At 43.1% G+C, this 72,089-nt stretch overlaps 1 protein-coding gene across 1 annotated transcript; it reads left to right on the top strand.

Moving 5' to 3' along the window:
• Positions 1 to 40,218: 40,218 nt before the first annotated feature.
• GPR6 (G protein-coupled receptor 6) lies at positions 40,219 to 56,151 on the top strand. The gene is made up of 3 exons (XM_044449193.1): positions 40,219 to 40,350; positions 42,218 to 42,351; positions 55,144 to 56,151. The coding sequence occupies exons 2-3, from the start codon at positions 42,349 to 42,351 to the stop codon at positions 56,149 to 56,151; spliced, it is 1,011 nt and encodes a 336-aa protein (XP_044305128.1). The 5' UTR covers positions 40,219 to 40,350; positions 42,218 to 42,348.
• The last annotated feature ends 15,938 nt before the right edge of the window (positions 56,152 to 72,089 follow it).

Here is a 72,089-nt window from a genome sequence, read left to right as displayed (position 1 = left end):
GCCAGACAAACCACGTAGAATTCTATGACAAGGTTTTGGGGTGGCTAGATGGAGGGGATGCAGTAGATGTAGTTTACCTGGATTTCAGCAAGGCCTTTGACAAAGTGCCCCATGATATCCTGGTTGAGAAACTGAGGAGTTTTGGGATAGACCAAAGCACTGTCCGGTGGATTAGGGCATGGCTGACTGACCGAAAGCAGAAGGTAACCATTAGCGGGGAATCATTAGGATGGTGGTCAGCGACAAGTAGGGTCCCCCAGGACTCTGTCCTGGGGCTGATCCTGTTTAATCTTTTCATAAATGACATGGAAGAAGGGGTGAACAGTCTGCTGATCAAATTCACAGACGACACTAAAACTGGGGCAGTGGCCACAACTGAGGAGCAGGTACTCCAGATCCAAAAGGATCTGGACAGACTATGGAAGTGGGCAGGAGACAACAGGATGGTGTTCAATGTGGGTAAGTGCAAAGTCTTGCACTTGGAGCATAGAAATGGGTGTCATAAGTACAGGTTAGGGGACAAGTGGCAGGAGAGCAGCACTTGTGAAAGGGATCTCGGGGTACTGGTTGACTGCAGACTGAACATGTGATGCAGTGGTTAAGAGGATGAATATCACCCTTGGTTGCATAGCCAGAAGTGTGGCTTCTAGATCGAGAGAGGTATTACTACCACTCTATACAACTCTGGTGTGCCCGCAACTGGAGTATTGTGTTCAGTTTTGGGCCCCTTATTACAGGAAGGATATAGCCAGGTTGGAGTCAGTGCAGCGTAGGGCCACAAGTTGGTGGCCGGTTTGCAGGAGAAGCCGTATGAGGTGAGACTGAGGGAACTTGGTCTCTTCAGCCTGGAGAAGAGGAGACTCAGAGGGGATGTGTTGATGACATACAGGTATGTGAGGGGGTGTCACACAGAGATGGGTAGAGACTTGGTCTCCCCTGCAGAGGAGGGTAGGACGCACTCCAGTGGAGTGAAGCTCAGGGAACCAAGGGTCAATTTAGAAGCCAGGAAGTGCTTCCTGACAGTTAGGACCTTGAGGGTATGGAATGGGCTTCCACTAGAGGTCATTGAGGCCCCATTGGTGAGGGTGTTCAAACATAGGCTAGACATGCACACGGTTGGCATGTTGTGAGCGGAGCTGGCTGGAGCTGGGGGTCAGAGTAGATGGCCTGGGAGACCCCTTCTGGCTCATTCTGTTTTTATGTTTCCCATCTGCCTCAGCAGTGTTGGTTACAAATAGGGAAAAACCACAGCTCAGGACGGAGAACCTGCTTTGCATGCGGAAGTGCCGAGGTTCATTCCTCAGCAACTCCAGGCAGGGCTTGGCAAGGCTGACCAGTGCAGATGATAAGGGGACTGGTGACTCCAACATCAGCAAAGCAGTGTATCTACTCTGGGTTTAGTTGGAACTATTAAGGAACTATCTATGATGCTGCACCCTATCCCCACCATAGGGTCAGCACCATAGATAATTCCTTTAAAGTTCAGGCTGAAACCCAGAGCAGGCTCCTTGCCCCACCGATACTACAGCCTCCACTGTAAATGTACTGAAATAGATGGAGCAATGGTCTGACATGTAATAAAGCCATTTGAAATGTGTTTCAAAGATGCCTCCCTCCGTCTTGCTGTGATCACTGCTGCCTGTTTGCTTGCCTTCTGCTCTGGAACCAGCCTGCCGCAGACCCAGAAAGTGAGAAAGGAAGGGCCAGGTGTGTTGGGGTTAATGCTCATGCTCCGTTCTCCCTTGCTTGCTAAGAGAGAACAGGTGAACTGGCAGCAATTGCACAGAGCAAGAGCCACGAGACCAAGAGGCTAGTGTGTGTGCTAAATAACATGCTGGGCATTTGGCTTTGTTTTACTTTATTCTTGTCCTCTCCCACCGCTCTTTTTCTTCTTATATATCTTTCACTTAATCTAGGTTATATATCCTTCATGTAGGACACAATCGGATGGCACACTTCAGCTGGGATTCCATAGGAGAAGCCCTGTCCCTGACCCTTTGCAGCAAGGCCACTTTTTCCACTGATACTTATATACAGTTGTAACTCCTGGCATGCGCTGTTAGATACAAGAATAGTATGCACAGTGTTGTACGTGATCATTTAGAATTTTAAACAATTCTTTATACTGATTACCTTTTATTGTTTATCTTAAAACTCCAGCCATCTGTTCAACCTTTCCTGAAGCTGATCGATATTTTGATGCTTTATTCAGTTATTCAATTAACTGGTCAAAGTCCAAACTGATGTAGACTGGAGATATTGTATTTCATAGTCCATTAACAAAGTGACAATTTTGTTGGTGCCCAGAATGGATTTCTTACTTGGAAATAGTTATTCTCAGAGACGTATCTGAAATGATCAAACTAAACTTGTTGATCAGTGAGATCTTGTGGAATAGACAGGCATCTTTAAAGTTCAGTCTTTATGTAAGGTAAATACACTTAAGAAGAATATTATACCACTGATTTTTGGTGTTATGTGTAGGATTCCTCTATCTCTATCTGGCAAATATTTCCAAAATGTTTTCCCCATCCCTTCCCTTCCCTTCCCTTCCCTTCCCTTCCCTTCCCTTCCCTTCCCTTCCCTTCCCTACCCTTTTTGTTGGAAAGAACTACCCAGCACATATATCCTTGAAGATGATTTAACTTCCAGTTAGAGAAGATGTGCTTGGCTTCCCACATCTTGCTTTATATCATTAGGCCTATTTGTTAACCTATACTAGATCTTTTCACTTAGATATGATTTCCACCTTGCTTAAATTTGGAATCTCTCTCCTCTGACCAAATGTCATTACCTCATGTGGTGTAGTGGGACTCAGGAGATCTAAGTTCTAGTCCACACTCAGCCCTGAAACACGCTGGGTGACACTGGGCCAGTCACAGACTCTCAGGCTTACCTACCTAACAAGGTTGTTTTGAGGATAAAACAGAGAGGAGGAGAAGCTTGTAAGCTGCTTTGGGTTCCTTGCAAGAAGAAGAATGCTATGTTATGAATGCAAGATGACGACGACACTAAAATGGATAGGATTTCTCTATAGTTGCAGATGCTAGAGAAGTGTTCCATATAATGTCATGTCAATTACATTTGGATCCATCCACAAAAGCATAGAAGTGGTACAGAAATAAAAAGGGATATATAAAAACGGAGTTTAAAAGTCAGATGGTTAAAATACCAGGAATATAAAAAGGTCTTCATCTGGCAACAAGAAGAATGCAAAGCAGGTCCCAAGTGCACCTCTTTGAAGAGCTCGTTCCACAACCCGGGTGCCACAACCAAAAATGCCCTCTTCCTGGTAGCTACCCTCACTTCCGTTGGAAGGGGCTCCTGGAGAAGGATCCCTGAGGATGACTTCAGGGTCTAGGTAGGTATATATGGGAGGAGGTGATCCTTCAGATAACCTGTCCCCAAGCTCTTTAGGGCCTTGGATGTTACTACTAGCACTTTGAATTGGGTCCAGACCTCAACTGACAGCCAGTGTGTCTGGAAGGGGACTGATGTAGTGTGTTCCCATGAGCCAGTTCCCATAACCTTCTTGCTGCCCCGTTTTGGATCACTGATCTTTCCAGACTGTTTTCAACATACAGCACATAGTTGTAATCCAAATGAGAGGTTGCCAGAACATAGATAACTGTAACTACACACTCTCTGTCATTTTAACTGTTAATAGTATTTATTCATTTTATTCTTTGGCCAGGGCGACTTAATTTATACTGTTAATTTATATTATTTTAAGGAAGTTTATTTATGTTTGTGAGCTGCCTCGAGGCTTCGGCGAATGGGGCAGCATAGAAATTTCCTAAATAAATAAATAAATAAATAGGGTCATAGCTGGTATATCAGTTTAAGCTGATGAAAGTTGCTCCATGCCATAGAGTCCACTTGTACCTCAAGTGATACTTCTGCGTTCAGGAGCACCCCCAAATGATGCACCTTGTCCTTTAGGGGGAGTGCAAGCCCATCCAGAACAGGTTGAATGTCTCCCAACCGCCTGGCATAACTGCCATGGCAAAGAGCAATACCTGCCAGCACTACCTTCTGGAATCGGCCAGACAAGTAGGAGCAGATCCACAGCACTGCTGTGTCTCCCACTACATATTCCATTTCCTTCAAGAGTGCCTGGAGCTGTTCAGCCATTACCTGCTCAAGCACCTTGCCCAGGAAGGGGATGTTGGCCATTGGCCTATAGTTATTAACGTCTTCTGGGTCTAGGTTAGGCTTTTTCAGGAGAGGCTTAATTACCACCTCCTTTAGAGAGGCTGGCACCACTCCTTCTCTCAAAATGTTTTGGCAATGTCCAATAGCTGCTTCATTTTGGGAGGATATTATGAGTAAATTTCTTATTAGAATGCTCTGTAATATTTAATTATATTTATGTCCTCTGAAAATATCTACCTTACTTGAAATTGATACTTGGTTAGTACAAACTGTTTTTACATGCTTTTTGAGAGCTAAAAACTTAATGTTGCATTATGTGAAGGATAAATGCTCACCTCCTATAATATAATAGATTGAAAACCAATAGACACTTTCACTATTTAAAATTGTGGTATACAGAAGCTATTTACAAATGGATATAGTATAGATATTTGGTCTGCTTCTATTCAATTCTATATATAATTCTTAGCTGTATTTCATATGTGTGTGTGCATCACATAAACACGTTCTGAAACAGATATATCCAAATCTATGTAGTTACATTTTTCTTTTCCAGTGTATGTTTCTTTTGTTAAAATACTTAAACAAGAAATAATAAAAACCAGACCCTCCAAGTCTTCTTTGAACCCAAACCACAATCCTTGAAAAATCATATATTTACTTGACATTGAATCCTTAGCCACTTTCAACAGAAAACTATTGTGCTGCCGTCTCACATGTCCCCTGAGCAACAACTTTCCAGTAAATCAGAAACAAATTCATTTAAAATGACAGGTGACACATCCATGCACCTATATTGTGTCTTTAACCTTGTTATTTCGGCAATGTCTTAAAAATGTTACCTTCTCCTCCATCTTCCTGCCTGTGCCCAAACTTCTCTTTGCCACTCAGTGCAGCTTTTCAAGGTTTTCTGAGGCTTATTAAATTCTTATCCCAGGGACACCCTGGAACCATCTCAGGCCCACTGTAATTCACTTGGTGGGCACTTCGAGGACAAAATTTCTCTCATTCGCCAGGACTTGGACTCCAGACTCCAGAGTTATAGCAGTTGAGCCATGGAGTATCCAGAGCACAGTCTTGTCCAGTTTTATTGGACGATTTTCAGTTGGTAGAGCTTGAGGATGTGGACAGGTTTGTGCAACCACCTCTGTACTGGATCTTTGCCCCTCCTGGCTGATAAAAGCCAGCAAGGAAAGGATAACTGGCTGGACCAGGGAGGGCATCAATGCCTCTTTGCAAGAGGTACTGGTCTCATCCTGTCTTAAAGAGGCGGCAGTGAGACAACCTCTCAAGGAACCTTCCATTGACTAGGAAGATCTGAACAATTTCAGGCTGGTTGAAATATATCTTTCCTGGGCAAGTGTCTGGAGAGGGTGGTGGCCAATCAACTCCAGGCACTCCTGGATGAAACTGATTATCTGGATCCATTTCAATCAGGTTCAACCCTGTTTTTGGCACAGAAACAGCCTTAGTCTCCCTGTATGCTTAGCTATGCTGGGAGTGTGATGGGGGAGTGTGACCCTGTTGTTACTGCTGGACCTCTGGCAGTTGTCAATGCCATCAACCATGGTATCCTCCTGGGGAGACTGCCTGAGAAGCAGTGGGGGCCCCTGCAAGGCAGTGGTTCTGTTCCTACTTGGAGTCTGTCTCCAGAAGGTGGTGCTTGGGGAGTATTGTTCAGCCCTGTGCATTCTCCAGCATGGAGTTCCTCAGGAGTCTGTCCTGTCTCCCATGCTATTTAATATTTACATGAAACTGCTGAGTGAGGTTATGGAGTGTGGAGTGTGCTGCCGTCGGTACACCAATGACACGCGACATTTCTCCTTTTCATTGTCAGCAGGTGAGGCTGTGGATGTGCTAAACTGGAGCATGGCTGTGACAATGGACTGGGTGAGGGTTTACAAACTGAAACTCAGTCTAGACAAGACTGAGATGCTGCTGGTGGGTGGTTCCTCTGACCAGATGGGAGGTGATTAACCTGTTCTAGATGGGGTTGTACTCCCCGCGAAGGAGCAAGTTCATAGCTTGGGGGTGCTCCTTGATCCATCTTTGCTACTTGAGGCTGAGGTGGCTTCAGTGGCTCAGAGTGGCTCAGCTTCTCTGGAATGCACTCTACATGGGGCTGCCCTTGAAGATGGTTCAGAAGCTGCAGCTGATGCAGAATGTGGCAACCAGATTAATAACTATGACCTGTAGGTATGAACATATAAGACCAGTTCTGCCCTGCCTGTATTGGCTGCCTATATGCTTCTGGGCCCAAGTCAAGGTGCTGGTTCTAACCTATAAAGCCCTACATGGCTTGGGACCGCAATACCTGTTGGATTGCCACTCACAAATCCAACCTACAAGGACAGTATGCTCCACCTCCAGGATCTTCCTCTGAGTGACAACCCCTCAAGAGGCTTGGAGGGTGGCAACTGGGGGAAGGATCTTTTCTGTGGTACCTCCCCTCCCCCATATTTGAAACAACCTCCCTGCTGTGGCCAGGCACCAAATTTGCCATCATTTCTGTGCCTGGTTAAGACAGCCCTCTATGCGGAGGTCCTTAAAGATCTTAGTCATCCAAGGGTCTGAGAAGATTAACCTGGTAATTCTTACTGGGTCTTTTTATTGTATTTTATTGTATTTTAAGCTACTTTAAATTGATTTAAATTCTTTTAGCATTGCTGTTTTATATTATTCATATTGCATTGTACTATTTTGTTTTATACCTCGTTGTAAACCATTCCGAGACCTTTGGCTACAGAGTGGTATAGAAATGAAATGAATAACAACAACAACCTACTCCCAACCTCTCTGTGTTGGTTATCATGTTATCCAAACCCAATCTATGTGTAATACTTTAATTTGTGCAGACAGCATACTATTATGTGATACTGTGCACAACAGAATACGGTATAGTCAAGCAGCATAGTATGAAGTGCGGGTACTGATAGACTAGTTAATTAGAAACTATATTATGAATGTGCAAACCAGCCAAGCTGGCCTTAAAATACAAATTAAGTGTATTGCAAAATCCAGTAACAAAAACAGAAATAGTTAGAATTCTAGTCATCAGAGCATGAAGGAAAGGCAGCCTCATAGAAAGAAGCTGATTCCAGACTGAGGGACCTCCTCCCTTCCAAACTCAAACGGTCAAAACCCCAACTTTTGGGCAGGTCCAGATGCTGCAAGCATTGACCGTTTCCAGCTGGCCCTCCCTTTTCAACTGATACCTCACCCTGGACTGTGTGTGCCCATTTTCCTTGTGCTCCTTATCAGACTTGCTCTGGCTTCTTAGGCTGACTGACCCTCTTCCACTGCCTTCTTCGCTCTGATTCAACTTTCCATGGTATTTCAGCTGCCTTTTGCCTCCACCTCTGAATCAGTGCATGTTCCAGTTTCCCAGGACGACTCCTTGCAGCAGCAACAGGCCCTCTAGCAACAGCCAGGCAGCAAGAGCAACGACTCCCCTGGAAATCCGAAAGCATGGATTGACCCTTGCACATTGGGTGACATCACAGCTGTGTGACTCCAGAGCCAGTGACTGCCACAGTGAACAACTGTGGCCCACGTTACTGGGAATGTTTCGAGACAATGCACCTGATCCCATCATCCATGCAGCTGATGGTGTTTTTCTCGCAGTGGGCAAACAGGAGGATCACACCTTGACTGCGTTTTCCAGTACCTTTGGCTGACCAGCACTGGGGACAGAATATTGGGCTGTGTGACTCTGGAGTCCAGCCCTCAGGGCAACCCTTACACGGAGACAAATTTCTCACCTAAAAGATTCAGCTATTTTCAAGGGAGAGAGCCATGAATGGAATCTTTGACTTGATTTAAAACATCCTGACCAATGTAGTGCAACAGAGAGACATGCAGTCATTTCAGGGTAGTAGTTTCACATGCATACATTGAGAGATCATTTGAAAAATCATCTTGTGTATAGACATACAACCACTTAGCCAGGACTGACTTTCCAGTCCTCCCTCCCACTTCGTTTCTTTGGTGGCACATCACAATATCCTGTCTCTGACATTATAAATGTGTCTAGTCTTTCAGCTGAAAATCCAGACTTCCGTATTCCTTTTTTCTTTCCTTTCACTCATTGATATCCTTCACTGCTAGCATTTTCTCATACTGATATTCCATGCAATATGAACCCTGTCTGGGGTTTCTACAACACTCTTCAGAGACACATTAAAACATTCTAGCAGCTGTAATGTCGTTGAAAATGATTGCTGGTAGCTTGTGCTTGACAGAATGTATTTCATTTCAGATTATAGCACAGAGGACCAAGTACTGATCAGGACGGGGTCCCCCCGCAACCCATCAGCAGTGGCCAAGCATTGTATGAATTGTTACTGGTGAGAAAAGCACACATCACCCTGCACCTTGCCTTTTCAGTGCTCTCTTCCTAAGAAAACACACACACCGGGTTCATTCAATGGCAATGAACCGTACAGAGCTTGTATTTGTTTGCACTTCCTTGCCCCTGTGCAGCAGAAGCTGGCATGCTCTCTGCTCACCCAGAGCCACCCCAGTCGGGCTGCCCCGCCAAGCTCCATGCAGGGTGCTAGCAGCAGTCCCACCCTGGGCATCACCATCGCACAGCAGCCACTGCAGCTGCAGGGCGTCAGAGCTGCATCCAGAAACCCCGCACTTCACAAGGTGGCACTCAGCGCTGTGCGTGAGTAACCTGCTGGAGTTCTCCATGGCATCAGAGAAAGGGTGGGATGGGTTGGTTTCATTACTTTTCCCCACAGGAAGGGGAAGTTCTCTCAGTTTCTTGGGGGAAGGGGGAATTACCCCTTGCTGGAAAACCACAGCTTCTTTCCTAGTGGTTTTGTTTTGGCAGCCTGCCCACCATTTTGCACCCTTTGTTACGTCCTGGACCGGTGTTACTCTGGGGCATTCTTGATCATTGCAGCCATTGCACACACGGGGCTAGGGGTGAGAGAAAGATGAATTTTTTTTCAGAAGAATAGCTCCTGAGACTTTTCTGATCATCTCTAATAGCAGTCTCTGGCCAGGTTCACAATGACTGGAAGACGTTTTAAAAACTGTGGTGGCTTATTGCCTATGTGAGTTGTGTGCTGAGGAGGTTTGCACAAGGGGGTATGCATAGTTGGCTGTGTTTGGCCGTGTTGTGTGAACCTGGCTAGGGAGGATTGTCACCTATGACTAACAAGTTGCTCAATACCCTGCAGCAGTCAGTGCCCAGGGCTGCATGAGACGGTTTCCTGCGAATCCCCCCAGACAGGGCTGGCACAGGCAGGGTAGTTGACAAACCACCGTGGCTTGTTAATTGACTGCCAATTGTACCAGCTCAGACAATGAATGGGGATGTGCATTCGACCTACCTAGTTGTTGTTCCAGCTGAAAACAAACCTGGCAGCATCCGCGCATGCATAATGTTTTCGCTACCTTAAGAGCACCACTGCGAGAGCCATTGTACTGGTAACTGTTTAACCAAGAAGATCTTTTCGGTGGCATGCCCAAAATTGCCTGCCTACAATAGAAGCACCAACACCCACCGTACGATAGACAGCTTGCACAAAGCTCTGTCTTCCGTTTGTTTGTCCAAACATCAGGAAAACACAATCAACAAAATTGATTTCTCTGGAAATAGCCTCTTCAGGGACATCAGCCCTGAACAAATTCCACCATGAGAAATAATTGCCTTTATGTTTCTCCTCCAGATTCACAAGGAGATTTCATGACCTATTTGTAAGGTTGCACCTCCCATGAAAATAAGCTTGCAAATATAGCATCTTCAATCTTCGCATTTCATGTAGGCGGCAACCTCACCCTGTGCTGCTCCTCCGCCCCGCCATACAGTTGCCAAGGGCAATTACCAGAGGGCTTCGGGCAGGGCAATCTGTCTGGCTACTCAGTGAAGCTTGCTGCCCTCTAGGACAATATCGGTGGAAGAGAGGCTATGCAGAGTGGGTCACCTTAGGTTAGGCCACCTACTGTGAGAACATACAAATCTCAGGGCCTCTAATTACAGTCTTATTTATGCCTTGCAGAGTTATTGTAAAACAAAGAAAAATAGAAAACAGAGCAAATGTTAAGGAAGCAATAAGAAAAGCTTTCCTGTTGCTTTGTTTGTTTGTTTGTTCGTGTGGTTGTTTAAATGGACCTATGGAATCTGATGGATGTCATTAACCCGATGTACGAGTTAATACAAACCCAGATCAGACTGGTACCCACTTATGTCAAATGTCAATTTTTATCAAGAAGGTGGATGGTTGTGGTCCACCTCTAGAAAACAGAATGTGCAGGGCACTTTACCAATAAGGCTTTATATTACTGTTATTTTACCAGCACCTGCATGTGTGAGTACCCTGAAGAATATGAGACGTGTCCCTCTGGAGCAGCCTAGAGGATTGTCCATTCCTGTTTCCCACAGTGCCTACCCAAAAGACTCTCAGGATATGAGAAAAATCCTCATTTATCATCTTCCACTCTTGTCCCTCAGCAACTGGTATTTTGAATCTCAGGGCCTCTGATCCATTTAGCCATTCATAGCTTTTGCATCCATGAATCTGTATACACCATTTTAAACGTTTCTAGGTGATGGCCATCACCACACACCTACGGTGCAATGCTGCACATGGTTAGACTGTAAAAGCCCTTCCATCCTCAGACAAGCTGGGACTGGAAGCACTTCTTTTCCTGCCTGAATGTGCATAAGTTTATGTGCTTAGATGGCTGTGACAAGGAATTTGACTGAGTCTTTTAAATTCAAGACCCCTTAAGTCCTTGTGAATGCAATAACCTAGTCTGAAAGGACAGATGCATGCATCCTTACATTTGCACAATATCAGACAGTGGTAGCATTTTGCTCCATAAATATTTATTTACTTACTTACTTACTTATTGCCTTGATATCCCATCCTTTACAGTGTCTCAGGGCAATAGCATCCCTGCCCTTCCTTAGAAGTGTTGCCCACCTCATTTACAACTATCCCAGTCCTTAAGGAAGACTATAGCTGTGTCAGGGTAGGTGAAAGTCGGTCCTTGTGCCCTGCACTCTGATGCTCCTCACAGGCTGACTCTTATATGGGAGTTACAGTGGAATGGGCTGAGGAAGCTGCCCTATTCCAGGTCAGATGCTTTGCTCATCTAGCCTCATTCTGTCTACTTTGACTGTTAATGACACTCCCAGGTCTCAGGTAGAACCCTTTCACATCAACTGATCCTTCAAAACAACCACAATAAAACATGAGGTGATGGGTATTGATTGACCCTTGGACCCTCTGCAAGCCAAGCACTGACGTCCGGTGTCGCTTCCTTATACTGGAGCCTAGTATGCACCCACTGGGCACTTTGCCATGTGTAAACTCCAGCTGCATTCTGCATGGTCCATGATTCCAAGGGAGTCCATATTCCAAAGCCTGGATTACTTGCTGCCGAATGGCCTGTTCCCCCAGATATCAAGTAGATTAAGGCTCTCCTAGTGCCTCCTTGACACATCCTGATCCTTGCCAGGTTTACTTCCTACCAATGTGTCTGCACCACCTTGGAGCAGTGAAGGGCAGGTCTGTGTAAGGCAAACGATCTTTTAGAGTACTTCTTTTAGAGTATTTTTGTACAGGAATGCAGTCTAGACAAAAATGCGTGATTGATTATGGTTGTGCTGCTGTGTAGTTATACATTTAAAATGAGCACAAGTTGAGGAGGGGATTCTCTCCCCTGGCCAAAAAGTTTCCATTCCAAGGTCAGTACACACACACACATACACCTCATGGTAACACTAAGAAAAGGTGAGAAAAGAAACTGGACAATGCAGTTCTACCAAAAATGTATCCCCTCCTCCAGTTAAGTGTTATGATATCACTCGATAACAGCACACATAAAGGCACATCCCAAAAGTGGTCTGAGGAATAAAATATGGAGGTAGGATGCTGGCTCAGGAGCATCTAACATGTCATGTGAATGAGACAGATGGTGTGGTAAAATTCCAGTGAAGAGTGGCTCTTGGTTTGGAGTTCAGCTTTCTCTTGTTCGCATGGGCCAAACATCTGAATGTGTCAAACCACGAATAGAAATGTGTGAGGACTCCAATGATGTATGTGAAAATCTGATGGATCTTCTTAACTCATTCCCATGGATTCAATTCTGTCAACTCCGTACTGGCACCTGCTTGATCTGAACTCAACCCAGCATGCAGATTTCCATTTTGAAAATGGGCTGTGATTTACATAGGGGTTTTTAAAGCCATGGAAATTTACACAAAATATGGGCCTCCATGCTGTAATTTAGGCAATCTGCATAAAGTTGTATGAGTTTGCTGGTAGTACTGTGAGAACTAAACTTTGTGCAAATCTGTAATTACCGATCAGAAAATTCAAGCTGGCCAAGGTGAAATACAGTGAGAGAAGGAAGCTTTCATATAACTCATGCTCAATGCTACAACAAAACAAACAAGAACAATGATGACTCCAGTCCAATGAGTTGGTCTGAGTTTGTGTAGATTGTGCCAGAGATATGCAGTTCTCAGTTCCAACTTTGTACACATTGAGCAATTTTATAGAAGCCAACCTCTCCTTGACTTGAAAGTTCATCAGAGTAAAACAGAACAGTATTGTACATCCCTAGCCACAAACTTGGAATTGTTATCTTATTCTGGGTAGCTTTGCAAGTTACTTTCTCATTCTTAGTTCTCTTAATATAAAGAGGAGGAAATGTGCTTATTTGCCTACAGCATTGGGATAGAACGAAGGACACAAGAATTCTAAATTACTATTGTATGATCAATGAATGAATAATAATGCATAAAGTATGTAGAGATTTAGGAATGAAAAATATGCCTCTATGATGCTATGAGCATTAGATTTACATAAAACCCAAAATAGCCTTGCCCTTTTAAAGGGAAAAGTATCAATAAACCAAAGACAGTTCTCTGAAAAGATGTTAACCTTGCAAATAGTAAGGACATTATCTAGAATGAAGCGTGCCATGTCTCATTACGGACTGGCAAAAGAGCCAAACGTTGATGTGCTTAGATTAATGTTCCTCTTAGCTAAATTGGTATCATATCAGGGCTGATGCTGATGGAAGGTTTAGCAAACAATTCCCTGGAGTGGAAGCAAGATGCAGGCAGCTGTTACTGATTTAGCCAGTAGCAAATAGAAGCCATTGTTGGAAATATTCATAAAAATGCACACTGCTGACATGAGGTGCAATGGTAAATCATTAGGGATTAATAACTACGTACAGCAAATGATACACCAGAAGATAATCCAGAACCAACAGTTTTGTCCTGCATTAAAATGCAGTTGTAATCCTGAAAAAAGCTGGGCTAAATATGTGCTTTTTAACATTTAAAATCTTTACTTGACTTCCCTGCCCCACAGATGTTATCCAAGGTTTTGCAATTTCTCTATAAACATGCAAAAACAAATGCATTATGGGCTCTTAACAGACATGCCATGACATGCACTTGCCTCTTCTCAGGGAGTGTAGGCACATTTGTTGGAAGCTGGGTAGAAAATAGGATGTGCTTGTTTTCAAAAAGGAAGCAGCAACAGGTCTTGAGTGATTTTCTTTATTTATGTGTCTGATGCTCCCAGTGTGTATGTTGCTATGGTTTCTGCTCAAGACAGCTACAATTTTACAAATTGGACCAACACTGCAGACAATGAATAGGTAACTTAGGTATGTGCATTGCTGCTTTCCTTCATGATCATACATGTGTTTGTATATGGAATTGGATTATCCCAGTGCCTTTGTCTCACATAATAGCCAGTCTTGGGTGATTTAGAAAACTTGTGCAATTAAATGCTGATAAAACAGAATTCTCCATTCTTGATCACAACTACCTAACGTATAAGAAGTAATCTGAACACTTAAAAGCAGCATATAAGACTGAAGAGGTTTTTTTTAATTGTGGGGGCATTCTAAAAAACATTCTAAAAATAGCTGCTGCTATTTCTCTTTCAAATGTATATCTGTTCTTCATTGTGATTGCCATTATTTCAGTTGTCATCATTTCTGAGATAAGGGAGAGAAAAGGGATTTAGGAACAAATCTGCTGTATCACACATGAAATGATAGGTAATGTCAATGTGAACTCAGTGGCCTGGTTCAGATGTAGCAATAACCCACAGCACTGGTTAAATACGGATTGAGCAAGGGTTATGGTTGAATTATGGGTTGCTGTTGAATCATGGATAGGTATGTACAAACCCTGGTTTAACTATGGGTTGTTAAGTATTTATTTACAACATTTGTATGCTGCCTAATTGTGGCACAGCACCTCTGGACAGCTCACAATCACAAGATAAAACACAATAAAAACCAACTACAGCATATTAAAATACAAAGTCAATAAAATACGGACAAAAATACAAAACAAAGGTCGAGTGGCATTAATATTCAAATATTTTTTTTAAAAAAAGGACTTTGCCTGGCACTGAAAAAAATATAAGGAAGGCACCAGGTGGATTTGCTTGGGAATGGCATTCCTGATAAGGATGCTATGAATAACCCAGATTTCACAACTCATAGCAAAACACACATTCTCTTCTTGGGTTGTTTCATAGTTAACAATCTACAGTTAAACCATGCTTTAGAGTCCATACAACCCACAATTCAACAACAACCCACACTAAAACCACAGTCAGCCTCTACTCTGGGTTGGTTTGCATATGATCTAGGTCAGTAGCAGCAATGACTTGGACTCTAAGGTCAGATAACATAAAGAAATGCATAGAAAGTAAGCTTTCCAGCCCTCACCTCCACTGCAGCCCCATGCAACCCACTCCCCAAACACCTCTCTGGAAAAATGTGGGATAAGGCATGGGGGCTGTTGGAAGGGGAATAGGATATGATGGGAGATTTTCTTTCTGTAAAGACTGGAGGGACCATTCTAGGATTTGTAGGCCCTTTTTCCTGTCCAAAATGCATAGGATTGTTCCCTAAGTCAACTTATCTTAAGTTCCAAGCCAATGGAGCTGATTCTGCATAGGTAAGTCTGAATATCAAGATACAAAATAATTATTATGTCCACTCAAGAATGAATGGCTGGAGCTGGGAAGGAACAGAAACATTTCGAATTGCCACTGAAAACCTGTTCAATATTTTCACCCATTTCGTCAGCAAGCTCTGGGTCGAACAATTTATGGTGTTTCATTGATCTCTTTTTGATAGGTAATTTGAAATGTCTCATGTATAGTGTGAAATGAAGTTATTTCCTGACTATCAGTAAAAACTGAGCTGGAATTGATATACTGTCACTGTTCCAAAGCAAAGTGGAGTATAATTTGACTGACAGTGGAACATTAAACTCCCCACCCTGCAAATGTCATGTGGTGATACAGCAACATTCCCCATTATCTCTATGATAATCCACTCCAAAACATTGGGATGGATCCATTTATGCTGCTCTAGAGCAAACCCGTAATGACACGAAGCATCAATCCTGTTGCAGAAGTGTGGATTCCCAGCACAACAAAAGTAGTGGTATCAGCCAGACACTGCTGGATGTTGGGGAAGGCTGTTCTGCGGGATGGAAGAGCCATGCGTGGACTGGTTGTAACCCTTTCCCCTCCCCATCTTCATCTAGCATCGTGTCACCTCTAACATAGCCTCATGTAGCACTTTATACCAATAGTGTAACTGCAAAGTTAAAGCCATTTCCAAGATTGTAAGGCTTCTTAAAAAGAAACAGAAGTTTTAAAGTAAAGGATCTCTGGAAATAGTTCCTTGTGCTGAAATATGAAAAGACTAATTGATGATTCTGATATAAGTATAATCAATGAGTTTAATACATATTTAAAAGCAGTGTTCCCATTTGGAAGCGAGCTCAGCAGTTTATGGCAATGCAATGAGAAAAGTTCAATTTTGTGTCATCCCATTTCCCTTTGTGTCATTTTGCACCTCTCTTCCTTATGAAACATAAAGTATCTGTTTGAAAGTGAAATTTCTCAGCCACTTCCCCATTGTGCAGAAACCTAGTCCTTTTGCTTTATTTCACCTTTGATTTTACTTTTCTTTACCCAGAGGCAATGATCTGCTGGGCATCATTCATACTTATTTGCCATGGATGTGACATTCAGCTTGCCACGTCATATCTCATTAGCCCTCTTTCTATAGGCCACAGATGGCACAGCATGTGAGGAAATGGACTTTCTCTGCTCTCCAGCTGCTGAGGGAATTCCCCCTCTCCACCCCTTTGGTGTGTGTCCCCCCGTTCCCCAAATCCAGCTGTGCAACCTGGTTTTGTCCCAGAGTTCTGAGCAGAAACCAGGCAGCATTTCCTGTACAGGGTTATGCAGTCGGGAAGGATGGCAAGCTCCAAACCAGGCCCTGCTCATTCCTCACACCACTGCTGTGGCACGCTACTTTTCTGAATGGCTCTGCCTCAGTATCAGACCACTCTTCACCAATCTGTTCTTAAAAATCTATGAAAGTGAATCACTGCAGTATCCAAACAGCAAGGCAGAGAACAGTATCAGAAGCTTCGGTAGCAGGTACTCTTCTTATCAACTTTGAAAATTCTGGAGCATCAATTAGAAGCTATCCATGAGAGAAACAAAATATTCCTCTACTTCCGTTTTCATCGTTCTCCCTCCCCACCCGTACCCAGTAGCCCACAATGTCACAGGGCTACCTAGGCAGGAGAGCCACGATGCCCAGCCCCACTTTGAGGAACATAGTCTGTTTTCTCTGGAAGCATCCTTGGCAGGTGCTACAGCAGGAGTGGGGAATGTGTGGCACATGGGCTACATGTGGCCCTGCGGCCCTCAACTGGGGGCTTTGGCAGGGGCAAACTGGCAGCTTTATGGAGTGTGGAAAAGGTCAAATTTTGCTTGAGAATGGCTAGATTCAATCCTCTGGAGCATCATGGTGGTTTGCCACCAGTATCCAGTGGACATCCACCGGTATGCCTTCCAGGACGGAATGTGTGGCACCCCATGGAGAGCGCCCCCCAAATTGCCCCCAGGCACCCCAAAACTGTGTTGCAGCTTAAGGGCAAGAAGTTGCAAGTAACAGGGCCAGAAAATATCTCTGGCCTTGGACTTTGTAAAGCTGTTGTGGCCAGTAAGAGAAGACAATACTGGGTTTGATTGAGTAATGCTCTGATTCAGCATAAGTTGGGCACATGCCCCCATTGGCGGAATCCTCATCACAGGAGGAGCAAGAGCTCCCAGAGACGAAGAATCCCCCAGAATAGCCCTGGCTTGGACCTTGGCAGTGGCTCAGAATGCACAGTTGGAATGCTCCCTGTTCCAGGCTCATGAGGTGCTTTTGCCTGCCTGCCAGACTACTCCTGCCCAGAAGTGCACTTTTGCTGGGATGATGCCTCTGTGCTTGCCCTTTGCTTTTTACTGACTTGCCACTGCATTTGCCCCTTTGTTTAGTCTGACCCAAAGCAGGACGCACAGGGCCATCCAGCTAGACTCTGGTGAATTCCTGATTGCCCACTGCAAGGCTGCCCCTTCTTTCAAGCAGCCAGACTCTCCACCCTCCAACTTGCTACTCTCAGCCCCTTTGTATAAGGCTTTGCAAGGTTGATGTGATTCAGAGCCCAGCCCCAGAACCAGTCAAACCAAGGCACACTGACATGGTTATCTCCTGCAAATGAACACCCACCTGGCATTCATGTTCCCACAAGCAGCTTCCAGTCAAACCACTTCAGTAGCCCTTTTACTAACATGGCCCTACTGACAAAAGGAGGAGGAGGCAGAATGGACAAGACTACTTCCTGATTGCTACTCAGCCTTCTCCTCTCAAATACTCATTCATACATTCATAAACCACCTTTTCTCCAAATAGGGTCCCAATTAAAAAATTGCCACCCCATCACCCATCATTGCAGCCACAAACAGATATTGCTTTAAATCTGTATCTGGTGGCTACAAATTTGTCACATTTAGTCTAGAGTACATGCAGGGTCCTGATCCAAATTGGCACCTTAGCATGACAGTTTTTACAGAACTGTATAGGAGCACCTGTACCCTATACTTACTCTTGGATAATTTTTTTAAAAAGACAAAGCTTCTAGATGTGGATATAAATTACATCTGCATTGTTGCTGAGGCTGTTGCCTCAGACAGAAAAGGAGAACGGCTTTTCCAAACCCAGCCCCTTATCCTGGCTTTGAGCAGAAGGTAAAGGACACCCTGCTAACCCTCACCATTTTTCCTGCCCCTTCCCTCAACTTGATATTATTATTACATCACATTTATGTGTGTGTGGCTGTGTCCTGCCTTTCAGAAAAGTGAGGGGGGCACCTGGTGCCAAGGTTGGAAGGCACCTTTTCTTACCCCAAATGGGGAACTCCGCACCTCCCCAGCCTAGCCTGAACGTCATGTCCTCATTCCAAAGCTCCATCTGCCCCCTCCAAAACACACACTTTAGTCCGAAAAAGAAAATTATTCTTGCCTCATAACAGCCCATTTGAAGCCTTGGGAAACAGCTGGATTCAAAGGGGAAGCTGAATGATCTGACAGATCTTTCTCAAATATTGACTCTAGCTCTTCATGCTTATTACTTATTACTTACTGTGAGATCTACATGGGTGAGAGTTTGAATCGTGATTATATCTGGGATACCGCACACACATGCCCTTTGCACATTCCTGCCAGGAACCTGAATACTGATCATCTTTTTTCCTTTTGCCCCATCCCCAGAACAAACAGTTACAGGGTCAAGAGCTCTTGCAGCTATAACACCTGCTCTATTTCTGGGCTCCGTAGAGACAGAGAGTGCTTTGGTACCAATTGTGCCTGCCTACTGCCCAAGAAGCAAACATAATAGGAGGCCGCAAACTTCTCCATTAAGATAGTGGACCAAGCAGGTGCAAATGTGAGAAGGCATTGCCATCGTGCAGATTCAAGGAACTGCAATGGTGAGATGATCCCCTCTGTGTGTAGAGTGATGGAGCCTTAATGCAAGTTAACTCTAAATTCGGTCTCTCATTCTGCAGCAAATGCATTTATCAATTAAAACAGATGCTGCCTAATCATAGAGTACTGCAGTGTTCAAGCTGCTCATGACAGCATTATTGGCCTGGTAGCTCGGCTTTGTAAGCTTTCCAGAGATTATAATGTGATAGGCAACTATATAAACATGGAGGGTGGGTGGGGGGATAAGAAAGACCATAGTCTAGGCAAATGAGCCATTTATGTCTTGCAATCACATGAATCGCTATTGTGGTTTAGATTCAGCAAAAATTAATCAGGAATTAACTCACACAAAGGGCTTTCATGGCTCTTCCCCAAGATAATGTCAACTCTGGGAGACACTCTTATGGGACAATGGGACCCCCAGAATGGCATGATGTGGGTCAGAGAGAGCTGCCATCATGTGGGAAAATACGACTGGAAGAATTTGACAAGGCTGCCTTGCACTGGCAGAACAGCTTTATTGCTCATGTGACTTATCTTTGGATTCAAGCTGTGCCTTAATCTGTGCCTATCTTCTTCCACATGGTTTTGAGAAAGGGGGAGACCAGTGGGAACATTTGTGGGAAACTCCCCTTGGGGGTCCAAAAACTCTAACTCACAAAGAACTCTGAGGGAAGAAGTAATTTGTTTTTTCTCAAAAGTTGCCTATCACAATTAATACTGTGTCCCAATCCATGTCCAGTTCTCTTAAGAGAAAAATTAGGTCTTCACAAAGAGGAGCCACCAGCCATACTTCTGTGTTTAGAGCAGTGACAGCAAAGGTGTTTTGTGCCAGCTTTCCATAGCATCTTTGTCTATTCTACATCTTCTCTGCCACTTAAAAAAGGGATGCCCTCTGGGTTGGATGTCTGAATGCTTCAGTTTATGCCAAACACAGAATACTATAGCAGCTCCTCAAGCAGTCTTCAGGCTATCATAGGACCAATTATGAATGCCTTCTTGGCTATGCTGCCAACACATCAAGATAGGATGAGCAGAAATCACATGCAAGTAGTAATCCTTACCTACTTCCTCTAGAAGTCTTCATCAATACTGCATCCTACTAGAACAAGGCAGGGGAAGCTCAGACCTGGGGGTTAAACCCAGCCTCTCCCAGGTAGCAATCTACCCCTTCTGAGCTCCCCAGAGGTCTCTGCCCTCTTCACCCAGCCGAACTCCTTTGCTTCCAACCACTGATCATTTGGTGGTTCCCTTGCTTAAGAGCAGTTCCCCTCATTCTAAAATGTTGAGAAGTCCTTGCTAAGGCCTACTTGCTGGCAGTAGAAAAGGCGAGTTTTTGCTGTATTTCTCATTCATCCCCATTGCCTTTGGCCCCACCTATGGCTGGAATGCAGCCCTGAGAGTTTCTCTGAAATTGGATTCAGCCCACAGCCTGAAAACATAAATATGTCTGCCTTAGAGATCTGTCCAAGACCAAATCAAAATTCTTTTTGGAAAAGTTGCAAAACTTCTCTCTGTGTACTTGCAATGGCCAGGTTTAAGAAGGGAATCCAGACATTTTAACTGTGTTTTGCCATATTTTTATCTGCCTGGAGCCTTTGAGAAAAAGTGGAATACATTTAAATACACCTAAATACTATTTTCCTGGGGAAAGGGGATACTTCCTATATATCATGTCTCAGCACCAATCTTCTTCTCCCTCCAGTTCCGCATACACTTTCAGATGACTCAAAATCACATGGGGAGCAAACATAATCATTTTGGATGCAGGATTAGCATAACAACATCAGCTTACAACCAGAAAGCCAGTGTGGCATGGTGGATTTGGACCCAGGAGATCCAGGTTCTCTTTTCTACTTGGCCATGAAGCTTACTGGGTGACTTTGGCCAGTCAGTTACTCTCAGCCTAACCTACCTCACAGGGTTGTAGTTGTGAGGCTATAAGGAGTAGAGGAGGACAGTGTAAGCTGCCTTGCAAGAAGAAAAAGGGTGCAATATAAATGTAATGTAATAATAATAAGAATAATAATAAGACATCATTTGAGAGGATGAATTTCTAAAATGTCTATACCGGTCTAATGAAAATGCACAGATACAGCTTCTACTTGAATAAGGAATGCTCTTTTTAAGGGAGTTGAACCCTAAGCATGCCAGGCCCATCCAGAAGAACAGTTTTCTTCAACCAGCTATGCTAGAGATGTTGTTTTTAGGAGATGAAAATGGTACGAGAGAGCAGAGTTTCTTCCCATGGTGTACACGTATTTCTTTTACCTCATGGCTGCCTGAGGTCAAATTGAATTGGAAGGTCTTTCAAACAATAAAAACATTTCCCATACCTGCTGGTCGGAGGTGAAAGTGGATTGATTATACATGCTCAGAGCAGCCATTCATATTTCAAACTGTCCTTCATTCTCTGGGAAAGAGAGAAAGAGAAATGCCTTTCTGCAGTCAAGTGCTTTCTATTGTAACCCCTTCATCCAGTGAAGAAAAATTCCACCTGAGTTAGTTCTGGCTGTCATGCTATGGTACTGCTTTCCCAAACTGGTGGCCCTGAGAAGTATTGGGCTGCAAATCCTACCATCCCCAGGCAGCATGGCAGTCTGTGCAGCATGGGGAAATGATAGGAAGTGTAGTCTAGTATGTCTGGAAGGAACTAGGTTGGGGAAGGCTGCTTTGGTAGAGAAGGGCGAAACTGCCCCTGGTCCAGCCTCTTGTCATGATTCACCATGAGGCACTGAGACCAAAATGAAAAAAGCACCTCCAGGAGTGGTGGACACTGGGAGGGGGAAGCAGAAGCCTTCCTCAATTATGTTTCTTTTCAAAAATCCTCCCTCCCACCTGCCCACCTTTAATGAAGTAATTTTGAGCAGGCTGGGGTGAGAACTAACTGAGAAGGGCACTTTTCAACCATGTAAAGGGAACAGTGTTAACCCTTTGTGCAAGTGCAAATCACATAATTAAAGAATACCACAGTGCTTGTATTTTAACATTAAATGTGTTTTCTATTGTAAAATTGGCATGTGCATTTAACTAAAAGTACCCAGATTTCTAAAAGCTGCGTTTTTATTTTTATTTTAAAACAAATCCTGCAGCTTTAAGCTATATTGAAGGTCTTTCTCTGAAACAATGGTTGGAGTCACACAAGGCGGCTTCTTTTTCCCACCCCTGCACATGCTGGTCATGCCTGCATGATTGGCCCAATTGCCCTTGGGGCACACAAGTTGCCTCATCATCTGAACCCAGAAAGGTGTATGGAGGGGGCTTTTAAAACTCTGCAGGGCCCTTCAGCTACTGCTGTGATTAAAGCATAGGCTGGGTTCACCCCATCACTGTGGAAAAAAGGTCGTCTGAGACTGGTAATGTGTGGGGTGGAGGTGGCTTCCAAGCCACCCCAGAATGCCACAAGAAGCCTTGCATTTCTGAATACTTCAAAACGGGGCTGTATGTTCTTGCATCTTTCTCACCCTTGGCCTTGTGCACACATTTCATCTCCCAGGCTGCTTGGCTATAGGCTCAAGCCTGGGCCTTCTCATCAGCCACATATAGGAAGGAAAGGAAGAGAGCTGCTTGCTTACACTCAGGATGGCTCTGCATTCCAGTAAATCATTCCCTATTAGCATTTATGCATGCCTCTTTATTAAGAGATCCGTCTGCAGGATGGCAAAGAACTTCCAGATGCTAGAGCATGCCATAATTTCTAAAGAAGAAAGCGACAGAGGCTGGGAAAGTATTCAAGGATTAAAATATATAAGACTCCGCACAGTGGAAGTGCTATTATTCAGTTCCTCACGACCTCCAAGATATCCTCCTATCTGCCATGTACTTAGCAAGGCAGAATTACATCATCCCCACTCCCTGCTCCCCTCTTACAACAGGAAACAGAACAATATAAACGCCTGAGTACAGGAAGGAATTGAGGAGCATGATCATTGCTGTGTTCCCAGGGCTCTTTTCCAGCTCCACCAGTGTGGTGCACTGGTTAGAGTGCAGGACTGGGATGAGTGAAACTCAAGTTCAACCCCCCACCTGCCTTGGACTGTAGGGAGGGAAAGGCAGAAACGTAACACATAAAGTTTACAAGAGATGTGAAGGCCAGGGTATTTTGGAGGGTGTTCATTCATAGGGTCTGAGATGACTTGAAGGCATATAACAACAACAATTCTCAAGACAGAAAGTTATTCAAGGTTATCTCATCAGGTTTTTGCTACATTTAGTATTCAAGAATCAAGATGGACTGAGCAGCAAATGGAATAACAGCTTGATCTCTATCCTGCATGGTGCTTTGAATAATACCAGCTAGCAGGTAAAGCTGAGGAGTGTCACAGTATGGAGGAGATAGTGGAGCAGAGATGAGGGGGTCAGATGTGTTGGGGACTGGGTAACATTTTGGGAGAAGCCAGGTCCATACAAGAAGAATGGGCTCCACTTAAACCAAAATAGAACCAGGCTGCTGGCACTAAACATTAAAAGGTGGCAGAACAGCTTTTAAACTGAACCTTGGAGAAAAACCATAGCTGCTGAGAAGCAACTATTTCAGGAGAAATCATCCATAGGAGATCAAGAGGAAGATGTTTCTGATTGTCCAAAGGTGGAAGTGGAGAAAATAGGCCATGAACCTACAGTGGAGCACGGCAGCTTGTCAAAGAAGCCTATGTGCCAAAACAGAAGTTGTACATGTCAGGGAGATCTGGAAAGGGACACCATGTATTTCTATGTAAACACTAGAAGCCTCTGAGTCAGAATAAGAGAACTGGAGTGTCTGGTTTTAAAGGAGAAGCAAGATATATTGGACAATACAGAAACCTGGTGGAATGGAGAGAACAATTGGGGAATGGCTATCTCTGGATGTAAACTCTGTAGGAAGGGACAGAAAAGGTGCACATCAAAGATGCCATATAGTCTTGCAAACTCAAAAATCTGAGACACAGACTCCTCCAAAAACCACTGTGGAAGATGTATTGTCAAAAACTTTTTAAAAACCTCTAAAAGAAGGCTTCAGAACCAATTTAGTTAATTTAGAAAAAACTGTTGTCCTCCAGTCCAGAATGTTCAAGATGATCTTGAGATGGAGAATGAAATCCAGGAGGCAGTACCATAACAATGGGTGACTGGATAAATGCATGCTGCAGTTCTGACAAAGAGGTTACATTTGACCTTTTTGTCTGTCCTAGAGGAGTTGATCATGGAGCCAACCTGAGGGGAAACAACCCTGCTTTTAATACTAGGTGGGATTAACCAGGACCTGTTATGGTATGCAAATGTTTTTGAACCAATGGGAAACAATGGCTGCTGGGATATCAGATATAATGAATATTTACCTGGAAGATTGCCAAAGATGTCCAACATAGTCATATCTGACTTCAGAAGAGAAAACTTCTCTAAAATGAAGAAACTGGTGAAGAAGAAGAGGAAGAAGTTGAAAGGAGGACATCAAGAGGTTTAAATCCATTCAAAATGTTTAGCGATTACTCAAAACCACAAAAATAGGATCTTGGGTATTATGCACACCACAGGCTGAGAAGGATAGCCCCAAGTCCGTAAAATCACCACATGATTAGCGATCAGTGTCCACGATGCTATTAAAGAGCAGGCTTCCGTCCAAAAATGGAAGTCTTACCCAGGTGAGAAAAACAAAAAGGAGCACAAACTTGCACGAGGAAGATGCAAGCAAAAACAAGAGATGCAAAAACGAGATACAAAACAGCAACTTGAAAAGTACATTTCTAACAACGTCAAGGCCAGCAAACATTTTTGAAATATTTAAAAAACAACAAATCAGCTAGAGAGGTAGAAGGACCGTTGAATGAGAATTGAGTTAAAGGAGTACTAATGGAGTACTAAAGGAGGTTAGGCACTTACAGAGAAACTGAATTAATGCTTTTCATCTGTCTGTCAAAGTCCCTCATCAAAGGACAATAGTTTTTGATATTAAAAACTATTTAAAATCAAACTGAGCAAACTTTCTGAGCAAACTTAGCTTTCAAAGAATAAGAGGTGATGTCCTTACCAAAGATTCTTACACAAGTGCAGTGATCATGGCAGAAGGAAAGAGATCCTCTTAGAGACCAGCAGTTGGTTAAAGAATAGAAAGCAGAGAGCATACTGTATATACAAATACAGTTTTTCAATGGACAAATTGTAAATAATTGGGCTCTCCAAAGATCCATATTGGAACCAGTGCTTTTTGATGTGTTCATAAATCAAACATTTAATGCAAGGATTGTGAGCAATGAGGTGGTCATACTTCCTGATGATACAAAATTCTTTAGGTTAGATGTAAAGTGATGCACATTCTGGCAGAACAATTCCTAATTTCACATATTTGTTGATGGAGCCTGACTTGGCAGTGATTTGGCCAAAAACGGGAACTTGGGGTCATGGTGGACAGCTGGATGAAAATATTCACCCACTGTGTGGCTGCTGCGGAAAAGGCAACATCTATTTCAAAGATCATTAAGAAACATGTGTAAAATAAAGCTGCTCAGATCACAATGACTTTGTACAAACTTTTGAATACCTGGGATACTCCATACAGTTATGGATATTGTAAAAGGAAAATGTACAACAAAGATGATCCATGAGGTAGAGCAACTCCCTTGAAATACTTGAAACTTTTTGCTTTAGGAGCAAGGGTGATATGATACAGGTGTATAACATTACATATGGTGTGTAAATAATTCTAGAATCTAGGAATATCCAGTGAAACTGGATGGTGAAAGATTCAGGACAGATAAAAATAAGCACTTCATTATACTATGCAGAATTAAACTATGAAATTAACTGTCACAGAATGTAGAAAAATGATTTTCTGTTATATAACCTCTAGGAGGTGTTATGTTAAGGCAGACTATCACAATGATATAGGTGGGGAAAAACCTTTCCTTTTCTGTTTCAGAAATAATACCCCCATTGTCCCTACCCTAAAAAACATCTGGAAAAATGCTCCTAAAAACAGAAGTGGAACGGAGAATAATGTCATCCTCTAAAGAACTTACTAGCCACCATGAATATGGGATCATGAGGGAACAATAAATGCCTTGTGTAGAAAAACTTGCACTGATGGCCACCAACTTGGATGGCTTTAAGAGGAGACTAGATAATTCCATGGAAGATAAGGTAATCAATGACTATTAGTCAGGATGCCTATATAGTCCCTCCGGTATCCAAGGCAGCGTGCCTCTGAGTATTAGTCACTAGAGAACATGAGCAAGGAGGAACTACTGTATTCTTGCCCTGCTTCTGGAATTCCTGTAGGCATCTGATTGACCACTTGATGAATCAGGTGCACCTTTTAGCCTGATCTAGAATGTCTCCCATTATGACCTTGTGGCTGTTTGAGTTCTGAACCCATACTAGCCATCAGCATTGGCCTCATTTGCTTTTTCCCAGTATGCTATGATTCAGTAACAAACCTGGCTTTGTGCTTCGAGCGAACATAGCCAGTGTCTAACAAGCAGCAGTAGCTGGTGAGAGACACTATTTGATAAGTGCTATCCAATTGCAGATGCTGTTTGACATATTTGACATGCAGCAATCACATTTGACACTTAACATGAAGTTAACATCAACATTTGACTATACTGTGGATTTGGAACAATTTTTATTTGACAGTACCTGAAAATCAACTTACAACAGAACTTGGAAAGTTGTACATTAACATCATTCACTTAACTAGTCAAAAGATATGGGTTGTTAATGTTTATGGTGAATTTATCTTCCAAATTTCATAAGAAGCCATCAAAATCTGTCATCTAGCATATGAGCATATGACAGATGAATGCCTTGCTTTCATTTCTTTTGCACATGTGGGAAGCCCATGCCTGTCTCTGGGTATGTCAAAAAGTCCTCTTGGTGTAACCCTTTAGCCACTTTCCCAGAACAGTGAAAACTCTTCAGTTTGAGGATTGCAGACTGAATGTCTTTGAGTGGCAAGTGGTGGCTGAAGCTGACATACAATGATGCCATTGCTGCAAACAATGGTCTGCCTTTGTCTTATGTGAGAGTTTGCAAACATTTCCCATGCAGTATCAGTACAATAAAATTAATTGCTCCTGTAACCATAGAAACATACCTTTGCTAATTTTCTAGCCAAAACGCTTCAGCTGAATAGAACACTCAGTTGACACGGTACATCTCTAAGAGAAATCCTTGCTTTTTTTGGTGAGTTTCAGCGCACCTTGTAGGGAAACAAGGTCTGGTGTTTATGCAGCAAGCCATCTGAAATGAGGATCTGATGAATCTCACTTTATTTGGCTTGCAAACTAACCAGTGTTCAGGTTCTAATATTAGAAGCTCTCACAGAGCATGCAAACTTGCACCTGGGGCTTGTTTCCTAGGTGACCAATGATTGGTTTACTGGGTGACAAGACTAGCTCAATCTGAGGAATGTGCCCTTTGAACACATCTCAGTAACAATGATTCATCAAAAAACACCTGACAAGCAGCAATTCACAGAGGAAAATTTATTTTATACTAGGTGACAATGCTCTCTGCAGTTGTTTTCAGTATATGGGCCATATAGCTCCCACCCCTTCTTGTTTCACAGGGCGCTGTGGCCAAATGCCAGCCGATGGTCCAGTTATTGATTCACACCATCCAGAGGGTGGCTTGATTCTTTAGAAGACGCCAGATTGGATCCTGCTTGACCCTCAGCCACCCAGTTGGACGCTAGACAAACCATGCTGCTGCTTCTTGCCCCAATTTGCCAACATGCCGCATGTAGGTCATAGTCAGTGGCACTAGCTACTTCCACCACAGCATTTCAGGTTCTGCAGCCAGAAAAAGTGCACTTCTTTAACGTCTAAATGAATGTCAGAAGCTTTAAAAATACATTTAATTTGTGCAAATTTTTAATTTATAATACAGCAAGGATTTTACTAGGAGAAAAGTAAAGGAAAGAAGATTTAACAACACAGTTACCTTTCTCCTTGCTCATATCTTACAAAATTCCAAGCATCAAATGGCAGTTGCTGTGGAGTTCAAATAATAAAAAAACCAAGTTATCCTTCCTTGGTTCCCGCCATCATGTGGCTTCTCCTCATAGTTCAGGGCTAGAGTGCATTTGTGCAGTTCTTGCTTTCTCCTGTCAGAAGAATCAGGTAGCATGAGGGGATGGGAACACTTGGCAAACAATGGTGACTCAGAGCACACAGTAAGTGGACAGTCAGGGCTGTTGAAAGGCAACATCCTTTTATTCTCTGTATTTCTCACGTGCAGGTGTGAGTGGTGATGCTCCATGAAGCCATAGTAGCACCATCCTTGATCAAAAAGGGAGGTATGAGAAGGCAGGGGGAATCCCAAGGTTTGGGCAAGTCTCACCTTCCTCCCCCACCGAACTAAGAAAACCTCAGACTTGAAAAGCAAGACATGGGCTGAGGGAATGGCAGAGCAACGGGGTGCTGAGCATCACAATATGTGGCTGATGAGCTGCATCCAGGTTAGTGGGTCACACGTTGTACAGCAGGTGGACTGAGCCTCTTTTAGCCTGATGGCCACATTCTGTTGTGGAGACGATCTCCTGGGATACATCACAGCTCTGGATTAGGCTTCTGGAAAAGGGGAATAAAGCCAAGATTTTTTTTTAAAACACCACAGTGCTAGTAACTGACCATTAGAATGGGGAAAATGCTGCACAAAAGCCAGGAAAGCATGAAATCTGGGGGTGGGGGAAAGAGGATGCACTAGGGGAAGGAGGAGCAGCCCTCTGGTGAGCCTTGGAGGGCAGATCAGGAGCCCAGGAGGACTGGATTTGGCCCTTAGATCTCAGGCTCCCCACCCCTCCTGCGTGCCAGAGGTGCCCAGACCTTGGTGGGTCACGAGGTGTGATGCTGCTGAAGAGCATCCGTGCTGGCTTTTGTCACTTTGCAACAAAGGGGGAAGATCCAAAGGGCGTCCATTTGTTCTTTGTAGGAGGGCATGCCTGTTTGTTCCTTCCACCACAATCCCAGTGTGACACAGAAGCTGAAGTCTGGGCTATGGATCCTCTGATTGCCCTCAGTTGGTGGCAGCAATGCCAGTCTGTCTGTCCGTCCGTCCGTCCGTCCAACAGTTCTTCCTTCTTTCCTTGTTTGGTTGGTTGGTTGTGTTATATGCTGCCCCACTAGCCATAGGCTTTCCAGGTAGCTTGCATCATGATAAAATCAAGCAATACAGTACAATGCACAACGCAACAACTCACAATTACAAAAGACCAATACCAATAAAATCCATAAGTAAACTAGCAAAATTAAATAAAACAAACAAAATAAGAATAGAAAATCAATCAATAAAATATATATTATATAAAATTCCAAAAGATATGAACCAATTAAAATTTCATTTATGTAAATATCTAGCTTTTTAAAGCATACTGGCGGCAGCATATAATAGCATAAAAACTAAAAACATCATTAAAAATCAAGAATGTGCCCTATCATTTTTAACTGTTCAAGGGAAGGTGACTGGTATTGCTCCCTCTACAGCATGGGTCCTCAAACTATGGCCTGCGGGCCAGAGACGGCCCACCATGCCCATTCAACTGGCCCACCCCAGAGGCTTTGAACTTGCCACGCGCAGGTGTGCGCGTAGGTGCACGGCTTGGTCACACTGAAATCATTTTGGACTTGCTCGGAGAAAACGATCTCCTTGCGAGCAAGCCACCGCCTCGCCCCATACATACCCCCCTGCACCCGCTTGCTACACGTGCCCTCCCTGCCCCGCGCCCTCATTGGCCCGCACCCGCCACCGGCACCTTTCAACTGGCCCCCTGTAGAAAGTTTGTGGACCCCTGCTCTACAGATATGGGGCCTCAGATTGTGCTTGGTGGTTTTGGCACATGGTGGGCATGTTGTGAGCCACGCCAGCTGGAGCCGGGAGTCAGACTAGATGGCCTGGGAGGCCCCTTCTGACTCGCTATGTTTCTATGTTTTGTTTCTTCACTGGTTTAAATGAAATCTGAAGTACTCCGTATTTCTAATATGGTGTTAGAACATTCAGTACATCGATGGACAACCCAATCACCAACATGTGTTTGTACTTCAGAGAGCAAAGAAAGCTAAAGCTCCAAGCTCTTGTTTATAATCTTTAGCCATCCTTATTCATTAAGCAATGCCATTATGCTGTCATAATTAATAGCTGTTAGTAATGTTTTAATAAATAGCTATAAATATGGCAGCTTTGATCATCCATGTGAAGATGACACAGTAGTTATGTGCTATTGTCCTGCAGTGATGCTGGAAGTAGGTCCAATCAAACTCGCAAATGGATGAGACACTGATAAATTTTGCAGAACATTTTTCAGTTTTGCCTTGAAATGGGCAGCGCTACTTATTGCCAGCTGGTGGGACCCATTGGCAGTGCAATCAGGAGGGGAGCACTTCCTAAGGCAGCTAGAATTGTACCACTCATTTCCAGCATGGAAGGAGCCCATGGAACCAAGATGGGGGCTCCCTGGTCCTGTTCTGGAGGCCAGCATTTTGCAGTCTGGGGCTGACTCAGCCTCTAGGAAGCTCTAGTTTTGCTCTGGCAGTGGGTACCACTCGTGCAACATCATCAGCCGAGGTGCAAGAGCAGCACTGAATATTGCTCAATTCGGTTTACCTTTACTAGGCTTTAGATTCAGATAAAAAGAGGCTTTTTCTTTCCCAAGAAAAAAAGAAAGAAGAAATTAGACACACAGACTTAGCAGGTGTGGGCATATCTCACTACATCACAGACACTAATATGAATGCTTTCCAGGATCCCAAATGTGACCAGCTCATGGACTCCATTCTAGTTTGGTTTTGGTGCCCGACATCCCTTACAGGAATCCTCACTGTGGGAGTGTCAAGAGTCCTGTTGCCATCACCAATGCCTGTCATTCATCACCAATGAATCCAGCCAACACCTACAAAGCAGTGACTAATTTTAGAAAATGCCCATCCGTTGCAGCACCCAGAGAACTTTGGTTAATGGGCAGCATAGAAATCAATCACATAAATAATCTACAAAGAATGTACTGATTTCCAGATCAACTTATTTGCAATGGAATGAACCTTTCAATAGGAAAGACAACCCCCAGCCCACACCCCACTGGTATGTAGATACATTTTCTCTCCTCCCCCCTTAACTGGCATGTACATCTGCCACTGCAAGACATCTTGCTGCCTGGAGTGGGTGCCCCTCTTTTATGGGCCTCAGATTCAACTGGACATAAAACAAAGGAGACAGCTGGACATAAAACAAAGGGTCTGCCCCTTTGTCTCCCCATCGGACCCATGGATTAGCTCAGAAGGTCTCTCACTGGAAGGGCTCCCAGGCTGTGGCCGGATGGCTGCTTCTTGCCAGCCTTTTCTCCTTCCATTGCCAGCTGCAGAAACCCGGCTCCCAGGTAAGGGAGAACTCAACTTACAAATCTCTGCTGCACTGAAAGGCCCCTAAAGTGCCTCATTTTATGGCTGTGCTAATCAGGAAAACTCCAAACTGCTTTTTATCTGTCCTTCAATTCCTGTTTCTATTTTTAGACACATTGCCTTGATGCAAGAAAGTGACTCCATCTGTTTTCCTCATCATAATCAAATGCTTTTGTTGACATTAGCAATCAAACAGCAATTGCTGAGTAGAAGCCCAGACTGTTGTCACCGCGACTTTGACCAGTTGAGTGGATTTGCGGGGTCAGCACACATGCTTTATTTTCGGTAGTTTTGTGGCTTTTGTTCACGTCGCCTAGTGCTGGGTTTGCACGTTGCCTAATCGTACAATATATGTAAATACATACACACACACACCCTCAGGATCATGAAAATAATAAGTGCCCCTTCAGAACGATTTTGTTAAGAGATTATCATTTAGTCATTCAGCTTGTGACAGATGGACAGCGAACAAGAATGAAACTAAATGGATCCAGTACTCAGTCCAGGTGGAGTCCCTGGTAAAGTGTTGAACTTGGACCAAAGACACATTCAAATTTCTGTTCTGTCATGAATATCACTAGGAGACACTGGGATGGTTTCTACGGTCTCATGTAATTTATTTGGGTGTGAAATGGAGCGCTTCTAGCACCACCAAATGGAAGGTATTATTCATCAGATGTTCTGTGGGAAGGCAAAGAGTTAAAAAGTGATGCGAAGACACAAAAGGAATGAAAAACAGGGGGGCAGGTGGTTAGCAGGGCCTCTCCATTGAGTCTACTGAAAGAAAAGGTCCTTTAAGCCCCTTCTCTCTCTGAACAGCTTTTATTATAGCTGATTATATTAATAATTTTATAACTTTAAGAACCAGTGCCTTGCTTTTCCTCTTCCCTCCCCATCCCTTTTTCCTTTCCTGTTGTGTCCTTTTAGATTGCAACCCTAAATGCACAGGAACTGTCTTCTTGTCTATTGTTGTAAAAACCACTCTGGAAATGAGCTGAAAATGTTTTACATTGCTAATATACATCTGTCAGATTGATAAGCACAGGGCTGACTAAAGGAGGAGAACATATGAACAATCAGCCAATTAGCTTGAGTGGGTGGAAGAACTGAAGAGGCAATGAGCAACATGATTGGCTAGCTGCAGTGATAACTGTGCGGGTCCCTGTGTGGCCATGGTGGTGTTGCCAGGGGCCCAGGTGCACCCTGCTTGAAAAATAGTGGCGGTCCAGACATGGCCAGCCCAGCCCTCTGAAGGTGCTGCCAGCAAAACAGAGGTCAGTTCTCTCCAAAGGAAGACATATGGACACGTGTTACACGCCCACTGGCTTGGCTGCAGCCATGCTTCTCCCTCATCTTTTTAGGTTTCACGCTGCTCCAGCCCATGTAAGCAGCCAATCTATTAAGTCAAGTGGAAAGATTCATGTATTACTCACAACTCTATGTATTCCCTAGGGAGCTTTTCACTTTGAGGCTGAGGATTTCACCACACATTGATATATTTTCTTGAACTTTCTACCAGTGAGTCAGTCTGTAATGCCTGTTTAGAAGGGCTGCACAATACTCTGCACTTCCCGAGCCATTGTGTGTTAACAGCTGCAGCCATTGGTCTCCTGTAGCCCTCTGGGAATTGCCAGGAATTGTTATCGTACATCGCAGTCGCTTGAGAATGCAAAGACTTTATTGAAGCATTTCCCCTCTGCATACAATGTCAACAGACCCTATGGATGAGCCATAGGCGTGGTTCTCCCATCAAGAGCACCAGCTGAGGCCTCAAGATGTTCTTCCTGCCACAAGCCCGTTCCCACAACAGTCCCTCCAGTGACAGTACAGTTCTGGTGTGCCACTGAAGAAGCATTGCAGGAAGCACGAGGGGCTTCGGTAGGAAAGGAAAGCTGGGTTGGGTGCAGCATGCCATTGGCTTCTTTGGATCCAGGCCATAATCACTTCCTCTGTCTCCCATGATCAGGCTCGGAGCAACATTGCTTACATAGCCGAAGTGGCACTGTCCGTGCACAAGAGGAAAGCATCAGCTGGCTTGGAAGAATGATGGCACAAAATAGGTTGGGGGAAAAATCCAAAGTAAAGGTGGGCAGGATCCAGCCAGAAAAGGACTCGCTCTCAGCATGTTTAGTGACCACAGGATGCTGAGTGACTACTGGGGAAAACAAACTGACACAGGAGTGAAGGGAAATGCAGTGGCTGGTATCCTGACCTGGGAACACACCACCTGGAAACATTTTCTTGCAGGTCCCACTTCTACTGATCTAGTTCAGCTTCAGTGGAAGCATATCCAGTGTCTTCAAAAACAGAATTAAATAAAAATGAATTAACCAATATTCAGCCACTGCAATGTGCATCATATGGTCCTCCAAACAAGCAAGCAACATCACCCCCATAATGCATCCTTTTAATACTAGAAACAGTATTATATATAAAGAAATTTCACTATGTGAAACATTTTGGTATAAACCACCATGACCAAAGTAGATGTTTTATCCCAAAATGTTTCATATTTTTAAATCTCTCTGTGTGTCTGTATAATATAATATGTTATAATTTAATATTTAATGAAATGATTATATATACTATACACAGTGATAACATAACATTATAAAATTTGTCTTTTAATCTATCACTTTTTAGAAACTATTTTATTTTTTTATAAACATGATAAACTGGGTATGACATTAGGGGTCATTTGGCTTGCTAGTTTGGAAAAACAGATTAGAAAATGACCAGCATGTACGCGCTCTTGAATGCAAATCCACTCCCAGCCGTTTCACATGTATCCTGGAATCCAGCTTGCCTTCCAGATAACTGTACTTCCATAATAGCTTGTTTTGTCCTCATTCACATGTTACATGGTAGGTAGACACTTAACACATATTAGTTGGGCACCTTGAAAAGGGGGTGGAGGAGTAGTTTACAATCTACAACAAATTTATTTTTATTTATTTATTTTTCTATTTATATCCTGCCTTTTTCCTACAAAGGGCTCAAGGCAACTTATATCAATCTCCTCCTCCATCTTATCCCCACAACAACAACCCTGTGAGGTAGGTTGGGCTGAGAGTCTGTGACTGGCCCAAAGTCACCCGCTTGGCTCCATGGCTGAATGGGGACTCGAACCCAGATCGTCTGAATCCCAGTTCCATGCTCTTAACCACTGCACCACACTGGCTCTCACAGCATTTACTGTTTCCTAATATTCTAGGCATGTGTGTGACTGATGGAAATGTGCAAGTCCTGCTAACCTTCTATCCTTTTTATGCCTCAGCACCCACTTGGCCGCACCTGAGGCAATGCCACATCCATGCATTATACGGTCATAGAATCAAGCTGTATCAGATAACTTTTCTGACAACATTAAAGCGAATCATTTTTCAATTAGCCCACCAAATTAAATTAGCACATGCATAGCCGGAATGTCAAATTGTGTATAATCAGTGCGCCAGTGAGTCAGTAAGGGCACAATCCCATGCATGTTTGGACAGAAAAAAAATCCTACAGCTCCCTGCATGCCTCAGCCAGGTGCCAGAGTTAAAGGATTTTTCCTGGCAAAATGCCCATAGGACTGCTGCTAAACTGAGTATTCTGGCCTGAGGCCTTCTTCTTTGTTGCACAAATTGGCTACTGGAGTGATTTTGCTTTGTCCTCTATCTCAGTCTAGAACATTTCAGTACCATCTAGCAAGATTAACAAGCGCACATTGCAGTGTGCCTTCCCAGTTTCCCTGAAACAATCTTACCCCTGCAGAAGTGTCGCTCCTGGCTGGGATGCAGCCATGTAGCTATCTGACCTACAAAAGCATAATGAGGCTTTGCTAGGTTGGGGTCAGCTGACCTGCGTGGCCCAATGGGGATGTGGGGCTGGCAAAGGACTATAAGGAGCGTGTAAAGCCCTGCTGGGCCACACGACAGGGGACCATCTATGTCACTCTACCCCTTCCAAGAATGACCATTTGAATGTCTCAGAGAAAGCAGGAAAGCTTTCTCTCAGCCCCAGAAAGAAGAAGGAGCCTGAAATCCTATGGCTGGTAAAGCCTTTGTGCGTTACACTTCTCCAATCATGTGCCCTCCAGATGTGGTGGAACTCCTACAATGCCTATCATCCTCCCCCTTTACAGATAGGTAAACTCCTGCAAGTACAACACCTGTCACCCATTCTGGCTCAGTATGATGGGCTCTGTACTACAACATTTTGGGAGAGCACAAAATAAGACAAGGCCATTTCTGTGTAATCCCAACCCTAAACACACAAATATACCATTGTTAAAAGCCACCTACCTCTGTGATTGCGAGAGTGAATACTTGGTAGAAGCACTTGCAGCTGTGAGTCTTCTTGGGTAAGTCAGTATTTTTGCAGATGCAATATTTGTCCATTCTTCCTGGCAAAACTGTCCCAGCAATGTCAGGTTGGATGGCAACCACTGGTGAACAGAAAAATGTTCACATCTTGCCACTGTGTCTCAATTAGATTGCGGTCTGGTCTTTGACTGGGCTATTCTAAGGCATTCGGGTTCTTGCTTTTAAACCACTCCAATGCTACTTTGGTTGTGTGCTTAGAGTCCTTGTCCTGCCTGAAAGTGAACCCCATCCCCAGTCCCACAGTTTTCCTCTAGAATTGCTCAGTGTTTGGCTCCATCCCTCTTGCCCTCAATCCTGACCAGTTTCCCAGTCCTTGCCAAGGGAAAGCATCTGCACAGCATCCTGCTGACACCACATGCTTCACGCATGTCCTTGTGTTCTCAGAGCAATGAGCACTCTTGGCATTGTGCCACAGACGGCCTTTTGCAGCAATGCTAAAAAGTTCACTTTTGGCCCCTTCAGTCCACAGAACCTTTTCCTACATGCTTGCTGTATCTCCCACATGCCTTTTTGCAATCTCCAGATGGGCTTTGATATGGATTTGTTTCAGCAATGCCTGCCTTCTCGCCACTCTTCCATAAGGTCCAGCTCTGTGGAGCACCTAGGTGACAGTTACCCCATGCACAGTTTCTCCCATCTCAGCTGTGGCTCTCTTCAGCCACTTCAGCATTACCATTGCCTCTTGGTTGCTTCTCTGACTAATGCCCTCCTCAGTTACTAAATGTGGCCTACAGTCTTCTCTTGGCAGTTGAGCCAAATCCTTTTTTAATAATGGATTTAATGGCCCCCTGGGGGAAGATCGTACATTGGGGTTATTTTATCCTTGAGTTACTTTAATAACTCCTTGGTCTTCATGACTCTGTTTGTTTAGATGTGCTCTCCGACAAATTTTGGGACCCTCCAGAAAAAGATGTCTTTAATGTGAGGCATGTGGCACTGGAATTGCACGCAGGTGGACTCCATTCAGCTCTTTACAGTGTATGATTTCTGGAGGCAGTGGATTGCACCAGAGCATTTGTCTAAGGTTGTCCCATGAAAGAGGGTAAATAAAAATGCACAAAAGTGCCAGTTTGCTTTTGTTTACTTAATTTTTGTGCCACAATAATAATATCTGGAATATTGTGTTGAATATCTTGTGCACATCAAATGGTAACAATGCCAATTAAATCCATTTCAATTCCAGTTTGTAACTCCAGATTGTTTGTAATATAGGAAAGTCAAAAGGGGAGGTGAGTATTTTTTGCAAGGCCTTGTGGCATCCTGCTTATTGAAGCATTATGTACCTGAACATACCTGCCAATGACTTTCAACAGCACACACCCACACCAGAACCAGAGACAGACAGAATGTTGTGGGAGCTATTATAGAGTTTGGCATAGAGAGATACACACAGCCATTGAGGCATCGCCAGCTTCTAGCACTAAAACCAGTTTTCTCTATTCTGAACAATGCGATAGAACATTTCCCCCAATTTGCTGTGCATTTTAAAAGGTCTCACTGATAACAGATTGCCTCATAGCCAAAGACCACTGGCTACAGAGATAACACTCAGATCTAAAGAATGATAGAAGGATGGGCTAGAGAAAACCCTACAAAGATAAATCAAAATGGGATCAGATTGAGGAAGGCTGCTTTAGCAAATCTGGGTACCAATAATGGTCTTGTACACAGAATGAAAGACATGGGAAGAATGGAAGCCTTGTGAGTAGCAGCACAGTTGGTGAACCAGTAGTTAGATTAAGAAAGGGGGATTCCTCTAGCAGTTCCTTGGCTAAGAGGAAACCTTAATTTCACAAAGTCAGGTGGCCTACTCAAATTAAGGAAACAAAGGCAGAGCAATGGGAATATCCCATGCAGGTGCAACTGGATACTGGGAAGCTGTGATGTCCAGTCCTGGCATGGCAGCATTCTGTGGTGCAATGGGATGAGAGAGATGAATGCTTCTCAGGCACCTAAGATGGTGACCTTTGACACAATCCCAGTTCTCATTGGTCATGCAGCCTAAGTCACACACAGTCAGTTTAGTGCCCCCAGAATCCAGTTCTGGCCATGACCATAACTGCCAGATTAGTTTAATGGCCAGGAACTACATAGGATCAGGAAGTGTCAGTCCAATAGTATCATTTGCTTCTAGGTCAGGGAAGAATATGTGGTAACAGGGAAGAGTTAGCACCTGTGGTTTAAATTAGTTTCTAAGTTATCTCATGTTGGTGAGATAACTTTTTGTTCATTCTGCTTTTTACACCCAGTTCTGTTTTTTATAGCACATACGAAGGTTGGGGAAGGAAGTGAGTGATCCCTGGTAGGGCCAATTCAATGCAATGACACCTGTTTCTCCAAGAGGGTGGTGATCTGAGGTCATTCAATTCCTTTCTGGGCATTTTGGGGAGTGCACATCTTCAGCATCCAATTACTTTCAACCAGGTCTATGACACTCTGGAATTGCCACTCCTTGTTCACTCACTTTTTACAGATGATATTGTTGCTAATTCATTGCTTTCATTGCCAGGGAGGACAGGGAAGGCATTATGGAGCTCCCTGATGAAGAAAGAGGGGTTGGTGAGGCAACTGATGACATGCTTGTTGAAGCTCTAACATTTCCTGGTTGCATCACCAATGCATTCCTTTCCTCCATTACTTTTGAACAGTTCCTGATTTCTGGTGAGGAAGAATGGAGCTGGTGGACGCAGGAACTTCATCCTTGGCTTCTGTTATCAAAGGAAGAGAGATTACTGTTCTCCCTCTGTTACCCTCCCTCTTTCCCTGTCATTTTCAAGCTGTTCAGGAAGGAAAAGACCTCTTCTCACTCATCACTGTGTGTAAGACACAGAACAATGAGCTTAAACTGCAGCACACCAGATGCAAGCTAAACACCAGGAAAAGCTTCCTCACTGTCAGACCAATATGACAGTGGACCCAGTTGTCAACAAAGGTGGTGGGCTCTGCCACCCTAGAGACATTCAAGGTGAAACTGGACAGTCATCTGAGTGGGCTGGTATGACGTGGTGTCCTGCACCCGCAAAGGGTTGGACCCGATGGCCTTCTTGGCACTTTCTGACCCCACTTGTTCTATGACTCTATGAATCTCTAAGCAAGGGTTTGAAAAAGGCAGTGATTGACACTGTTTCCCACCTCACCGCCTTGAAACAGCCAGGGGTCTAGAAAAGCAATGCTCCCCCGCTCTCTTTGGTGCATAGTTCTACAGTGATTGTACTGTCAAAATTAACTGAAGGCTTGGGCCATGTTTACAGGCACAGCAGGGTGTCCCTTTTACTCAGAGGCCCTGATCTTGTCTTGTCTGTGCTGAATTAGGGCCCTGTGTGATTGTGCATAGTCACTGGTGCAGTGAGGATGTTGAATGAGTGTGGGACCCTACATACAGGGCAGAACTGGCTCCACTTGACTTCCCACAACTTCCCACAACTTGCCATAGATGTTGTGGAATGGATAAGAAGCCCCTTCTGGGCCTCAATGACCTCCTTGACTCCACAGTTCACGTGTTTGCTGTACTGATCTGATGCTTGAAACTGGGCTGGAAGTAGCTGCACAAGGCGAGCAGAAGAAAATGCAGATTGAGAGCTCTCGCAATGGCCGCATGTGCTTGAATTAAGAGAGGGCTGGTTTTAAGCCCTTAAGAATGCTGTAGATCAGACCCGTAAAGCAGTGACTTGATATTTATTCATTTAATTCTTGTTAGGTCCTGCCCTTCATTAAACATAAAGAAATAAATCCCAAGCTGGCTAACAATTGTAATAGAATCCCATTCATTGAGCAATATTAAAACTATAAAATACAACACTATTAAGAAGGCCAGTCACAATCAGCAGAAGGAGACAAATACAGAACCGAAACTGAGCCATATTTGTCAACCACTGACAATTTCCCAGGCAAACAGGTTATAGGCTGGTGCTTGCAGGGGCACATTTCAGATAGAGTCAGGGGGCCACCACAGAGAAGGCTTTATATTAGCATAATTCTCCAGGTGTTTGGTCAATGAGACGGACTTCCCCCCACCCCATCCTCTGCGGGAGTCTGATAAAGTTCTTTAACCTAGCTTTGTACCTTCGCTGCATATTGGGTGAGACAACCACACTTGTGGATATGAAGCTTATCAAATGTTACTTCTCCCTTTGCCAGCAGGAAGGTCTGCACACTATCCATGCCTCCACCATCCTTAAACTATTTGACCGTGTTTGCAAAATACCACATGGAGAGAGCAGGCGCAGAAAAGGATCCTATGTAGCTTTCCAGGTGGTCACAGAGCAAATGGCTGTGGATGATTCAGCAAGTGAGTCAAACTTACTCTGAAGCTCACAGAAAGGATGGAGGTGGGTGGGAAACAAGATTACTAATAAATTTGACCAGGCGGAATACATCCCTCCTTCATTTAACACTTGCATTCATTTAGTACTTGACAGTACAGCTAAACTCATACTTTCTCTCTGCCTTGTAGGAAATATTCTAGAGGTGTAAGATCAGATGAATAATTTGCTCTGAGTGATGAAGGCTGGAAATCTCTGCAGTACCTGGAGGAGGGATGGAAGTCCAAGATAGGAAGCAAAGAAAATAACACAAGCTGAACTCAGGGAAGGTTCTTCACTGCCACAAAATTGGAGCACTGTAAGAGTTGGAAACTTGCTTCTAGTTTTCTAATATCTTTTATCCACAATCCAATTTAATTAAAAGGCACTCCTCTACAAAGTGAACCCTGGCCTGTGCTTTCCCATATCTGCAGAATGGGTTGTCATGGAAACCCTGCCTGGTTTAGTTAGCGGCTCACTGGCCCTGTGTTTGTATGGCCCATAAAGGGATGCAGTTCTCCGCTGCTGAGCGGCACAAAGCAACCCAGGAGCATGAAGTGTGGGTTTGTGGAGCAAATTGCTTCTAGATTTAGCTCCAGCAGCTTGTTTAATTAAATGGTCCCCATTCCAAGGCAGACAGTGCAAGGTTTGTGTTTTTGTCTATTGCCACTCAAGAGCAAATGTCATTCCTGGGGTCACTTTGCATTGTGGAGAAGGATGGTATCTGGTATGTCAGCCTTCGACACCACTGACCCACAGTACCTCTTTAAAGCATCCAAATCAAATTTCACAATATCAAGAAGCACTTCAGCATTCCTATAGCATACAGAATGTGTATTTTCTGGGGAAATAACATACAACAAGGCACACATTTGGGGATATTGCTTTCAGAAAATGTATAAATGAGGGAAGTGCATATAATGTGTATACAAATGTGCATAGCTACAATAGCCCATACAAGTTTGCTGATTGACAAACAAACAAACATTTGCAATCTTCTGTCGAAATGGGTTGGAACAAGCATGTGCTTGAATAGTTGTAAATGTTCTAGAAAGCAAAACAGACAGATTTGTCTATCCTTAATAGCTGAGCAGGGTCTGAATGAGAACAAAATCTGAACATGTAGCAGGCACCGCGCCAGTCCTCTTGCTTACGCCACTTGCAAAACAGCAGCCTCAAAAAGCTGTTTCCAATTTATGCAGTCACTGTGTTTGCCACAGTGAGGCTGTGGTGACCTGGTGCTCCTCATAGAACAGCAAGAAGGACATGTTCTTGGGACACCAAGCGATACAGTGGAGACCCTGACTGGCTGTAGTTTCCCAGGGTATGTCCCTCTTATGTCATGCTGGTTTTATGAAATGCATCCTTTGGGCAGGTCCAGGACAGTTCCCCATTGTGAAGGACAGTTTTAAGAGGGCAGTTTTTAAGCAGAAGAAATCACTCCAGTATTCAGATTTTGTGGGAAGCCATGTGGGTGCTTTCACGTGTGTGGCAGTGTGCACATAAAGCACTTCCCCTCTGGATGGTGATGCCAGTTCAAAATGTATAGCTCTGCTCAAATCTGGTAAAATGCTTCATGACACAGCCAGTTATCACACAATTTTACTGTTTGGTGCTTTAATAAGAATGCTAGTGTGACGAATTCTTCAGCACTGGTCACAAATGTGGGCAATGAGGAAAGGAGAAGTATTTTATGGTATGAAAGGGAAACATAAATTAAGCAGCATGATTACTCAGTTTAATATCTACAATCCTGAATTGTTTTAAAATGGATTCTAATTGAATGTACATTCTATGCGGTATTTTCTAAAAGGAATTTTCACCAGTGACCTAAAAAATACACTTTAAGCCATGCAGCCTTTCCTAAAAATACAATAAAATAATGCTATGATAAAAACTATGCTATAAATATTGCATGTTAATATTAAATTTGATTTAAAAAATGGTTATCACTTACTTTTAAGTAAATATGTACAACATTCCAAATTTTGTAAACAACAAAGTGCCAAAAGACATACATACTTGTAGCAGCAACAAATGCTGAAGCACACGTGGCAAAAAGACTTAATTTAAGGCATTCTGCAATTTTCTATTGTATTTGTTTTAGTATTTGGATTCTGCACACATCTGTTAGGCTGAGTCCTCTGGGTTGCTTGACTTAGGATGGTTATGCTTCTCTTCCACAGAAGGCTATCTTTTATGTGAAGTTGTCCTCTATTGGAAGGATCATCCAGTCTGATTCAAAGATCAAGAATCATCAACAGCACCTGCACAGCAGACTACTCATGCGGGTCACCTGGCTGTAGTCTTCCCCACTATGGTAAAATGGACTACCTTTCTATTTAAATTATAATCCTTCTTTCAAAATTTGCACTATATGTATGAATCAGCCAATGGAAATAGTATGCAAATTGGTGTTCTCTTTTTTGCTGAAAATTTTCCTCTTTTTGGCAATGCATAAATAATCACCCTTGCTTGGTTACAGATTTAATTCCTTTACTTAGGTTTAAACTCAGATCAGTTGGGTTTAAACTCAGACCTCTTCGCTTGTAACACACTGGAAGAGTGGTCCAAGCTGCTTTCTCACACTTTGATTAGCTCTTACCTTGCAGTAAAACTTTCCCCAATTGCTTTCTATCCAATTCCAGTTCAGTTGGGCAATAAAAATTGCATCAAGTTTTCATTAAGTTTCAAAATCAAGGTAAACAGAGAAGCAAAGGGACCACTGCTCAAAGTTAGGAAAATGGCCAGCAGTTATTCTGCCTACTTCCCAATGATCACAGACTTGCCTCTGTCATGCTCTGGAACCTGGAGAGCAGAGTGAAAAGGTAGTTGAGAGGCAGTTTAGTTTGAGTTTACTAAGAAAGGGATACAGGACATGCACCAGTGGAGAATTCATGTGGGCTTTGAGGTGTGTTTTCTCCACTGCTTTATATATTTAATATTCTGTGGAAGAATGCTTTCTCTTGAAAAGGATAAACATGTGTTAATGTTTTAAAAAATCAGGTCATCCATTCAAGATGCTTTTTCATATAATGATTATAGTATTTGCATGCCAGAAATACTTATATTTTAACAGGTTCTCACTGAAATACTAGATTTATACTAAGTTGGCCAAGCAACCAAAAGGAATATAAAAATCTTTCAAGCAAATCTTAACAATATTTATGATTGCCCCACTAAACATGTAGTCATACTTAAACATGTTAAAGGGAAACAGATTGCAAAAACAGAAATCTAAGCAAGGGGGAAGTTCTCCCTAATATTTCTTGAGCTGATGGATACCTTGCAGTTACTGTCTCATACTTCCTCATCTAACTGTAACTGTCCTCTCCCACGGTATTATTCCTACCATCTGCCACAATCAACCTACCATTAGCCCCTTGTGTCTTCTTTTTCATGGCATTCAAATTCTCATCAACAGCAGACTGGTCCATTCTTTCTTTGGTTCTTTCTCTACCATCCAATCTACCATTTGGTCTCAAGCTATCAACTGTGCTCTTTCCCCTCTAGCTACTGTCTTGACCCCAACGTTGCTCTTGTATAGCTTCTTCCCAAATCCAAGTAAGTCTAACGACACATTAATTCCATCCTGGCTGGTGTAAGAGCATTCAAAAAGTGACAGTGATGACAAAAACAGACAAACAAATAAGCACCACAGGAAAAATGCAGTAGGGAAGTGAAATAAGTCACATAAGTTATGGCAGTCAAGTAAGTTGTTATAATTGTGCTGTTATGTTTTGTTTTGTTTGTCTAATTGGTATGATTATATTACTTCTACCATTTTAAAAAATTATTTATTCTTTTACTGTGGATATTGGCCTTTTTGAGGTCCCATTTTTGGAACTGAAAACAAGTTATATTTTTGACCGTTAGGTAAATAAATAGCTAAATAAATGAACTTGAGGATCTCAATTCCACTCCTCTGAAAGCACTACTTCCCCTCCAAAATCAAAGGGGGTAAACAGCCAGTTCAGCCCTAGTATTAACTTTGGTCTGAAGAATAGAAGTCTAATTTCTTTAATTTTAAAAATGATGAGGAAGGCTTGTTGTAAAAATGTGTCCATTTGATTATAATTCTATATTCCTGATCTGAAAATACACGGATTCTTCACAAGTTTTATTTGACTAGAATAGTTGGACTATGTTGATTATACTTTTGGGTCTACAGTGGTGGGTTGTAATTTATAAAACCATCTGCTATGAAAAATACTGTTTTGTCTAGAAAACAGCTACTGTTATAATTCAACTACCATTTTCTAATACAATGATCTAAGCACAAGTATATTTAGATACTGTTGCCAGAACCAAATTATTAAGTGAAAATAATATTCCGATAGCAATCCAAACTTTTTTTTAGCTGCACTGATAACCTTGGCATGATGGTTTATCAGGAGTGCTGCTTAGATGGGATTCTTGAATTGTTAACATCTCTGAAGTAGGTCTGATAGTCCAATTGCACAGCGCTCATATCATAGGGGAATGTTTGGCTAAACAAAGGAAATTCTTAGATAATTAAATATATTTAAATGGAAATCAAAGAAAGGAAGAGAGACTGTCTCTGTCCCCGCCCTGCCCCGCCCCCAGCCCCCACCAGTCATTTTATGGTAAATTAGAACAGTGGTTTTCAACCACTGCTCCATGGACCAGCGCTGGTCTGCAGGAGATTTCCTGCTTGTTGGGGAGGGGGAGGGGACTGCATCCCGCTCACCGTGGACCAGTGTGGGCTGGCTGTGCTCCGCTACCTCTTCCTTGGTTGGCACCACGTTTGCAGGGGGTGTGCCAGGGAGGGGAAAGACAGCTTGCTGGGAGCCGTCCTGGAGCCATGCTGCACCAATTTTGGTATTTTGTTCTTTTGCTGGCATTTTTTGTCATGTGGTTTCTGGTTGTTTTGGAGAATTTTCATTTTTTATTGGCATTGTGTTTGGAAACTAATGCACAGAATACTGTATTATGTGTATGGTGCTTTTTGTTTCTGCCTCCGTTTTCCCCGAGGTGGTTTTCCTGTTTTTGCTGGTACCCTGCTGTGGAAAGGTTGAAAACCACTGGATTAGAAAAACATTGTATAGAAGAACATCGTGTAAGCAGTCCACAGCTTTGAAATCTGTACATGTAAGCAGTTTATCCAGACTCATTTATGAACAGACAAATATTGAAACTACAGGATGCAAATGTGGATGTTCTGCTTGACCTATGCTTCCCTTTGCCGTTTTATTGCATTTGTTAAGGGGAAATATAGGAAATACAGAGACAATGCTGATGTTGGTTCCTAGTCTCTGGTTCCTTATTTGTGTGATTTTTTTTTAATTTTTAAAAATTATTTTAATACCAGTAAAATAGAATGCAAATAAAAATGACAAAGAAACAGCAAGGGTTCTTAAATGAATGTTACATACAATGTCAAATATTTAAGAAAAATAACTGTAAATCAATAATTACTATCCTTTCTACTCTGTCACTCAGTGATAAGTGGAAATTGTATTATTTATTTATTTAAAGTTTTTGTATGCCATCTCTTTGCTGTATAGCCTCGGGACGGCTCACAAACATAAATAAATTCAATTAAAACCCAGAAATACCCTGGTTGCACAATTAAAACTTATAAATATTAAACATTGTTAAAATATTGTTTGAATAAAAAGGTCTTAGCCTGGCACCGAAAAACAAATAACAACGGCGCCAGGCGGACCTTTCTGGGGAGCGTATTCCACAGATGGGGCGCCACCGCAGAGAAAGCCCTCCTCCGGGTACTTTGCTTCCTGATGTCTATCATGGAAGGCTCCCGGAGGAGAGCCTCTGCTGCTGATCTCAAGGGACGGGAGGGCAAATATTACACATAACTTTTTTTTAATGGAGACAATATCAATAGAAAAATATAAGAAAAAAGGGGCAGAATTTTTGGGAAAATTGTAGGAGATTAGAAGAATCTACAATGAATTATAATTAAGTGCAAAATTGGTGTGAAAATTGGAAACAGCACTCCATCAGTAAACTAATAACAAACAAATATTTTTTGTCTTCCATTGCAAAAGATTTGGACTACCCCACAAGATATATTTTGATGACTGAGCCCTGTCCCTTTCAAGAGAAATTCTTTCAGTGCCAACAGTTTTGTTCAATATGGATCTGGTCTCTTCAAGAAAATACGGCACTACAAAATATGGCAATATTTTGCCTCCAGATTGCCAGAATATATAGAAAAACATAAGGAGGTAGGGAATACCTCACAATATCAATGCCTCTCTGAGGGATGGCCGGGTACCTGCCCCTTTAAAGGAAGCGGTAGTCCGGCCAGTCCTAAAGACGGAGGTCCTGTTAGTAGGCGGGTTGGGCTTCGGGGTGGGGGATCTTGACCTTGTCCTGAATGGGGTTGCATTCCCTCTTAAGGACAGGGTCTGCAGCTTGGGAGTGCTCCTCGACCCAGAGCTATTGTTGGAAGCTCAAGTGACAGCAGTGGCGAGGAGCGCTTTCCTTCAGCTTCAGCTGATCCATCAGCTGTGTCCCTACCTGGAGAACGACTGCCTGGAGACAGTGACACATGCATTGGTCACTTCCCGATTAGACTTCTGTAACGCGCTTTACGTGGGACTTCCCTTGAAGACGGTCCGGATACAAAATAGAGCTGCCAGACGGTACAAAATAGAGCTGCCAGGTTGCTGGGTGTTATGTTCACATGACCCCAGTTCTCCGTCAGCTCCACTGGCTCCCCATTGAAGTCTGGGCCCAATTCAAGGTGCTGGTTATCACCTACAAAGCTCTGAATGGCTTGGGACCTGGTTACCTAAAGGAGCGCTTGCGTCCATATATGCCCTCCCATCCCTTGAGATCGGTGACAGAGGCCCTTCTCCAGGAACCCTCCGTGAAGGATATTAGGAGGATGAGTACCCAGAGGAGGGCTTTCTCTGCAGTGGCGCCCACCTTATGGAACACACTCCCCATATAGGTCCGCCTGGTGCCGTCATTATTTGCTTTTTGGCGCCAGACCAAGACCTTTTTATTCAAATGTTGTTTTAATTGTTAATGTTATTTATTGATTTTAAATTGCCAGGATGTCTCCACTATTTTATGTATTCATATATTGGTGTTTATTTATGATTGGAAGCTGCCCCGAGGCTTATGCGAAGGGGGCGGCATATAAGTTATTTAAATAAATAAATAAATAAATAAATAAATAAGCAAGCAAGCAAGCAAGCAAGCAAGCAAGCAAGCTTTGGACCACTTCAAACCTTACATGCATAGATCCAGGAGAGAATCTGTTGCCTGCCACCACTGGCCCAAAACTTTACTTCAGTGCAAGACATGGGAATATATCCATGCCAAAAATAACCACAACATGTAGAAACAAGTAAACAAAAATGTCAGTGTACATTCCACAGTAAATTCTGGACCACCCCAAATCATACATACAGCAACACATCTAATAGTGTCTTCCGCGATATGGCATGAAATCACAGCCAACCCAGTGTTTTCACTGAGTGCAAGGCACTGTCAAGACCAAGCCATGTAGCAAGGAATAATCTTCAGGTTTGTGCAAACAATTTCCCATCTGGTAGAGGCAGTTTCCTGAATCTTTGAATATATTGTCTGAGCGTAATATGTTCCTTATTATCATCACAGTTCCTTATTTCCTTTTACATATTTATTCATGATTATCATTGGCATGGTCACAGTGTCTTGGGTCCAAAAAAAGCCTTGGTCCAGATTTAGTTCAATGCCATCTCACAGATGACACTCTATTAGGCATGTGTGTGGCCTAAACTTATTGTGATCTTCATATCCTCAAGTTCATATCCTCCTTAAGGGCCATAACCCTAACTCTTACCTTCATCTGGGCCAATCAAGCCTTAATGAGTGATACTCAAAAATAGAAGTTTGCACTGGGCAGAATTATTGTTTATCTGAAGTTATTATTGTTTATCCCTAAGTCACAGAGATTTATGGCATTGGCTTATTTCTGGCTATACAGATATCTAAACTTGAGGGTCTTATCAAATGTATTGACAGAGCTTTGTTTCAAACTTTTGTACAAATAATGATCTGGGGACTGTTGTGCAATGGAGACGATTGAGAGAAGTATGACCAAATGGCAGGTTCTTAATGTAAGAACTATTTAGAAAGGTTGAAAAAGACTTGTGCATGCTATAGGGACAAGATGCTTCAGTGAGCAAATATAACACCTTTAAGCATTGCAAATCATGTTGATTTGTTGTTGCCTCTAAGGAAAGAACAAGAACAATTTGAAAAGGAAGCCACTCTCACAGTGGAACTCTATGTTACAGGTCGCACAAGGACACCAATGAAACTCAAGCCGAATGGGTGGATGTCATGACAATATTGCACTGTATGTTAGCCCGCCTCACAATACAACACTCACAGCAGCTGAAAGGGATGGGAAAATGCACAGCAAGAGCACATCCATAGCAAGTGTCTTGCTCTGTCTTACCAACAAGAGTGGTGCAGTTTTTGGAGAGGGGCATCCCATCTTAGTAGAGATGAGAAAGAAACCCAACTGAGGTTAATGGGACTTATTCCCAGGTGTGTATAACATTGGTGGTGAGTTCATTGTGGAAGATGTTAGGGTGTGGGAACACATCCTAGATGGCAAGGTTGCTCCAGCCAAGGTGATGCTGGGTGAAGCATGCCTTCACCTGGTGGTCTTCTCTACACAAGGCTTTTATCGTGCACTTGTGATCCTTCACTCACTGAAGCTTGCAGGGACTTTTCATGATGCCATCCTCCTCCAAGGCCTCTCTGGACTGTTTCAGTCCTTTTCATGGCTTCTTCCATGGCAAGACAAGTCTGGTATCTTCTGAGAAGGCATCCTTTTTCACTGCAGAAGCTTCATGTATTTTTGCAATTCTAATCTACATCGTTCCAATGTGTTAAATGGAAAATAGAGGCACAAATAGAAAGGCAAAGACAAAAGCCTTTGGAAAAATAACCTCACATGAATGATGCTGTATGCTCCCATAAAGAAAGGGGAAGACGTCATCTTGCTAAATCACTAGACTCTGTACTGTGTTGAGAATTGCCAAGGCTCACCTGCCCTGTGCCTTTCCCACGAGGGAGGATATGGGGAAGGTGACACCCTTTGAGTGCCACTTACCTCCCAGTCAGAGATGAGTGCAGGGATTCTCTCTATGGGGGTGAGGGAGGGGCTGGGGGGGAGACAGAAGGCACTACAGGCTGGAAGTTCCTCACCGCTGCTGTTTAGGTTGAAAGCACAATGAATGCTGTATTTATGCAGTATACTGAGATGATGTATTCAGAACATGACATGTTTGAAGGGCATGTAGAAATAGTATGTGTTGAGGTTCCCTCTAAAACACTTGGCAGTGGAGACCCACTCTTTTCCCTGACAGTTTGTTCAAAGGTATTTTGATAGAGATGTGTACATTGAGATTGCATGTGTACATCCCTGAAACTCTGTAAGAAACATGTATTTTTGTACTTAAGCATCCATTCCAAAGTCGAGTGAAAGATAAAAATAATGAAATACGATGTGATGAAGGATCAATTCCTTTTAAAGCTTTCCAGCTTTACTTATTTATTCAATTTATTTGTTATTTCAATTTATATGGCACTACAATAGCCCACTATTAGACTCTCTGACTAGCTTACAAAACAATTAAAATGACACAACTTTTTAAACATCTATAAAGGTGTGGCATTATCCACATTCAAAAATATAAAGAAACAAAGTACAACAAATTAAAATCATTACATTTAAAATTAAATAAAATCAGAATTAAGATAAAACTATAGGACAGGTATAGAGCCAAGTTAAAATCAAAATTAACACAAAATCAACTATTAAAACAGAAAAAATATGTCTTTGCCTGGAGTCAGAGGAAGGTCCAAGGAGCCTATTTCAAAGATGGCGGGGGAGGGAGCACTACAGATACAATACTACAATACTTTCTAGGTTCATCATCCTTTTGCTCTTCACTGACTTAAGTCATGCCCACTGCATCCACACCAACTCATGCGAATATGCAAGTAATGAAGGCTGGAGGAGGGAACAAGTCTGCCTTTGGAGTATCCAACAGATTGTTTCATGTTTCCCATGGGAAATCATCAGGAAGTGTAGAAATTTCAATTTTAATTGCAGTATCTAATTATCCTCTTCCAAGAGGGAGCTAACCAAAACCTGAGTGTCTCTTTAAGACATAATTTAATAGCTACATGTCATTTTTAATTTTGATCATAAGTACTGGCAGCAACATTATTCTAATTAGCTCCTTACATTGTTGAATCTGGTTGTGGCATATCATGGTGAATGACGCTGAACCAGCCATCTTTCCTATGAAGAGAACAGGGAGAAATAAAATCAGGAAAGCACAAGATATTGGGTGGGGTGGGGAGAAGCTTCAAAGTGTATTCAGTTTAAACTGCTTTGCTCATCTTCCTCAGGGGTGCTCAGCCTTAAGTATACACATCTAAAGTTTTCAGCCCCTAACTCTTGTACCTCTTTTGCTAATGAGCTGGGATTGGAAACATAAATTAGTTTTGCTCAAGATAGTCTCAGAAAGGATATTCAAGAACATATGAACCATTTTGTTGTTTATGTATAGCCCCTGCCCCGACTCTGGGAGGAATCTTCAGCAGCTAGCAACCACAAGCCAGCATGGGCCAGTAATGTTCATTTAAGAAACATGCCTATGATATGCAAGTAGATTGATATTAAAATATCTTCCCAAATAGCTACTTCCTAAGCTGTGCTTAACATGCATCAGTCCATAAATGCCTCATTTTATTGCCAGAGCATTGGCGTATAGTTTAAATTGGTGTTTGCAGGAAGTCATCAAATGTGTTTTAATGATAGGAACCCTGAGATATCTGACTCAGATGAGAAAACCAGGGTGGTACAGTGGTTAGAGGGCTGGACTTGGGTTCAGGAGATCCAGTCCAATACCCATTTCACCAAGAAGATCACTTTGGGCCGACCTATCTTGCGACATAGGAGGGCTTTCTCTGCAGTGGCGCCCAACCTATGGAATGCGCTCCCCAGAGAGGTCTGCCCGGTGCCGTCCTTATTTGTTTTTTGGCACCAGGCCAAGACCTTTTTATTTAAATGATATTTTAACTGTTAATGGTTTATTTGTTGATTTTAAATTGACCAGGCTGTGTCCACTATTTTATTTTATGTATTTTAATTATTTGATGATTTTTATTTTTTATTTTTATTTTTGTATTTTATGCTGGATTTTATGATTGTAAGCTGCCTCAAGGCTCATGCGATGAGGCAGCATATAAGTTGCTTAAATAAATAAATAAATAAATAAATAAAATAAACATTGTTGTGAGAGTAGAATGAAGAGGAGATGGGCCATATAAGCTGCCTTGGAGTTCTTGCAAGAGGGGGAAAGCTAGATAAGAAATAGTAATAAAATGTTGTGCTTGCCTATGTCAAAAAAGAAAGAAATGGGGAAAGTACATTCTTGGCCTTTTAGAGGTGTTGGTTTCTCTCAAGCTGGATTTTCATATTGCTGTGGTGCCAGGTACATCAGAAGGGTATCATTCCTGCCTACATCAGTGGTTTGATGCGCTCAGCTCCAGGCCATGAGGTAGCAGCCTGTTTTTTGACTTCTCCTCACAGTAGCATTGTTTGTTTGTTTATACTTTCATTTATATGCCACCTACTACTGAAGTCTCAAGTCGGCTGATAGGCACTATTATTGCGAAGTAGATCTACCTGGTGGGCTCTTCTCGCTTGGCCCAGAGCTTTTCACATTGCTCCAGAAGTCCTGGAAGAACTGGTATGGGAAGGCACTTTGAGAGGGTTGTGGCTTTGCATGCAGGTTTTCAAGTTCAGTCCTCAGCATTTCCAGAAAGGACTGAATAAGACCCTTGTCCCCAAAACTGGTTAAGAACCTTGCCAGTCATTCATTGAGTGTGCATGGTAATTAATGAACCATGGTGGATTGGTTTAACAGTAAGATCCTATTCATCTAGTGCTTTGTTTCCAGTATTTTGTGTGGGAAGTTTCAAAACTGAAACCTAAAACAAAAATATGGAAAACAAATAAAATATTACATGAAATTTGAATGAATCTTTTACAATGCATAAAAGATTCTGTGTTCTAAAAGATTCTATAGAGGAACACTATGTTCCTTTATATCTTTTAATGTACAGCAAAGTTTACTGCCATTAGACATACTATGCATAAACATCAACAAAGGCAGCCCAGATATTCATGTATTTATCCATTTGTAAATTATAACTAAAAATCACCCATTCAAAACTGAAAGCTGCATCAGGTCCTCAAAGCACTGTTATTACAAGTGACAATTTGCCCTTGTCAATGGCCCCTTGGTATATCTGCTGCAGGCTGGCTCATCCCTTATTACCCTCACTGATCCCAGGTTGTCATAATGTCCAGACCTGGAAAGGGTGGGTAACAAACCACCCAGCAACCATACAACAGTCCATGGGTTCCAGGTGCCTTGTTCACATGACCTAGCAAGCCGCACTTCCAAGGATAATTATACAAAGCCCCCAGCATATGACTGACATTCATAACGTGGGTGGTGATGGTAGAAAAGCCATCCCTATGCTGCATCTGCTTCCAGTTCTAACCCAAAGTTATTTTCACACACACACACACACCCTAGACCAGCAATACCCCTCCTCATTTCTAATCCCTTATAATCACTCAAGCTTCTTCACTTTAAGTGCTCCCATTAGGAAAGTTACATTAGGTTTCTCAGGAGCATTCTGACCTGGCACTACATTTGGCATTTAGACTCCAATTGCCTGCACAGATTTGGGAGAGTTTCACTGGGAAATTATTGAAAAGCGCTGGGCTTTAAGACAGCCATTCTAGTCTTCCAGGGTTTGTTTTGCTTTGAGCATTAAACACATCTAAACTGCCTTTCTGGAACAAGTCACTTGTGATAGTAATCAAAACAAGATCAAAATAACATTGAGTATTCTAACAAGGCTTTAAAATAAAAAGACAAAACCCCAACTATATATTAAAATCTAGAACTTCTATAGGATGGGGGGCACTACTGAGAAACCCAAGCATACTTAATACATTCCAGAGATTCCTGTAAAAATTGCTAAGGACTACTAATGTTATTTCTTAAATTACAATAGTGCTTTCCCTCTGCAAAATTTTTAAGAAGTTTCTTTGTCATCACACTCCATTGAACGACATCCTCACTAGGCAGAGGGGGAAAGTCAGGCTGACAATGACTTTCCTACGTTTGCAATTATAGGCAAACTGTGCGAACTCCAGCACATCTGCTCAGCAACACAAATGTCACCATTCATAATGTGCTAGTTCTACTGACCAGTGGATCTTGACTTCCCTCAAAAAGCTTGGCCTAACTAGGTTTATAGAGATGGGAGTGTAACCATGCTATGGCAGAAGAATCCTGCAGGACTGGAATCCTTCATTATTTCTCAAAAAATACAAACAGAATTATTCACTGGAAACATTCAGTCATTTTTATAACATTTATATACCATCCAAAAGTTTAATGAAATATCAAGATGGGTTAGGTATGGCTAGACCAATGCAGGATATTCATTATCCTCTATTATAATTCTTCCAGTTACAAATATTGCTTGCATGTGCTCTTGTGTGCATTTGCATGTGTGCATGTGTGTGTAAATAGCATAACCAGCAATATTTCCGCAATGTTCATGAAAATACTCGTGTGCCAGAAGCTGGTAAGACACTCCTGTCTGTGCGCCCACAACTTCAGGATTATCTTCACAGGCTACACACCTTAAAAAGCGTACTGTGAATGTGGCAGCACATGTCTGAAAGCGCGTGTGTCACACACCGAGTTGCCTGGAAGCCTGGCTTCACCTCCTCTCGGCCCGATGTCCCCTGTGACCCGGCCGCAAAGCAGACTTTGCCCCGAGGAATGAGTGGGTTCTGGGGAGCCATTTCAAAGACCAGCAGCTCGTGGGGCGCGTCGGGACGCCAAGGGCCCGCGGGAGGGAGGTGGCATCGCCCTCGCCCCTTCCCTCTGCTGCGGACTCCCTCCCCAGGACAGCCCCGCAAGCCCCCTCCCCCACACGGCTCCCCTCGCTTTGTCCCCCGCGGCGCCGCGCTTCTGCTGCCGCCGAGGCCACGTGTCCCTCCGCGCCGCTGCCCTTTCCCTCGGCGCCCTCCCGAGCGGCGTGGAGCGCCCCCTCCCTGCGCAACGCCACCCGGCGCCGCCTCGCTCCAGTCCTCCTTGGCTCGCCCCGGGCCGCCTCCCCGCGCCTGCTCTGCGGCAGGCGCCGGCGTTTTAGGGCCGCCGCACGCGTACCCCGCGCGCTCCCCGCGCGGCCGGGGGCTCCTCCCCCTCGGAGGCCAAGAAGGCTCCATGTGCGTGCCGGCGGGGCTTTGCGCTCTGCCCTCGCCTCTGCCATTTGCGTCACTGCCGCTCGGAGCGGTCTCGGAGCCTCCCGCTCTTTCTCCCTCACTCCGGAGACGCACGCCGGACTCTGCAGCCGCCTGCGCCCGCCTCTGCTCTCGGCTCCTCCTGCCCGCCAAAGGCAAAGAGGGGGACGCGGCTCTCGCCACGCGACGGAACGGGCGGCGGCGGCGGCGGCGAGCGAGCCTCGGTGGAAGCAGCACCCATGAGAAGCCCCGTCCAGCCTTGACACCCTGTAAGACCCAGTGGCCTCTCCGGGCGTGTGTGGCGGGAGTCGCGGCCGGCTGCGGCGGGCTGGACGGGAGGCGCGAGCGCGCGCAGCGGCTCCTTCCCGGCTGCTCGAGCGGCTCGCTCGGCTGCCCCGGGGCCGCGCTCTCGGCTCCCGAAGCGGGCAGGGGAACTTTAGGTGCAGCACCTCGGACAGCGCCCGTCGGCTTCCGCGTCGGCAGCCGCTGTTGCCAGCCCCGCTCCACGGGTTGGTGCTGTTCCTTCCCGCTCGTCCCTGCCTGGGCGCGCTGCGCAGAGCCCACCGCTCCTTGCCTCGAGATGCCTTCCTTCCTTCCTTCCTCTCCGCGCTGCTTGCCTGCCTTCGGCTCCTGCTCTCGCTTCGCGGCCGCCGCTTTTCGGGGTTCCCCTCTCAGTTCGGAGTTGTTTGCCGAGGCTGGGGCGCGGGGGGCAGAAGCGGACTTTGCCTTCCTTTAACAGCCGTGTCTCCTTTTGTCTTCCCCTTACAGGTGGCACTCCTGGCTGTGGCAGAAATGAATGAAAGCATCGCCGTGAACAACTCTGGGGGCCCTATCCCCTGGATTCAAACCAGCAGTAGCAACTCTTCTCTGCAGCTTTCCTCCAAGCTCCCAATCTTTATCATCAACCCTTGGGATATTATGCTGTGCATCTCTGGGACCGTCATTGCCTGTGAAAATGCCATAGTGGTGGCCATCATATTCTACACTCCCAACCTAAGAACCCCCATGTTTGTGCTGATTGGGAGCTTGGCCACAGCAGACCTCCTGGCTGGAGTTGGCCTAATCCTCAATTTTGTTTTCCAATATGTGATCCAGTCAGAAACCATCAGCCTTATTACAGTTGGCTTCCTAGTTGCCTCTTTTACTGCCTCTGTGAGTAGCTTATTAGCTATCACAGTTGACCGTTACCTTTCCCTATACAACGCACTGACTTACTATTCTGAGAAGACTGTGCTCTGTATTCATGTGATGCTGATCATCACCTGGGGGGTTTCCCTCTGCTTAGGACTTTTGCCTGTCTTAGGCTGGAACTGTCTCGAAGATTACTCATTGTGCAGTATTGTCAGACCCTTGACCAAAAGTAATGTGGCTTTGCTCTCTGCTTCCTTCTTTTTCATCTTTATCCTCATGCTCCACCTGTACATTAAAATCTGCAAAATAGTTTGCAGACATGCACACCAGATAGCACTCCAGCAGCATTTCCTGACAGCATCTCACTATGTTGCAACCAAAAAAGGAGTTTCTACACTCGCGATTATCCTTGGGACCTTTGGAGCCAGTTGGTTGCCTTTTGCTATCTACTGTGTAGTTGGAGATTCTAACTACCCTGCTGTGTACACTTATGCCACACTTCTGCCTGCTACTTACAACTCCATGATCAATCCTATAATTTATGCCTATAGAAACCAAGAAATTCAGAGGTCCATGTGGGTTCTCTTTTGTGGCTGTTTTCAGTCTAAAGTGTCCTTTCGTTCAAGATCCCCTAGTGATGTCTAAGTGACTTCCTCCTCTGTGTAGTTTTGCACAAAGTGACAATCTTCAACTTCTGTGAATTACAGTGCCTGGTATGAACCAGATCCGTGTTGTGAAATTGTTGGGGTGGGGGGGATGTTTAAACATTAAACAGCACTTTTTGTATGTCTATCTCAAGAATGTGAAAAGGTCTGGAGCTTTTGGTTCTGTGAAACTAAACAAACAAAACCCAGTGTGGCTGTGTGCAAGATTGTACATCACATTTGTAAAGTGGAGGCATTCCAAGACTACGTAATTATAGCACTTTATTTTTAGCTGCTGAACTGCCAAAACAGTGTTGCCATTTTTTAAAGGGCAGAAAGAGAGTGAAAGGAAATGAAAGGTTGTCTGGTTATTTTGGATGTGAGTGATAATATATTTTGCTGCACAGTATTGATAAATTATGACATTTTGTACAAAAATAAACAAATTCATTGCATTTTTTTTATTCTGTGTCTCAAGCTGATTAATATCCTTTAAGAACTTGATAAACCAAACCTTTCTTTACTTGAAAATATTTATTGGGTACATCCATCTTAAATAAAATTAGTTATGCAGAAGAACTATGTCATAAAGCTAGTGTGTGAAATATATCATTGTGTTTGTTTTCTTTCTATTCAATAATTTGTTTTCATAGAATTCAAAACAAGCACACTAAAATCTAAGATTACCACAGCAGTCCTCAAAAGGTTTCCTCTTTATTCTTAGGTCAGAGAGTTTAACATATCAGATAAAAACATCTTAACAGAAGAAGTGATGTCTGATGGGTTCTAATTCTCAGATGATGGCTGCAGGGCACTGGGAATTTTTCCTACATGCAATTCATTGAAATGTGCAATAGTAAAAATAAACCCCATTCATTTCATGGTTAGCATGGGATAAAATCCCTGTTCCCATTTGTCCTTGGTTCGCTCCAAATTTCGTTAAGGCTTCTTTTCTGAGACGCCTGTGCAAGTTCATAATAAATTGAATTCTGTGACAATCCACAGATCCTGAGTGCCTTTTTTTGTCTCTGTCTGATTGATTCTTCAGACCAAGGCTTGTGCACAGCTTGCTGCTTGCTTGCGTTAAGCCACATTGTGATATAACCAATTTACTTATAGAAATGATTTTTTGCTGGAAGCAGCAGGTGAGTATTACATACCAGCTTGGAGGGACTTGCACATCTGCTCCAAAGTTAACAAACCAATACTTTAATATTATGATGTCTCACAACATGCATCAACATATATCATCCCTGCAGTATTTACTATTTATCTGGAAGGCAAATCTTAAATCACTATTGTTTGCATTTCAATACTGCAATACACTAAAGCTTTCTTAATGTGTTTTTATGAGTTTAGAAAGTATATGGCACATAGATCAATATCTATTGATCTAGGTTTGATCATTTTTTTCAGATTCCTTTTAGGTTAACATCATCTAACACTTGCATCTTCCAATAGCAGGGGCTCAAAGAAAAGAGCAGAGTATTCCAGCAACATGAAAATTGGGAAAACATATTTACTCATCAGCAAACTGACTAATGTCAACAAAACCTGGGAACTGAGTTAAAATGTGCTCATCCATTGTCAATCCTCTGAATATGAGTTCCAGGCACAAATCTACACTTTGAACTGCACTTGGAGAAAGGGCACTGGATTCAGTAACTGCCTTGAGCACATTGTTCCTGACATGTTCAAAGCTATGAGGACACATGCAAGTTTTGCTGTGAGAGTTCCACAGAATGCCAATCAGCTGTTACGAGAAGAGATGAAGGAAAGGTGACTATATTGGCTGTCCCTTTCCTACTTCATGCTGCTAAACAAATGAACAAATGTGTCCCTGCCAGGATTGAGAATCTTCTTAAGGCAGGAGAGGTTTTCAAAAGCACTGCTGTGCTGCTAGATGGTAGTGAGGGCGAATTATGGCCAGCGTTTAATATCGATGCTGTCCTTTGTTACCTCCATGATCTGTGGCAAAACACACCAGACCATTTGTCAGTGAAAGTTGTAAGGATCAAAAGGTTTTGGGACTGGGTGAACTATACATCTGAACAAGGAAACAAAAGGCATGAGCTTCCATTGCATGATTAGTGAAGACTTGAGAACAATTTCTATTTTAAAAAGTATGGAGTGATAGGAAATCTCTGTGTGGTGTTTTATGCAGGAAAGCTGTTTCATTCAAGGAAGCCATCATTTGACATCAGATGATGTGCATGTGTGCCTGAGCAGGGCCCTACAGCAAATACCACTTGCACTTCATGAAAGGTAGCATCACAGAAATGACAACATCCAGCAATCTTTTATGAAATTTGGGTAATTTCACAACCAGATTTGCAATTGCTTATGATGGAAAGTTAATGTCTTTGATGATTGCTTATTATTTTTTTAAAAAATGTCCTGCCTTTTTCTTGCAAGGTATTCAGGGCAGTTTACATAATCCTCCTCCTCCTCCTCCTCTTCCTCTCTATTTTATTCTCACAACAAGCCTGTGAGGCAGCTTAGGCTGAGAGTCAGTGACTGGCTCAAAGTTACCCAGTGAGTTTTATGGGCACACGGAGGCTGAAACCTAGGACTTTCAAGTCCCACCCCACATTCTAACCTCTATGCCACACTGTCTAATACCATCCTTCTCCACCATTCCTAAACAAAATTATTTTGCCGTGCCCTGACAGTTATGGAATCAAGAATAAAATGCACATCAACCAACCAAAGGTGATATCCTTATTTTTTAATTTTTTAAAATTCTTTCCTTCTTATAATCTTTCCCTTGGAGGCATCACATGCTTCTTGAATGCTCATTTGGTGTTAAGATGTTAGAACATGGGCAGAACAATCCTATATTCATATTATGCCGTAAATTAGGGTTGAGCGATCAGGGATGTCAGAGAAATTTGCTGTGGAGTCAAATGGATTTCTATGACTTCAGCCCATGGATTCTGCAGCAGACTGGCTTTTCCTGAGTTGCACAGATTCTGTGGACTAGTGGATTGGTTTTTTAACTTTCAGGAATTTTATGTAAATTTATTTGTAGAGTTTTTTTAAAACCTCAGAATTGTGTTTTTAGCATTTCCTCCACAAGCTGAAGCACAAAAATGCACATTTAGGGGTGGGAGGATTTCTGCATTTTTAGAAGAGCACATCTGTGCAAGTAAGCATGAATAGGTTTAGGAAACTGAAAAAAAATCTGACTCTGTCAGTGCATGGACAATAGAATACAAGATGCTTGACAACGCACAGAATACAGATGGAATGGATTTGAAAAAGTCTGTTCATCCCTACCAGATTTATACAGTGCTGTGCTGGCAGAACTCCCACCATATCTAAGATGGCTCAGCTTAGGAAGGAAAGAAGGAAAGATACAAGCGAAAATACAAAATCAGTGGGGAAATGATGGACAGCAATTCCCTAGCATTCTTGGAAGCTGCCCGTGCTCACATTATGTCCATAAGACACCCATACACTAGAGGGGACAATAAATTCACACTGGGAGGGACCCACTAACTAGGTGCAAGTATCCAGGAAGTGATGTTTTTGCAGGTCCTAGTAGTAGTAGTAGTAGTAGTAGTAGTAGTAGCAGCAGCAGCAGCAGCAGCAGCAGTTGCAATAGTAGTAGCATTATTAGCATTAGTACATTGCAGTTACACCCTATCTTTTTTCCTCTTGTGAGGAACCCAAGGTGACTTGCAGAGCTCCAATTTATCCTTTCAGCATCACCTTTGTGATGTGAACTGGGCTGGGAGTCTGTGACAGGCCCAAAGTCACCCAGTGAACACCATAATGGTTCATAATCTAAAGCCAAATAATTATACCTACTTTATGCTCTTTTTATATCCCCTTGCTTCTGTATCCATCCACTCCCCTAGTTTACCATTGGCACCAACACCCAAGTTCTCCTAGTGTTATCCACTGCCTTTTCATAGTACCTGTTTCCTTAAAATTCTTTTATGGAAAACCCTATTTTTTCCCATCTTTTTCTCTAGGCCTCATGGAACTGTACTCCAAGTGCTAGGGGGCTGGTATAATAACCAAGCTGCTTTTCTCTAGGCTCCCATCTGTGTCTGTTAAGCATAAAATTTGTAAAATTAAAGTATGAGACTTTCTAAACTCTGTTGCATATATATCTTTATTGCATTTATGTCCTGCCCAACTGACACATGCCTTCAGGGTGGTCCACTATCATAACAAATCCAAAACAAATATAATGAAAATATCAAAATATTAAAATAGCACTTCAAATAAAGGCAGGCACAGCAACAAGGATGCTGCTGGCACTGAAAAGTTTCAGGGCCTGGTCCCACAGGATGCCACACTGCATTAAAAAACCATATGTTAATTTTGATTAAACGCAATTTGAGAAATAATTACTAGGATTTATTTAAATTACACAGAAGGCAAAGTCATCCAATTAAATGTTCATGCATCACAGTTAAAATAAACTCTTTAATTCACACCATAACCCATATTGCTCCAAATCAGTAGTTTCCCTGCAATAAGAATTATTTTCCTCCCTCTCACTGTCCTTTCCCCATGGCTCTCCCCTCCTTCTCTCCTTGTCTCCCTCTTAGGGGAAACCACTCCCCCCCCCATCCCCCATCATGCAACTTGCAAATCAGGTTGGAAGAAAAGCTTCCATGGACAACAGTGGAAGCTTCCTCCCACAATTTAATTCCATTCTGATTGGCATGGTGGGAAGGATAGCCCAGCATGTGGAGAGTGTTGGGTTAACTCTTCCCTCCCCATCTGCAATGCTTCTTGAAAATTGTACCTTGAGTGAGAAACCCACTGTTGGCATCAACGCACACTCAGAACTCCAGAGAAATCGATTCAGGCCCAGTCCTAACAACAGCCTACACCATAGTATCTTATCTTCTGTTACGGCAACAGGGGTGAATGGAGTGGGTGGGTGTTGGCACAGAATGGGCAGCCAGTATTCATCTTTTTATTTAAAAATCTGCCATTAAAGTCCAGGTACGGCAATCCTTTTGTCAAATGATTCCAAAACAATACCTTCAATGCCCTGTGTTTCTGACATGACCCTGCACCCTGCATGTTCAGAAGTTACTCTGTACTCTTAACATTTTGTGGATCTTTATTTGATGAGCTGGTGAACCTTTGTTTCAAAGATACATTCGGTTTGTTATGTCCTGCGCATGAACAGCTATGAGCCAATAACAAAGATTTGCAAATGGGTTATTACTGGCAGGACCTGCAGGAAAATGGTGGAGTCTGATCATCGGAAATAAAGGCGGCATCATCATCATCATCATCATCATCATCATCATCATCCTCATCTTTTAGTGTGCTCCAGGGAAATTAATCATTGCTGACTCAGACCTGAATTGAGCAGAGGGGTGTTCGCCGTCTCTAATTAGGCAGCCATATGAGGGAGGGAAGGCACACTGACTCATGTCCTGCCGCACTAGCAGCATGGGCTACTGGTCTGTTTCAGCGCACAAATCCCAGTGTTGATCTTAGCTTTTAACACCCCATGTGGCTTGGGACCAGGCAGCTGGAGAGTCCATGTTCTGCTCACCTTTAAGATCTTCAGGAGAAGCCCTTCTCTTGGTCCCACCATCATCAAAGAAGCATGTGATGGGGATGAGTGAGAAAGCCTGGCAGCTCCCAGGGGCTGCAACTTTCTGCAGAGAGAGGGCAGGCTGGTGCTTTTCCTGATGTCCTGAGGCTGCTGGAACCTGTAGTCCAAAATACCTGGAGAGCTCCCAGTTGGGGAAGACTAGAGTACACCATCTCTTCCTCTAAGGATTTCAGTTCCACATCAGTATTCGCACACAGTTTCCTAAAGGCAGTTACATTTTAACCCATTTTCCAATCATGTTGAATACTAAAATTGCTCCTTATTTTCAATAATGGATCAAAAGGCTGTTCACTTTAAGAAAAGCTTCCTGCTACTGCCAACCAATATGTCTGACTACCTTTATAGACACATAAATAACAATGCAAATTATTTTGTGCATAAGCCAGGACAAGACATCTCTCTCAGCTTGCCAATCATTTCTGGGAAAGAGTAATCCTAAATGGGAAGAGCATTTTGGTTTTGTTCTGGTTAACTCTTGGACTAGAATTGACGTCAATCTAGTTGCAGTAAAAAAGACACACAGTTCTGAGCTGCAGGGATACCTGAGCAGAATAACATTAGCACCAGATGCAATATTTCTGCCTTTCCATGTCAGAGCAGCCTCCAGTTATATGCAAATATCAAAGGCACTTTTGGGAAAAGAAAATCCGCATAGGGTAATTTTGCTAGGTTTTGTTTTTACCTTGTAAACTCTCAAGCCTTCCTGACTGGAGGGTTGTTTAGCATTTAGAAGCAAATATTGACTGCTTACATGTTCAGAAGTCCCAGCCTGAAATGGCTGAAGTAGAATTTATCAGCAAATTTGATTCTATTTGAATTGCACCTGATCACAACGCTGGGTTTCTTTTACGCTGCAGGTGATACATCGGCACAGCATAATTAAAAAGTGAGGATTGTCCTATTAAACGGTTTTTGTGAATCAGTCACTGTTCTCCTATTGTCTACACATAAAAGCTTCCAATGCTGCAGTGTGATTACAATTTATTCCTTGTGTGTATATGTCTATGAGATATATATAAGAGGAATGTGGATATATACCGTTTGCTAATACAGGATAGCATTTCATGCATCAGATGAACTATGGTGAACTTTATACATACATGGACTGCCTACACGGTCATCCAATAATGAGTTTAACACTTATAGCTATCATTCATTTTTGTTCCATAACAATATTCTACAGATGATACATTGTTCCAAAACTATTTTCTAGTTATATCTTTTTAAAACCCTAAAGTGGATGCAGGGATTTGTTCAATCAATCAATCCTAACTTTAAAATGTATTATACACATTTCTCTAAAAACAACTCAAAGCATCTTACAGTAAGGTTTAAAGCATACAAAGAGTTAAAACAATTTAAATCTGCTAAAACAATGAAAAATGCCAAAATCAATAAAACAACTAAATTACGAAGCTCCATCCTATACTGTTAAATGCCTGGGAGGAAAGGAAAGGTTTCATCTGGGACTGAGAAGATTACAGTGTTGGTGCCAGGCAGACCTCATTGCGGAGAGCATTCCACAGCCAGGCAACCACCACTAAAAAGTCCCTCTTCATCATTGCCATTATTCAGATCTTCCTCAGAGAAAGATTCCAGGTGCTGATCATAGGTGATGGGTAGGTTCATACCATGAAAGGTACTCTGTTAGGTATTGCAGTCCCAAGCCATGCAAAGCTCGCTTTGAATTGAATGCAGAAATGTACAAACTCTCTTGGAAGAAGACCAGAATCTGCCCACTGCATTTTGCAGAAGCTGCAGTTTCCAAACTGTCCTCAAATGTGATTGCACATAGAGGTACTACAGTAATCTAACCTGGAAGTTCTCTGGGCATGGCCTACTCAAGCTGGGCTGTCCCTGCCCAGATTGGGCTGTAGCAAGGCCAGTAACTGAAGCGGAGAGAAGGCACTCAGTGCTACTGAGGTCAGCTGTGCCTCAAGCATCAATGATGACGGAAGGAGATCATATTTTTATATTTCTATTTGTTGTTGTATTCCAAGGTTGAATTTAAGTGCCAAAGGTAAGCATATTTGGGCTCCATTGTTTCTAGCTGGGAAAGGCACTCAAATAAATGGGATGTAAAATACGTCACCTGATGCTGAATAGTGTGCCTCCATGTGCACGCATGCAGAATAGTTTTCCATTTGAATTTTTTGAAACTTTTGAAATTTGGAGCAAAAAATTTAGGCATGACCTAACACAGAATCACTTAAAACTCTCATGGAGTTCTGAGGTTTAAGTAAATTCTTAGTTCTTTCATTGAAATCAAGGAGACTTGACAGTTCTTAGCTATGGCTGGATCGTGCCCAATAATCTTAGAATGTCGGTAAGCACCAAAAGCTGAGTAGAGTCTGATGCCTTGATAACTCTGGGAGGTACTTCTGATAGCTGCTTGATTGTCATATCTTATTAGATTCAGACTGCAATTGTCCAATTTATACAGATACTTAGCAAGGGGAAAATATGTTGCAAGTGTGTTTTCATCATTCAGAGACAGCACGCAAGTTGCACAGAGAGGAGCGGGCGGGGGGAGGTGTCTGAACTAAAACATTCTACCTACATATCAATAAAACAGGAGCTTTTAGACTTTAAATGGATGAACCTGGCAAAATTCAACATCTGCTCTGCATCAATTTCTGTCATAAAATGCTCATAAATAAATAAATAAATAAATAAATTGACAGCACTCCAAAGCCAAGCTCTTATTAGATGAGCTATACCACTGGGGTAAATGCCGGAGCCTTTATGTAGACCATATTCTACAGGAGTTTTGCCTGAGGACAAAACTGGAAAGTCCACAAAAGGTAGATGTGCTGTTTGAGGCCTGTGACATAAATCACACGAGCACGTAAATCTCACAGTGCTAGCTCCCAGTATTAAGTACTTTTAAGCCTTCGATGCAGTGAATTTTTATAATTCTATGTTTGTTGCCTAATCTAGCCAAAGTTAAACATGCTTAAATCCCATTGATTCCAACATGAAATTGCTGCACAAGAAATTGGATGTAAAAGTTATTTCAGTGGGGAGAGAAGTCCACACTCAACTGACTCCCAGTGAAATCAGTGGAATCTCAATGGGTGTAACTTTAGCTTGAACATATCCTCAGCATTAAGAGTTCCCTTCGTGCCCTGTATGTCTCACCTAAAATATAGATATAGACCTCTTTTATATGGAACTTGTAAAATTATTAGGATATGCAGGAGAAGGCCTTTTGAGGGTGTCATTACCAAAAATGCCAGTCTGTTGCACACATATAAAAAGGTTTTCTCTTGTATTTATCCCAAACTATGGAATGCATTCCCCCAAATGTTACAGTTGGCTTCTACTCCCTGGTTTCTAGGAAGGACATGAAGATATATCTTTTTAATTTAATCTTTTAAGTTAGATAGCTGTTTTAATGCCTTCCCATTTTTAAAGTTCTTGCTTTTTGATTTTATGGTTTAATGGTTTTAAATTGTTGTGTACCACCTTGATGACTTTTTACCAAATAATGCAATATACAGATAATAATAAAACTGTGCAGTATGAGAAGACCTCAATGTACCTTCAGCAGGAACTCTGGTTGATCTAGTTATCACACATCTTTGATATGGCAGTTTCTCCTCCTCAAGAAAATTCAAGATTGAATGATCTGCTCATTTCTCATGTGGTTCTCCATTTGTTGCCAGCAAAGATGGTAGAAAAGAACAGTTGCTTTAAATACTAAAAACCTGTAAAACCCAGGAACCAGTACATGTCAGCTCTGAATGAATTCAAGAATATTGCAGGACTGTCATAAATATAAAATGCATAGCAAAATCAGCTTCTTTCTAGTTTCTGCTTCTTTTCTTTCTTACCACTATTCTTAAATCATTGTGTTGTCTGCTTTTATAATAAACTATTATAAGCAAAATTAACAAAACTAAGGCTGTCCTATTTCAGATGTATCATGAAAAGGCAAGACTCACTGGAGAAGACAATCATACTAGGGAAAGTCAGAGGCTGATGAAGAAAAGGAAGATGAACAAGAGATGCATTAACTCCCAAAAGGAAGACACAGCCTTGAATTTAGAACAGCTAAACTGGGATATCATGAATAGGACATTCTGGAGCTTTCATTAATAGGATCAGTGTAAGTTGGAGATGACTTGATATATACAACAAATATATTCTTTGAGAAATTTGTATTGAGGCATATTGTGTTGTATATATTCAGAAATATTTTAATCTGATTATGAAAACACATACTACTGTTACACTCCAAATGCAAACTGTGCCTAGTGTATATGAAAATTCCATTATCATATTTTGAACCTAGTTTCTGCTTTCAGTTCAATATCTTATTAATGTTACAGTCAATAGCAGCAACAGGAACCCCAGTGTGCTCGTGCTGCGGCATGAGCCTGAGTGGGCACATCTGCCTTGCCACCCAACCAGCCACAGCATTTCCGGGCGGCCGCCAGGAGCAGTTCTAGTCAGCATCTTTGCTCCTCTTCCAACCAATCAAGAAGCCTCTAGCAGGGAAGGTAGGAATTTGGCCCAGCTGGACCAGAAGAAGAGCTTCCTCTCTGTGGTGCATCTAAAGGCATCATGTATGGCCATCATGTTACTGGAGATTGTCTTCCTCGTAGCAACGTCTGTCCTGTCACTCCTCTAAGTCTGTTCTACTTCTTTGTCTCAACTGAAGAATTTTACAACTGGTGACAGTGCATCAGGCAGGCAGGTGTGAGCTCTTCACACAAGGAGCGGTCCCCTTCAAGGGACATGGGCAAGGTCAGCCCACCTCAGTAGATGGCATCACCACTACCCACTGGGTCACTCGGTAACTGTTGTGGGAAAGTTATGATCCATGGGCAACTGTATCTTTCCCTAACTTTCTCAAGAGAGTTGGCCCAAGACATTCTGCTGCTTGTGGCAAAGGTCAAGGTGGTATCTCCTCCCATTCCATATGCAAACACCAAATGGGCTGACAGTTGAATCTTACTTCATCGTTGGTGATAGGGCATAATTCTTTATTGCAGGTGCAAGCGGAAGGCAATGCTTCAAATATTTTGGATTTGAACTCCCAGAAGCTGCTGTTACCAAGACCAATAGTCAGGAATGCTAGGAGCTGAAGTCCCATCGGTCAAAATCATCTGGAGATGTTCTCCTCTGCTCTACTGCACTTGAGAGCAGAAGATTTAGGGCTTCGGGCTTGTGCACTCCCAGCTCAGCCCACTATGCATCCCACAGCATCTGCTGCCTCAGGCCAGCATCCCTCCACCTAATGCTATGCTAGACCTGGGTCTCAACATGACTGAAAAGGCAGGCTGGGCCCAAACTCTTCTCATAACACACAGGTTCTCAGGAACTGGAGCATTCCTCGGCCACACTTCCCCTCCACACCCAGTGAAAAATTGTAGCTTTTCTTTATGTGGTGTGTCCTGAATGTTCCCCTTCATGTCCCTAAAATTCTCCACCAAGTGTAGGCGCAATTTATTTTATTCAACAAATTTCTATATGTTTTGCATAGGATATTCAAAGCAGCTAATAACTTATTCAGAACAAATAAAAAACAGAACATGAAAGTCAATTAAATCACAAATAAAATGTGGCTGGTGTAGCTTCGTTCTGCAGGTATTTGAAACATCATAGAGCTATAATTTTCTATAATTGCAATCTAAAATATAGGAATCCAGGAGTCTTCTCTGGCTGCAAAAAGCAAGCAGATGGGATAAACTGACTTCAACAATGTGCTCCTAGCTGAGAGTTCAGTTTTATCTTACAGAGATCTTACTTGGAATAGTGATATTAAACATTTCTAATGACCAAATTTGCATATTTTTCCAGGAAAACATCCCCAGATGACCAAATTGTAGTTATTGTTCTGATATGTTGCCTCATTATAAGGCAAGACAAGCTAATCATGTGCTGAACATTCTTCCAAGAAGTAGAACTAGCTAGTTTTAGAGCAGGCTAATGACCTTTTTGTTTATTCTTAAATATAATTTGCAATCCTCCTTGTTGATTAGGTGTTAGAGTCAATATGCCAAATGAATCATATCAAGAAATCTAAGGAAAAAACCATGGATAGATTGCCTGGTGCATGAATAGCTATTTGAGAAGGATTTTAAGCTCTAGTCTGAGATGTGATTAAAATCATGACACATTTTCAATGACTAAATATTTGCCACAGTTGTAATAGTAGGAAGTTCTCTTCTGTATCACAGTAAAATAAATTATGTGATCTCCATACCTGCAGGCAGACATAATTTGTCACTTCTGGTTAATGTTATTTAGTGTAGATAAAACTGAATCTAGTTACCATTTAATGTTACCAAAAAACAAAACAAAAATTAGTCTTTCTTCACAAGATCTAAGAGGTAAGAAAATTAAATTAGGCCAAATTCATTAGTATGCCTAGAGAAGAGACTGTCTCAATGGTTAACCCTTTCACTCTATATACATGTGATTTCCATAGAATTGGGAACACGGAGTGAAATGTACTGTTTATTCACCCAGTTCCTCCATCTAGTGTAAAATAGCCTGCCCAGGATCCAAAGAAATATGCAGCTAGTTCCATGCAGATTTTGAACAGCAGTCAAAATCTTACAAAATCCACAGCAGTCCTACTTCCCACATGGCAAACTGTCTTTGAGGCAAAGGGGAGTTCCAAAAATAGTTTGTGTTGAGGCACAGAGTTCAGCTGTTCCAAGCAAAAAAGAAGTCAACAAAGCCACAGGGCATGTGCGAGGATCAATGTATGAAGCATTCTTCAAAGCTACCTACTATTGCTAAATAAATAGCAAAAAGAGCTCCCAAATGAGACATTTTTCAGTCTCAAGTGGTGTTTTGATAGTTTGTGAAACATAGTTTCCTATTAGAATGCATCTATTAATAAGATTTGGCCTAACCATCGTTCCTGTAATTTTGACTCAGTCATTCAACAAGTGAGACCCAGCAAGAGTTTGTGTCCTGTGCGGATGCAATAGCTAAAGAAGTTTGATGAAGTGAATTCTGGGCCCACACTTATTGATATTCTACTGTCTATATTCCATTTGATGTTTCTGGCAAAGACATCCAATATTCTGATCAAGTTCTTTGATAGTCAGACAAAGGCAAAGTATACACGGGGGCAAAAGGCATGGGCCTGGCTCTCACAAGCAACAGATGAGGTAAAGCTATTGCTGGGAGGTTTCTTGGGGACTGGATGCTTGGGACCACGCAACAAATATTCCTGGACATGGACAACTAGAATCTGCTTCCCTGCCATGCAGGCTTTCATTTGTTCGTTAATGTGAGCTTCCCTCTGCCTGCACCCCAGCAATCTAAGGTCACCTAGTCCCAAAGCAACTTTGTCTTCCCATTGATTTCAGTGGGAGGACGTATCCAGTCCAGTTTTTTCAGACTTAACAGAGCTTTCCATGGCACTGAGCCTGTCTGGAGGACAAGGTCTGGCACCATGCATAGCTCTTTGAATGGTCAGACTAAAGCCACAAGTGGGGATGGTGCTCCAGCAACATTGAAGCTGCCGTTGCCTGGCTGTTCACTGTGTGGAATGAATGCTCCACTAGCTGGGCCTTCTGTCTGACCCAGCATGGTTTTTATTATGCTCTTACGAACTGCAGCTTTTGCTTAGCTATCCTAGTAGCATTGGCCCTTGACTGACCCACTTGTTTAGGCCAGTTATTGGATCCTTCTGGACAGGATGGACTATAGGAGGGCTTCTTGCTCATGAGCAAGGTGTTCTTACACTCAGGCGTGCTCCTCTGTGCATTGGCGGCTCTTCAATCCTAAGACCTGACCTGCTCTTATATTATGCCTCTTCCAATGCCTCTGGGCCCAGCTCCCCGTTGGGCTGGCCGGGTGCCCTCTTTTGCACAGCACAAGCATCTCTTTGAAAGGCTGAAACCGTGTTTCTTTAATCCCTCCCCTACAACTTAGGCTCTGCCCGTTGTCTTCAGCAGTACCCACCAATGGAATTCAGCCCCCAAGCACTTTTTGGAAATGCAGCTCCACCCTTGGGATGAAGGAGATCCAGCATCCCAGCACTGCAATAAGTATGTATCTCATTCTTTTATGGCTAGCTTTTTACAACTATTTTTCCTTCTACTATCTTTTACTAGTATCTCCATGCTGCAAATTTACAAAGCACGAGTGCACAGTCAGACTCTCTTAAAAATTCATCACGAGCTGGATTCCACTATTGATTCAGAGGTTTTAAGGGAGACACCAACGCTACCCTCTGGTCCAGAATTATTGGATGAATTTCAGTTATTGCGGCCCGATGATGTGGACAAGGTGCTTGGACGAGTACATCCTACCACTTGCCTTTTGGACCCTTGCCCGTCTTGGTTAAGAAATGATTCCAAGCACGGGATTGGAACCTGGATCTTGGAAGTGGTTAACGCTTCTCTGAGGGAGGGTCGGGTGCCTGCCCCTTTAAAGGAGGCGGTAGTCCGACCGGTCCTGAAGAAGGCGTCACTGGATCCAGGGATGGCCACTAATTATAGACCAGTGGCCAACATCCCGTTTCTGGGCAAGGTGTTAGAGCGAGTGGTGGCGGGACAACTCCAAGCACTCATGGATGAAACTGATTATCTGGACCCATTTCAGTCCGCCTTCAGACCCGGATACGGTACTGAATCTGCCTTGGTCGCTCTGTATGATGACCTGTGCAGGGAGAAGGACAGGGGGAGTGCGTCCCTGTTGGTTCTCCTGGACCTCTCAGCGGCTTTCGATACCATCGACCATGGTATCCTTCTGGATAGCCTTGTGGGATTGGGGGTCGGCGACACCGCCTTGCGGTGGTTCCGCTCCTATCTCAACGACCAATTCCAGAAGGTGGTGCCGGGGGACTATGGCTCTGCACCATGGCAGCTTTGCCATGGAGTACCGCAGGGGTCCATTTTGTCCCCTTTGCTGTTCAACATCTACATGAAACCGCTGGGAGAGGTCATCAGGAGGTGTGGGCTGCGGAACCATCAGTACGCTGATGATACCCAGCTCTACCTCTCGTTTTCCACCAATCCAGGTGAGGCAGTGGCTGTACTGAACCAGTGCCTGGCTGAGGTAACGGGCTGGATGAGGGCCAATAAACTGAAGCTCAATCCAGACAAGACGGAGGTCCTGTTGGTTGGCGGTTTGGGCTTTGGAGAAGGTGAATTGAACCTTGTCCTGAACGGGGTTGCACTCCCTCCTAGGGACAAGGTCCGCAGCTTGGGAGTGCTCCTCGACCCGGAGCTTTCACTCGAAGCTCAGGTGACAACAGCGGCGAGGAGCGCTTTCCTCCAGCTTTGGCTGATTCATCAGCTGTGTCCCTACCTGGAGTACGACTGCCTTGCAACAGTGACTCATGCGCTGGTGACTTCCCGTCTTGACTTCTGTAACGCGCTCTACGTGGGGCTACCCTTGAAGACGGTCCGGATACTTCAATTGGTTCAGAATAGAGCTGCCGGGCTGCCGACGGGAACTGGGCGTTATGTTCACATGACTCCAGTTCTCCGTCAGCTTCACTGGCTCCCCATTGAAGTCCGGGCCCAATTCAAGGTGTTGGTGATGACCTATAAAGCCCTAAACTGCTTTGGTCCTGGTTACCTGAAGGAGCGCTTACATCCATATATGCCCAGTCGCCCCCTGAGATCGGCGGGAGAGGCCCTTCTCTGGGAGCCCTCCGTGAGAGAAATTAGGAGGGTGGCTACTCGGAGGAGGGCTTTTTCAGCGGTGGCGCCTAAGTTATGGAATGCGCTCCCCAGAGAGGTCCGCCTGGCGCCGTCGTTATTTGTTTTTCGGCGCCAGGCAAAGACCTTTTTATTTAAGCAACATTTTAAATGTTAATACTACTGAATTTTTTCTGGCCAGGGCAGCTTATTTTATATTGTGTGTTTTAAATTATTATGATTATTTTATATGTATATTTTAACTTATTGGTTGTATTTATTGTTGTAAGCTGCCCCGAGGCTTTGGCGAATGGGGCGGCATAAAAATGTTTTAATTGATAAATAAATAAATACAAATTTTATAATTATGCTTTGTGCTGCTGCTGGACGTCTGCTTTTACTTCGATTTTTAATGCATATATACATAACTTTCAGATGTTCTGTTTTAGCATATTGCTCTGCCAGATGGCAGAGAGAAAGGTGACAGGGAAAAATGCAGCTCTGTATACCACAAGGAGGTAGATTTAAGCAGAAATCTGTATAATGCTCCCGTGAGATAAGTGCACAGCTCATCTTAAAACATTTCTGCAAAGTTCTCAAGGCCTCTTTGTCAGAGGTCATTTGTATGACATGTTAAGCCGCTGGTCATCAAACTAAATCTGCAACAATAGAGAGAACATTTCATTCTCTCCGAATGTCTTTCCTCTGTCTATGGGAATGCGTATG

This window comes from Varanus komodoensis, unplaced genomic scaffold (genome assembly GCF_004798865.1).
Source record: "Varanus komodoensis strain SLA01 unplaced genomic scaffold, ASM479886v1 scaffold1, whole genome shotgun sequence".
Classification (NCBI taxonomy): Eukaryota; Metazoa; Chordata; class Lepidosauria; order Squamata; family Varanidae; genus Varanus; species Varanus komodoensis.
The sequence above is the reverse complement of the archived record's forward strand: the minus strand, read 5'-3'. Positions and strand labels throughout refer to the sequence as shown.